This window comes from Rattus norvegicus, chromosome 3 (genome assembly GCF_021556685.1).
Source record: "Rattus norvegicus strain SHRSP/BbbUtx chromosome 3, alternate assembly SHRSP_T2T, whole genome shotgun sequence".
Classification (NCBI taxonomy): domain Eukaryota; kingdom Metazoa; phylum Chordata; class Mammalia; order Rodentia; family Muridae; genus Rattus; species Rattus norvegicus.
Window position 1 is genome coordinate 12,685,633 of NC_141536.1, and position 71,399 is coordinate 12,757,031.

The 71,399-nt window shown below is 49.9% G+C and overlaps 2 long non-coding RNA genes and 1 pseudogene across 3 annotated transcripts; 2 read left to right on the forward strand and 1 right to left on the reverse strand.

The window, feature by feature from the left end:
- Window positions 1–17,626: 17,626 nt before the first annotated feature.
- LOC100361008 (Cytochrome c oxidase subunit 5A, mitochondrial-like) lies at window positions 17,627–18,250 on the reverse strand (annotated as a pseudogene). The gene has a single exon (XR_015684227.1). The product of XR_015684227.1 is annotated as a Cytochrome c oxidase subunit 5A, mitochondrial-like (transcript).
- A 12,644-nt stretch (window positions 18,251–30,894) lies between these two features.
- LOC102550392 (uncharacterized) lies at window positions 30,895–37,339 on the forward strand. The gene is made up of 2 exons (XR_015684228.1): window positions 30,895–31,012; window positions 36,680–37,339. It is a non-coding gene; the product is annotated as an uncharacterized LOC102550392 (long non-coding RNA).
- Window positions 37,340–43,689: 6,350 nt separating this feature from the next.
- Window positions 43,690–49,973, forward strand: LOC147995410 (uncharacterized). Its single transcript, XR_015684229.1, has 4 exons — window positions 43,690–43,990; window positions 44,122–44,771; window positions 44,985–45,120; window positions 48,452–49,973. It is a non-coding gene; the product is annotated as an uncharacterized LOC147995410 (long non-coding RNA).
- The last annotated feature ends 21,426 nt before the right edge of the window (window positions 49,974–71,399 follow it).

Genomic DNA, 71,399 nt, shown 5'->3' on the forward strand with positions numbered 1-71,399 from the left:
GACTTGTGTGCATAGCTTCTAAAATATGAACATGACTTATCTAGGATCCGCCGTGGGCAGTGCCATGTGGGGACCTGGTGTTTCCCAGGTTGGCCATATTGGCATCCATGCCAGTTAGTCACCACCCCCTCCCTTCAGTGTCTCATGCACAGCAGCCTGGCTTCAGATTCAGTGTGTGGTCAAGGATAATCTTGAACTGGGCCTTCTGCCTCCACCTCCCCCCCGCCCCCGTTGGATGCCTCCACACCCAGGTTTTGAGGTACTTTGGGCTGTCTAAGCTAGCCTGTCACCAACTGAGCCACACTCCGTTGAGGCCAGCTCAAAGTGCAAGTGAGTGTGAGTGTACGAACAGAAGAGTGTCGCATTAGTCTATTGCCCAGCCTTCAGGAAGAGAGAGGCCTTTGTCCTTTGTCCTTCATCCAGAGGTCTACAATGCTGGGTTGCTGTAAGCTGGGGGGGGGTCCCCACAAACTCTTGGGCGTACTCTGTCTTCTACAGCTGGGTGGCAGTTTGACTAAAAGCACCCCGTGGATTTAGGGGTACTTTTGATCTGAAGTCAAAGGTTTCCCATTCACAGGGAGGAGGGAGGAAGGAGGTAAGAGTCCTGATCAACACATGGTGGCCAGCAGGAAGCAGGGTTCGGGGTAAAGGCATGGCATGAGTTTGGATCTCAGAGATTCACATGGCGAAGGAGAAAGCCAACCCTTGAAAGCCATCCTCTGACCTCCACACAGGTGCTGTGGCAAGGCTGGACATTCTCCCCACTCCCCACAAATGTAGTTACATACTGAAATGCATGGTGGGAATGGGTGGATGTAGAAGCAAGAGATTCCAGAAAACTCCAAGGGCAGACCCAGCCAGAGGAGCCAGCTCCCAGCATGGGACTGACAGGGCTGGGTCTTGTCACTGCCGATGAGGTGATAGGAACCTGGAAGCCATCCTTGTCAGGGGTAACCCCCTAGCTACAGGACTTCTCTAAGCCCCTTACTGGTGAGCAGAGGGGCCAAGCTGTGAATTTTCTCTCAGCCCATCCCTACTGCACCTCAGCGAGGTCTTAAGGGGGGCCTGAAGGGGGCCCACAGCGTGTGGGCCTCTGCAGTCCTAGCTTTGGCCAATGGCCCTGGGAGCTACAGATGGATTTTAAGAGAGGATATGACATAGGAATTCTTTTCCTTACAATGGGATTAGGCTTGCCACATAAAACACAAGACACACAAACTGAAATATCAGATCAACAGTGGATAATGTTTTTACCGTCTATGAAATATCTTAATATCTCAATTTCAAGTGTGACTAAGTGTCCTTTATGATAATTTTAACTTTTTTACATTTATTTATTGTGTTATGTGTAGTATGTGGTATGTACGGTGTATATGTGTGGGGTGTGTTTGTGTATGAAGGTATGTGGTATGTGGTCATATGTATGTGGTGTGTATGGTGTATGGTGAGTGTATTGTACATTTGTGTATATGGTATGGACAGTGCATGGTGTGTGTAGTGTGAATATATACAGTGTTGTGTGTATGTGTGCTATGCTTGTGTATGGTGTTTATAGTATGTGGTAAGTATATGCATGGTCTGGTTTGTGTGTATATATATGCATATGTGTATACGGCATGTGTATATACGTTATGTATGTATATGGTGTGTGGCATATGTGTGGTGTGTATGTGGCATGTGTGTATGTGTTATGTATATGTATGGTGTGTGGCATGTGTATATGTATGGCATGTGTATGTATGCATGTATGTGTGTGGTGTATTCATGTAAGTGTGGGTGTGTGCACACTTGTGCACATGCATGAGGAGGCTTGCTGGTCTCTCCCTGGAGACATGCCTCAGCACATGATAGCCATTTCAGCTAGGCCATTGCCCAGAGGGCTCTGAGGATCCACTCTTTCCCCCACTTCGGAGCTGAGGATGTGTGGGACAGCGAAAGGCTCCCTGGTTTCTGGTTGAGGAGGCTTGAAACCCCGGTGACCCTGTAGGGATGATAAGCATTTCGCCCGACTCCTAGGAAACCAGGCCGGTCACTAGCCACAGCCCTCCATAGATTTGTGGCCGTGGTCACCTAAGGGCAACGCCCCAAGCCCCTTCACAGGTAGAGGATGTGACCACAGGTCACGCAGGCTCAAGACAGATCTCCATTATAATGAGGTACTCAAAGGCCTGGAGGCTTAGCCAATGAACTTTCCTTCCCAGACACGCCTCCCTGCAAAAGGTATTTAATCTCAGGCCCACCCTGAGAAGTGGGGACAGTTTTACTCATCCACTTTCCACCATGACAATGTCTTAAAACACAGACTGTTTCTTTTCATTGGGATCTGCTGTGGGAAGCCACAGAGAAGGCCTTCACCTACAGGGCTGCAGTCTCATCTCCCGAAGAAGGCCTCCCTGAGCTCCCAGCAGCGACCGCCAAGCTCAAGCCCACCACCATCCAGTCAAGACCCCCATGGGACCAGCTGGAGTGCCCCTCTTTTCCCCCTCGATCCTGGGCTAGATCCAGCCCCATGGGCTCCCACTCTGTTCTCAACTCTTCTATGGCTTCCCAGCAGCGTCTGGAGACCAAGAGCCTGAGAACCGATGACCCGGCCTCCTTGAAGGCCTGGGCACCCCCAAGCCAGCTCCGGCTGTGTCCCACCCCCAGACTGAGCTGCCCCACTCCTGGAGTGGTGTCCCAAGGCTGCCCTACTTCCTGACACCCACCCACCAAGCTGCAGAATGGGATAAGCACGATCAACTAACTGCATCCTGCCTCCCCGAGCAGCCCGAGCCCTGTGGTGGAGTGGACGCAGGACCCCGGTAACCTACAGGGATGGTCATGCACAGCTTCTTAGTGGGTGCTTGGGATTTGAACTCACAGCAAGCACTCTTGCCACTGAGCCTCTCTCCAGCCCTAGCTCTCTGCACACCGCACATGACTGCTGGGCACCCAGTGCTCTCCGGTGTAGGTAGGTTGCTCCTCACAGAATCTCTTCCCCGGCTTGGGGGCCTTTATCCTCTCCCCATAGCCTGTCGCCCAAAATGGGCCTCACAGAAGTGAAATTGAGGACAATGGCTCTCTGTACAGCGTTAGCCAGGGCAGCGTCCTTCCCGGTCCCAGCAGCTAGGCATCTGTCAGCCAGGGCTTGGAAGATGGCCTCATGGTATAATCCTGCGAGCACTGGGTGGGGTCTAGCCTTGTGCTAGTCAAGGCTCTCTAGAGCAACAGAACTTATAGAATAAGTCTCTCTCTCTCTCTCTCTCTCTCTACATATATATATATACACACACATATACATATATATAGATATAGATATAGATATCCATAATATATATATTCCATGATATAGAGATATAGATATAGATATGGATAGATATAGATATAGACATAAATATAGAATAGATATATAGATATAGATATATAGATATAGATATACTTGTACTTTCATAGCCAGCCATTGTTGCCACCCTCTCCCCCTTTTGTGATAGGCTTCACATCCTAGAAGGTGCTCAGTCATGGGTAGAGAAATGCAGAACATGGAGGAACTATTCTTTAGATAGATAGATAGATGGATAGATAGATAGATAGATAGATAGATAGATAGATAGATAGATAGATAGATAGATAATAGATAGACATACATACATACATACAGACAGACAGACAGACAGACAGACAGATAGATCTGGGGTGTATTAGAATGATAGGCTGTGGTCCAGCTAATCCAACAATGCCTGGCTATGAAAGTTCAAGAATTCAGAAACTGCTCACTCTGGGAAGCTGGATGTCTCAGTTGGTCTTCAGTGGATGCTGGAATCCTGAAGAAGGTTCTAATGCCAGTGGAGGGGTGGGCTTCCCAGCAAGGTAGAGAGGAGAGCTTCCTTTTCCATGTCCTTATATAGGATCCCAGCAGAAAGTGTGGCCCAGATTAAAGGTGTGTCTTCCTTCCTTAAGGTCCAGATTAGAAGTGGATCTTCCTACTTCAAATTAAGCAAAAAAATCCCTCAGAGGTGTGCCCTCTTAGATTTTAGTTAATTTCAGGTATAGCCAAGTTGACAACCAAGAACAGCCACCACAAGCCTGGACTTGCTGCAGTTCTACCCTGACTTTGTTACCTGGGTCTCACAAGGACTTCCCTCCTTACAGATATCAAAACCCAGGCTCAAAGATGTAGGGACACCTGGTCAACCCCAGCATGCAAAGGCAGAACCCTGTCTTATGTGGGCTCTTGGGACTAGCTTACCTCCTTCAGGTAGCTCCTCTTCTCTGGCAGAGGTAGCCTTGGCTAGCAGAGAAGCCAGTGCAGAAACCAGGCTCTGCTTCTGTTCCTGCCCCATGATGCCTCCTTGACATCATTAAGCCTTGAGTAGGCGTCCAGTCCCAGCCTCTCACTAGCACTCCTGCGTGCCTGTGCTTCCCACAAGTTCCAATTTAATTGATCCTGGGAGGGTCATGATACTCCAGCTCTTAGGAGCTTCCAGATGATTCTGCACCATGTGGACTATGTGGGTATCCAGTGAATTAGAATACAGTAGGCTGTGGATGGGGCAAAGCCTAGAGAGGTTCCTCCATATTCCACACGACTGAGTACTACCTTCTAGGATAACCTGCAGTGTATTGAGGGGGATGGTGGTCGCTATTCCTGGGAAAGTCCCTGAGTTTGCCTCCCTCAGACTTGGTGTAGCCTCAGTGACACCTGCCATTCTCCTACCCACTTGTTCCCATCCATCCACCCATCATCCCTTCCCCCACCTACCCATCCAGCACTAATCCATCTACCCATCACCCATCATCCATCCAATCACTTATCTATCTATCCATGGATAGAGCCATACCTCTTGATCTTCTTATCCAAGTTGCTCAGATAGCCATCCATGTCCTCACACGTCTGATTTCTCACCTATGCATCCATCTGTCCATGCATGCACACTTATGCAAGCACACATCCACCCATCTGCCCACTTTCCCATGCATCCATCCATGCATTCAGGTATCCAACATTCTTCCATTTATCCTTCTGTCTGTACATCCATCTACTCCCCTACCCATCAAGGCAACTTGTGGAAGAAAATTTTATCTTAGCATACAATCCCAGCAGGATAAGAGTCCACAGCAGGAGGCCTGCAATGGGAGGGAGGCTTGATGGCAGAAGCAAGAAGCTGGGAGATCTTCTCTTTTACCACAAACATGGATCAGAGAAAAGACTGGAAGTAAGGCAGGGCTATGACCTCAGTAATGGACAAGCACCCAGCCCTCCATCCATCCATGCATCATCCATGTGTCTACTCACCAATCCATAAATCCACGCATCCATCTACTCTCATTTCCATTCACTCACCTGTACACATAGCTGCTCATCATCCATGCCTGAATCCACACACTCACCTACACACTTGTCCATCAACCCATCCATCCATCCATCCATCCATCCATCCATCCATCCATCCATCCACTCACCATCCACTCACCATCCACTCACCATCCACTCACCCATCCACTCACCACCCACCCATCCATCCACTCACCACCCACCCATCCATCCACTCACCATCCACCCATCCATCCACTCACCATCCACCCATCCATCCACTCAACACCCACCCATCCATCCACTCACCATCCACCCACCCATCCACTCACCATCCACTCACCATCCACTCACCATCCACTCACCATCCACTCACCATCCACCCATCCATCCATCCATCCACCCATCCACTCACCATCCATCCATCCATCCATCCATCCACCCATCCACTCACCATCCATCCATCCATCCATCCATCCATCCACTCACCATCCACTCACCATCCACCCATCCATCCACTCACCATCCACTCACCATCCACCCATCCATCCACTCACCATCCACCCATCCATCCACTCACCATCCACCCATCCATCCACTCACCATCCACCCATCCATCCATCCACCCATCCACTCACCATCCATCCATCCATCCATCCATCCACCCATCCACTCACCATCCATCCATCCATCCATCCATCCACCCATCCACTCACCATCCATCCATCCATCCATCCACCCATCCACTCACCATCCACCCATCCATCCACTCACCATCCACTCACCATACACCCATCCATCCACTCACCATACACCCATCCATCCATCCATCCATCCATCCATCCATCCACTCACCATCCACTCACCATCCACTCACCATCCACCCATCCATCCACTCACCATCCACCCACCCATCCACTCACCATCCACCCATCCATCCATCCATCCACCCATCCACTCACCATCCATCCATCCATCCATCCATCCACCCATCCACTCACCATCCATCCATCCACTCACCATCCACTCACCATCCACTCACCATCCACCCATCCATCCACTCACCATCCACCCACCCATCCACTCACCATCCACCCATCCATCCACTCACCATCCACCCACCCATCCACTCACCATCCATCCATCCATCCATCCACCCATCCACTCACCATCCATCCATCCATCCATCCATCCATCCATCCATCCATTCAGCATCCATTTATCTATTAACTCACCATCTATCCTTCTATCTGTTCATCTGTCTCTTTTTCTTTAACCAAGAGTTGTTGGGGTCTCTTTTGTGCTGGGTCATGAACTGCGAGTAGGGTATAAAATTATGAGCCAATCCCAATCGCTCCTCAGGAGCTCAGTGAAGTGGAAGAGACATTTGTAGAGGCACAGATGTGCTTGAAGGACAGAGGAGGAAGGTGCCCTGGGGAGGGCAGAGGAGTGCAGGGCAGGGGTCAGTGAAAAATGTTATACCTGCCTGCAGCTTTGGCCAGATTTTTACTGTCAGCCTCCTGATGTCCTTCTTGTCCCTTGGGGACGGCTCCCTTTCCTCCAGGCTGGGTCCTGTTACATACTTTCCTTGCATACTGTTTGCATGCCGGAACGTGGCTGTTGTACTTGGCTTGCCTGAGTCTGTCTCCCTGCTGGCTGTGATATTAGGTCTTGCTCATGGTCTCCACCTTCTGTGTGCATAGCCAGTGTCTCCAGTGTTTTAGTGCTTTCTCCTCACTGCTCCCAAGTTGTCCAGTGCCATGTCCAGGAGGGTCTGGTGCCGTGCCCTTGATGGGGCCTGTGGTGGCTGCCCTTGGTCACATTGCATCAAGGAGCTCCATGGACCCATTGGGCCTGTAGTTCTGTCTCTCCTTTATCCTATGAGTGCACACAGAGGCCAGAGGTCGACATCTTATACCTTGTTTAATCACTTCTCTCTCTCGCTCCTCTCTATCTCTCTCTCTCTCCCTCCCTTCCTCTCCTCTCTTTTTTCTCTCTACCTCTCCTCTCTTTTTTCTCTCTACCTCTCCACTCTTCTTTCCCCTCCTGCTCCCCCTTTCTCTCTCTCTCCCTCCCCTCCCTCTCCTCTCTTTTCTCTATCTCCCCCCTCTCCCTTCCCCTCCCCTTCCCCTTTCTCTCTCTCCCTCCCTTCTTCCCCTTCCTCTCCTCTCTGTCTCTGTCTGTCTGTGTCTCTGTCTGTCTGTCTCTGTCTGTCTCTGTCTGTCTCTGTCTCTCTGTCTCTCTCTGTCTGTGTCTCTGTCTCTGTGTCTCTGTCTCTGTCTCTCTGTCTCTCTCTGTCTGTGTCTCTGTGTCTCTGTGTCTCTGTCTCTGTCTCTGTCTCTGTCTCTCTCTCTCTCTCTCTCTCTCCCGTGCACATGGAAATCAGAGGACAACCTTGGGTGTTGGTCCTTACTTTTACCTTGTTTGGGACAGCCTCTTTGTTGGTGACCTGTGAGCTTCCAAGGTTTCTCCTGCCTTCACCACAGGAGCACTGATTGCTAATTTACAAGTTACAGATTATGGATGGGTACTGCGTGGGTGCTGGGGATTTGAACTCAAGCCCTCCTGCTCCTGTGGCAAGCACCTTCCCAACTGAGCCATCTCCCCAGATCTTCCATGATGACATCCTTCCCTCTCCCGTCCCTTCTGTGAGCTTGTTTCTAGCACTTGATCTCATATGGCACCATCTGGCCTTGAACTCGCTATGCACCCAAGGCTGACCTCGAACTTGGCCCTTCAGCCTCTACTTCCAGAGGGCTGGGATTGCAGGCATACACCACCACACCTAGTTGTTGGCTTCCGTGCTGGGGTGTATCAGTTACTTGCCCATTGCCACCACTAAACCTGCAACAGGGAGGCCTCTATTTTGGTTCAGCCCATCATGGAAGGAGGGGCACAGTGGCCAGAGCTCGAGGCAGCTGCTCCTGGAAGTGGAGAGATGAGGGTTAGCCCACTATCTTTTTGTACTCAGTCAGGGACCTCCACCCTTGGAATGGTACCTCCCACATTTAGCATGGGGCTTCTTCTCTTAGCCCAGCCTGGAAACTTTCTCCCTGAGCTCTCCAAATGTTTGTCTCCCACACTCCAGAGCCTGCCTGGTTGACTCAGTATAGCAGCATTCCCAACTGAGCTTCAGCCTCTCCAGCCCTCCCCTTCCTTTTTGGAGGGGTAAGAGGAAACGCAGTTCATGGTCTGGATAGTTCTGACAACACTGCATGGACCAGAGAAGCTCAGGAATCCCAATGGGCCTGGCTGCTGCAGGGCCAGGGAGGCAGGAAGCCCTTGCTTTCCTGGTTTACTTCTTGGAACGTCTCTTAGAGGAGACTCTAAGAGATTAAATCCCATATCAGGTCTGGGGCCACACCATGTTCCTGTTACTCTTGCGCTCACAAAGGGGTCATCAGAGCCTTCTCATTTCCCTGCCCTGAGAGGTAGGTGACATGTGTCATCTCGGACTGAGGCAGAGAGGAGCCTGTACCAGCTTCCCTTCTCTTGTCTAAGGAGGCCATGTCCCTCCGTCCTGCCAGTAGCAGCTGGACTTTTGTGACTGTGGCTGATTCCAGAGGGTGTTTGCTTGAAGGACCTGAGCTGTGGGCAGGCTCCATGTGGCTCTGCCAGGTTAGAAGGACTCCACAGAGTAACGGGGCTAGCCTGCCTCGGCCCAGCATGCAGACACAGCCAGAGACCAGGCTTAGCCATGACATCAAGTCGCTAAAGCATCCTGTCCCCTGTGGCACTGCAGCCCAGCACAGCTTAGGCCATCTCATAAGGAAGCAAAAGAGCTGCCTGCTGCCCTGGCTTGGGTCCCAAGAGGCTGTGCCATGGAGCAATGACATCACAGCTTTGCTACCTGACTCCTGTGCCGAGCTGCCAAAGTCGGGGGGCTCCCTGTCCATGCCGCAGAGTCCAGCCTAACAGCTAACTCCACTCTCTCAATGTCGGGTCCCAGCCTTGCATGAAAAGTTGGGTGAATGACAATGACCCTGTCCTGTATGGAGCTCCATTGCTTCCTTATGAAATGGCCTAAGCTGTGCTGGGCTGCAGTGCCACAGGGGACATGATGTTTTAGTGACTTGATGTCATGTCTGCACGCTGGGTTGAGGCAGGGCAGCCCCGATTGTCTGTGGGGTCCTTCTAAACCTGGCAGAGCCAAATGGAGCCTGCCCACAGCTGAGGTCCTTCAAGTGAGCACCCTCTGGAGTCAGCCACAGCCACAAAAGCCCAGCTGCTGCTGGCAGGACGGAGGGACATCTGTGCCTCTCTCAGGTGTTTCTGCCAGCTCAGAAGCCAGGTGACATCCTTGGGCCAAGGAAGATCTGGCTAACTGCAACTTGGTGTATGGGGACTCATGGCTCTGGGCCTCTTGGCCCATATCCATTTTCCCCCACCCCATTTCATTGTGTCTCAGGTGCCAGTTCCAGTTGGAACGTCGTCCCACCCACCTGCCTGGTGAACGTAGTCCATTTCTTCACATCTGACCACATCCTTACCTACCTTTGAAGTAACTCACTCAGTTTCTTCTTTTCCCTATTGGATTCTCTCTCTCTCTCTCTCTCTCTCTCTCTTTCTCTCTCTCTCTCTCTCCCTCCCTCCCTCCCTCCCTCCCTCCCTCTGTGTGTGTGTGTGTGTGTGTGTGTGTGTGTTATTGTTTTCTGAAGCAGTGTTTCACTGTGTAGCCCAGGCTAGCCCAGAACTCACTATATAACCCAGGCAGGAAATTCATGGCAATCTTTCCAAGCACGGGAAATACAGGTGTGAGCAATCATGCCTAACTTAGGATTTCCTCCTCTTCTCCTCCTCCTCCTCTTCCTCCTCTTCTCCTCTTCCTCCTCTTCTTCTTCCTCCTCCTCCTCCTCCTCTTCTCCTCTTCTTCCTCTTCCTCCTCTTCGTCCTCCTCTCTCCCACCCTCTTCCTTTCTTCTCCACATTGCTGGGGACTGAGCCTAGAACCTCACACATGCGAGATGTACTAGTTGTGTGTTCTGTCACTGTGACACAGTACCTGGGAAAAGGAGCTGGCTGGAGGAAGGACTTATTCTGCCTCACAGTTTTAGGGTGTACAGTCCATTGTGGTGAGAAAAGTTTGATGTCAGGGGCTGAAGGCATCCACAGCAAGGAAGCAGAGAGAGATGCATGCTGGCGTTGGGTTCACTTTCTCCTTTTCTCCTCCCAGTCTGGGTCCCCAATCCATGGGATGGCAGGTCTGCCCACCTCAGTTAACACACTCTAAAGGCTTCCTTACAGGCATGCCCAGAGGTCGGTCACCTAGGTGATGTGGGGTGCCATCAGGTTGAATATTAGTAACCCTCACACTAGGAGAGCGCTCTACTCCTGAGCTGTACACTCTGCCACTTGGCGTGATCCTGGTCATTTGCTTGTGTGTCCCACGGTCGACTTACCCTATGAGAATGTGACCTTCATGGACAAGGATGATGCCAGGCCTGGCTTGACACAAGAGGGCTGCTTTCTGGTTAGCGCATGGGATCGGCAGTGTGGCCTCTGATTCGCAGAGCTGCGGCCATCTGTCCTGCTGCTGTTCTGTCTTGGATCCTTCACACCCTGCTGTGCTAAGGCTCTCTGGAGGCTGCCCCCAGCTACATGGTCATCACACAAACGTAGGATGTTCCTGTGTTGTTGCTTCTGACTTGACCGGAGTTACCCTGAAAACAGAGCCAGAAATGAGGTCTGGGTTGGTTGGGGAGACTGTGTGGGTGTGCATGTGAGGGGGGCGGTGAGGGAGAGAGACCTCTGCAGGGAGTTGCCAGTGGGTGATTGGGACTCCATCCAAGCTGGGAGCTCCTGAGGGGCTGCTGGAGACCATTCTAGCCCCCACACTTCCATCGTCCGAAGCTCTATAGGTAGCTGGTGGCCGGGCATGAGTCCACTGAGAAAGCAGGCCACTGAAAAAGGCGCCTACTGAATCTCTCCTTGGTTTTTGGAGGTGGGAATGATGGAGGGACCAGCTTGATATGCCCCTGTCCCACTGTGCTTTGTACTGTGACAAAGACCATGACCAAAAAGCAAACTGTGGAGGAAAAGGGTTTACATGTCCCAGTCTCTACCGGCCATTAAGGGAAGTCAGGACAGGAACTGGAGAAGGCAGGAACCTGAGGCAGGAACTGAAGCAGAGGCCGTGAGGAAGGAAGCTCAGCAGCTTGCTCTCCATGGCTTCCTCAGCCTGCCTTCCATACAACCCGGGACCACCTGCCCAGGGGCGGCATCGCCCACAGTGGGCTGGACCCTCCCGAATCACTCATTAACCAAGAAAACACAACACAGGCTTCCCTACAGGGCCACCTGACGTTTTCTCAGCGGAGATCTCTTCTTCCCAGATGACCCTAGCGTGTGTCAGGTTGACGAACATTACCCAGCACAGTTCCCTTCCTGGAGGCAGCCATGGGAAGCATCCAACTGCCCCACCCATTTTCCTTTGCTTTTTGTTTCTTTTTTACAAAAAAGTAAGGGAAAGCCCAGAGAGGTCAGTCAGCAGCTAGGATGCAGTTGAGTGCTTGCCCAGCGTGTGCACAGTCCTCCTGGGCTCGATGCTGGGTGCTGGCTGTGAGGTGTTGGGGGTGGGGGGAGAGAGAACACATGACTGTTTGCTTTGGTGTTCGGGTACTCTGAAGGTTGAGACTGAACGCTTTCTTCTTTTCAAAATCCTGCGCCCGCCACAGTGGCTCTGAAAGTGCACTGTTGGACGCTCACAACGCCAAGGCTACGTTCCAGATCACAGGGTCAAGCAGGACCAGGCCACATCCTGGCATAGGGTGACCCACCATAGGAGCCTTTTCGTCCCCACAACCCCTGCCCCCCAGGTTTCACTTTCAAATGTGCGTAGTCATGGTCCTCAACCTCCCAGAGCTGTCAGGGGTGGTCCCAGGAGCAAGGGGACAGTCGCAGCTTCCCCAAGCTGGCGAGGGGTTTGCCGAAGGTTCTGTGTCAGTGGGGACATGTGTCTGCAGGCGAATGTCCCATTGAGGAGCTCAAGGCTGGCGGTGGCTAGGGCAGACTTTCCCCAGAGCCACGTCATTCATCCATGTCTGACAGGCACATGTGTGTTGTCCCATTACAGATAAACAGAAGGGTCAGCCACTTGGTCAGCAGCAGTCCTGCCTGGGTGATAGCCAGGTCTACTGCCTGATTGTCGATGTCCTTCCCCTCGGTGCGAGTGCCCATTCCCCTGCTTGGTCCCTGGGACACAGTGGGGGGTGAATAGACCAGCCCTCCGGTGTGGTCAGGGACCACCTAGCACCCCTCTGCATACCAGGAGCCATTTAAGTTTCACCCAGATGAATGCTCCGTCATCCTGACTTCCGCCTGCCCTGACTGGCCCTCCAGCCTTTCATCACCCCATCATGGACCTCCCCATCTCGGTGGCCCAGCCAAGGAGGTGCCAGGTTTCACATCTGCCAGTTCCCACAAAGACAGCTTGACCCGGGTTCAGGCTAAGGCCCCCGCCAGCCCACACTGCCCCCCCTTCCCAAAGCAAGGCCAGCGCCGCCCTTGCCTGCCTAGGGAGTGGATTTGAAACAGGGATGCAGTTGCCTGGTTTTCATTAATTGGGTCTACGAGGGTTTCTATTTTCTCCCAGAATACCGATTGATCTAGGCGAGGTAAACAGCACCGCCAAAATTGGGGGGGGTGCTGCGGGAGGGGGTAACTGATGCGACTTGACATTTACTCAGAGAGGGGGGAGGGAGGAGGTGAGTCACACACCGGAGGAGCCTCAGCCCACAGGTTCTGCAGCAGGAGCACCGTGAGGGAGGCAGGGAGGCGGCAGGAGGGAGCCAGCAAGCCTCTGATCAGGTTTAGCAGACCCCAGGGAGTCCTGGGGGGGCTCTCCACACGGGGGGGGGAAGTCACTGGGTTTTTAATGGCTATGTGCATAACTTTGGAGCCCTGAATGAAGATGGGACAGAGTTGTTGGCATTCAATGTGGGGCTGAAATTCTCCCTCTGTACTCTCTCCCCCTTTTCTCTCCTCTCTCTCTCTCTCTCTCTCTCTCTCTCTCTCTCTCTCTCTCTCCCTCCCTCCTTTCCTCCTTCCCTCCCTCTCTCTCTTTAATTTTTTTTTTTAATCTCAGGGCACCTAGCACACAAGAGGAAGTGGATCTGGAAAGGAGGAAGGCAGGAGGGATGGGGCGCTTGGTACCCCCATCTCTCCCTTCCTCCTCTGCTCAACAACTTCAGCTCCTGAATGACTCTGTTTCCTTGCTTTAGTGCTGCTTGCATTAATGTCTGCAGGAGCCATGGCGATAACCAGGAACGGCAGATAAGGGGGAAGGAAGGCCATAGTCAGTAGGTCTTGCTCACAGAAAACTCAACTTGGGTCACCTGCCACAGCCTGGGAGGTCCTCTCCATCCACCGTCTGCAGGTGACTCCGCCCCAAGGGAACTGGCTCCCTTTGTGGCCTCGGTCCCTTCCTGCCTGCGGTGCACTACTCTACCTGCCTGCTGTGTCTCATCCACTTCCTGTTACTTAAGGGTTGGCTCTCCTGCCTCCAGTGGGGAGTCTCTCTGCCTCTGGGTACCAGTGGCCAGGATTTTTTTTTCAGTTTCCACAATCCAACACCAAATGCATCCTCCCCCAAACCCAGTCTCATATTCTCTGAGCTGCCGCTCTCTCTCTGCAGCCTGCCCAAGAGCAGTCCACAGTGAGCGTGCCTGGCTGCACCCCTCAGCGACTCACATCCCGACCTTGCTGTCCTCCTGTGACCCCGGCCAGCAGCAGGCTGCTATCACCGTGTCCAGGCTGGGTTCTTGGGCTCTGGAGCTTCTGTCGTCTGCTCTAGTCAGGCGCTTTCCTAGTAATAACCATGCAGTCAGAAGGGTGTTTCTCTTGGTGGCTCTGGGCCTCCGGGCTTCTGTGCTGTCTGCTCTCCCTCTAACTAGCTTGCCTTGGTGCTGGCTTAGCTACTGTCTGTTTGCAGGGCTATTGCCTGCCTACCCATGGTGCCGCCTCTGTGCCACAGACTGAGGTCTGGATTATTTTCATTTCTCTCAGCCTGTGTTTCGTTGGTATCCATCAGCTCTGGAGAATCACTCACCTGCTACTGTCTGTGTGATGTGGGGGATAGAGTCCGGGATCTCATACTTGTTAGGCAAGGGCTCTATCCGTGAACCATACCCCACAACCCACAGAATTCCCTCTCCCTCTCCCTCTCCCTCTCCCTCTCCCTCTCCCTCTCCCTCTCCCTCTCCCTCTCCCTCTCCCTCTCTCCCTCTCTCCCTCTCTCCCTCTCTCCCTCTCCCTCTCTCCCTCTCCCTCTCTCCCCGAAACAGGGTTTCTCTGTGTAGCCCTGGCTACCCTGAAACTAGCACTGTGGACCAGGCTGCCCTTGACCTCACAGAGATCTGCCTGCCTCTGCCTCCCAAGTGCTGGCATTAAAGGCTCCTACCACAACACCCAGCAAGAGCATCTAAATGTTGGCTATGATCCATCAGAGGAGGTCAGGTTTGGGATTCCCACCCACCAGCACTCAGAGAGTTTCAGATACTAGGTCAATCTAGATTGCGGATTCTTTCAGATCGGGAGTGCACAGCCTGTACCTTTCCTTTTAACAGAGTCTTAGCAGTACCTCTGGCTAACCTGGGATTTTCTGTGTGGACCAGGCTGGCCTTGAACTCATAGAGATCTGCCTGCCTCTGCCTCCCGAGTGCTGGGATGAGAAGCCTGCACCACTACTCCCCGGCAAGAGTCCCCCCCCTCTCTCTTTTCTTTTCTTTTTTTCAGAGCTGGGGACCCAGGGCTTTACGCTTGCTAGGCAAGCGCTCTACCATTGAGCTAAATCCCCCAACCCCAAGAATCATCTCTTAAATGTTGTTTCTGTCTACTTCTCCTCTTTCTGAGGTTCAGTTAAACCCCATCTTTTCTAATCTGTTTTTTATATGCAATCTGTCCATGGTATGCTTCTCTGACATGCATTTTGGGTATTTTGTTTTAAATTTTTATTTTAGAGGTTTATTTTATGTGTTTGAGTGTTTTATCTGAATGTACGAATAAGTGTCTACCATGCATTCGCCTGGCGCTCTCAGAGATCAGAAGAGGGTGTCAGATCACTTAGAGCTGGAGTGACAGATGGTTGTGAACTGCCATGTGGGTGCTGGGAACCTAAACTGAGTCTCCTGACAGAGCAGCCAGTGCCCTTAACTGCTGAGCCACCTCGTCAGCTCATAAACACTTAAGGCATCTTCACACGCCTCGTGTACGTGTGGAAGTCAGAGGACAACTGGGAGTCACTTCTCTTTCACCACGTGGGTTTCATGGATGGAGCTCAGACGTCCAAGCTTGGTGGCAAGCACCTTTATTGTATGAGCCCTATCACTGGACCTGGATATTTCCTTTTCACCCATCTTCTTTTAACCTAATTCTTTCTTTGGCTGAATCGAATCCATTCTCTGACCATCCCGAGTTTGTCCTTTCATTCCTTGTTTTAATCACTTATTACTCAGAGAGACAGGGGAGGGAGCGAGGGAAGGAGGGAGGAAGGGAGGGAGGGAGGAGGAGAAGCAGGAGGAGGAGGAGAAGGAGGAGGAGGATGTGAGTCACAGGGAGAATCACCCACAGTGCCACAGAAAGGAGCTTCCCCATGTGGTCCTCAAAGCTTTGGTTTTCTAATTTCAAAGCCTGCAGGAGCCCTGGGGGCTCTTAACTCCCAGGAGGAGGAGGAGGTCCCTGAGTTCTTAAGTGCCATGTCGTGTGGCTCTGGACATGGGGTTCTTGAAGGCAGATGGAACACAGGCCGGTGAACAATCTACAAAGAACTGATATTGCAAGCTCGTGGCTCTGTGGTTTAATGACTAGACACCAAAATCCAGATGTGTTCGGCTCCCTCACCAATGGGTCAGAAATAAACTCTCAGGGTATTGGTTTATTTACGTGTTGATTGTTGTATTGCTGGGAAGCAAATGCAACTACTGTGTGTGCTAGGCTGGCGTGTGCTAGGCTGCCGTTCTACCACCGAGCTTCATCCTTGGCCTCTGCGTCTCGCCACTGTAGCTGTCAATCACTGTTACAGCCGCCCGTCTCTTCTGTTCTTATTTATCTTTTAAGTTTACGTCCTTATTTACTTTTATGTATGAATGGTTTGGCTTACGTGTCTGCCTGTCTGTTCACTGCGTGTGTGTGCCTGGTCCCTGTGGAGATCAGAAGAGAGGTCAGATCCCCTAGAACTGGAGTTCCCAGGGATTGGGAGGCACCGTGTGGTTCCAGGAATTGATTCTGGGTCCTCTGCAAGAGCAGCCAGTGCTCTCAACTACTGAGCATCTCTCCAGGACACCTCTGTTCTGTTCTTTTATGAACGTGTTATGTTGCCTTTTATAGCAATTTTTTTAAAAACCGAATATATACACACTCTGAGGCGGGAACCTGTTATGTAGCTCAGGCTGGCCTTGAACTCACCATCCTTCTGCCAAAGCCTCTCAAAAGCCACCACACCTGGCTGTTTCTTGTTGCTTTGTGTTCACATTTATTTATTTATTTATTCATTTGAAAGACTTTAGCCAGGTGCAGTAGCTCACACCTGCTGTCCCCACACTGGGAAGGCTGTGCTAGGAAGATTGTTGTGTGCTCAAGGCCAGCTGAGGTTGACATCATTATGGAGTGACATCCTGCCTCAAAAACAAAACAAAAAATAGGGGAGGCTTGTCAGGGAGCCTGATGACAGAAGTTCAATCCCTGGGACCCACACAGTGAAAGAGGGAGCCAACTCCCACAAGCCAGTGGACCTCTGACCTCTATGTGCATGGCATGGTACACACGTACACTAATACACTCACCACCACATACACATATACACACACATACACTCACAATACATTCACAGACACACACATACATACTCACACACATATACACACATACACACTCACACACACACATACACACATACACACTCACACATTCACTTACACATGCACACATATACATACTCACACACATACATACATACACTCTCACACCCATACACTCACGCTCACACACATGCTCATATGCATAATACACTCATGCACACATATACACACATACACATTCACACATACACTTACACACACATACTCACACACTCATACACATACATACTCTCATACCCATACACTGACATACACATTTTCACACTCATACACATATGTAGGATGATGTCATTACGCAGGTGAAAGCAGGTACAAGATAGAACGAGACCTGTGATTGGACAAGAAGGAAGAATGGGCGGGAGAAAAGTTTTAGAGAGGGGAAGAGACTGGAGTGAGAGGGAGAGGCAGCCAGAAGAACATGGAGGCGGATGTTAAGCTTCCTCTCTGCACGTTTACAGGTTGTTATGAATATTCTTTTTTTTGGGGGGTCAAACTCATTTCCCTTTATTAAAGTCCAAGTTACATGGTTTGATACTCAAAGGAAAATTTGTTCAAATAAAACATTTCCAGGCAACTGTTTCAATCAAGTAGCAATAGCAGTTAAGTCCTTGGGAAGCCCATCGAAGGGAGTTTACACTTTGTCAAGGCCCAGTTCCTCTGGAGTGGAGATTCCCAATTCATTTAAAGTTGGTCTAAGTTCCTGGATGACATAGGGGTAGATTTCCTTATGAGGTCCTGCTTTGTCCTTAACAACCTCCAAGATGAGAACAGCACTAGCAAAATCATTTAACCGTCTACATGCCCGCAAAGCAGCATCAATGATTTTGGGCTCAGGAACCAGATCATAGCCAACAAGTGTATCCATCCCTTTACGCAACTCCCAGGCATCAATGTCTGGCTTGTTGGAGTATGTCACCCAGCGAGCATCAAACTCCTCATCTGTCTCATGTGACTCATGAGAATAGCAGCGAACGGAACAGACGGCGGCAGCGGGGCTGGGAGCCGAGACAGGGTGCAGAAGGCCTCGGGCGGCCGCGGCTGCAGTACAGCGACGGAGGGCAGTGGCGAGCATGATGGCGACCACAGCGCACTGGCTGGGGCTGAAGAGCTGTTATGAATATTCTTAAGGGATGGATGTGTACAGGGCTTTGTATGTCTAGGTGGGCAATTATATTTTATCAGAGGTTATTGTGTGGTGTGTTCTTTCATGTGGCAATTTAATTGAATTCAAGAGAGTATGTGGTGGATGGAGACATGTGTATGTGTGGCAATGGCAGTAACCTGCCTTGGGAACTAGATGGGTAAAGAGATTGTTGCCAGGCTCAGAGAGTAGCCATTGGCAGTGTGATATGGGATGGAGCAAAGTGGATGAGAAGCTTTGCTGACTGAGATGAAGATGTCTACCAGATATCGTGGGGCACTGCAGTGTCGAACCTAGTGCAGAATAAAAGCATATTTTAAAAATAATTTTACAGCAACACACATACACTCACACACTTACACACTCACACACACATTCTCACACACACTCACATACATACGCACAATACCACACACACATACATGCATACATACTCACACAATACACATCCTCACACTCACACACATGCACACATATATACACTCACACACATAATCACATACTCACACACTCACACAATACACACATCCTCACACTCATACACACTCACACACACATTCTCTCTCTCTCTCTCACACACACACACATTCTCTGTCTCTCTCTCTCACACACACACACACACACTTTCATACACACACAAATCGATGTTTTGAAAGGGCGTGACAAGATGGCTCAGTGGGCCCACTAGTTACTTTTCCATGGCTGTGATACAACACCATGACCAAAAGGAGCTTCTAGATGAAAGGGATTATTCTAGCTCACAGTTCCAGAGGGCGGTCTGTGAGGGTGAGGAAGGCTGTAGGGGCAGAAGCTGGAGGTCATATCTTTATCCAGAGAGCGAACTGGAAGTATGGTGAGACTCTAGACTCTCATCTCTCCTCCTCCAGGAAGGCCACACCACCAACTACACACCACGAGTTCAAACACCTGAGCCCGTGGGAGACATGGTTGTTGGTAGTGGTGGTGGTTTGTGTTTTGAGACACGGTCTCACTCTGTAGACCAGGGTGGCCTTGAACTCACAGAGATCCACCTGCCTCTGCCTCCTGAGTGCTGGGATTAAAGGAGTGCAGTCCCCGCTCAGTTTTCTCATTCCTGTAAGCCCGTTTTGTTTTTGTTTTGTTTTGTTTTTGTATCTCTATATATGTTTTCGATCTTTCTAGCTTTTTCTTCCCTTCTGTGTATATATAGGCATGCTTTTGTGGATGAATGTATGTGTGGAGGTTAGAGGGTAACTTCGGGCGTTACTCCTCAGGCATCCCCTTAGTTTCTGAGAGAGGTCTCTCCCCGGAACCGGGGGCCTGTGGATCATGCTAGCCAGCGAGCCCAGGGACCTGTCTGATTACTCTACTTCCCAGTCCTGGCTCTTCTTATAAAACAAAACAAGAGCCGTGGGTTGTGGGGTTTGACTCAGGCCCCCATGCTTGCAGAGGAAGAACTTTAACTGACGGAGCTGTTCCCCATGTCCCCCCTCCCACTCCCCACCTCGTTCTGAGCTAGATCTCCCAACATACCTCAGGCTGGCCTTGAATTTGCAATCCTCCTGCCTCACCCTCATGAGTGCAGAGATTACAGGCATTTGACTTTTTTTTTTTTTTTTTTTTTTTTTTGGTCAGTGACAGGGTTTCTCTGTGTAGCCCTGGCTGTCCTGGAACTCTGTAGACCAGGCTGGCCTCGATTTCACAGAGATCCTCCTGCCTCTGCCTCCCAATGCTGGGATTAGAAGTGTGCACCAGCACTACCACGCTCAATATTTCAACTTTTAAAGCTCTCTTTAGATCGAAGGTTGGTCAGCATTGCCACAAGAACCCCACAGTGGCTGAATAGGAAGTCTGGCTGCTCCCCATCTTTGTGAGTCTATGGTGACCCATCTTCTCAGTGTCATAGGTCCTGACAGGTCTGGCCTGGATGCTTCTCTACAAGCTTGACTCTGCTCCTTCACACCCAGCCATCCTGCCCTTGAGTGTAAGCAGGTGCTGAGACAAGCAGCCTGGCTAAGGTCTGTTTGCCTCCAGTTGGCGACCACCTCCTCCAGGAAGCCTCTCTGGAAGAAGTCTTCATCACAAATGTCAGGGGAGGCACCGGAGAGTGTAGAGCCCCAGAACAACAAGGGTATCTTCTGGAGGAAGCGGAGGCTAGCGAAGGAGAGGAGAAGCCTGCAGAGAGTAGAGGGAAACTGGTAAGGGCTACACCGAGGTGAGGCTGGGGCCAAGAGGGCACAATAGACACAGAGACTAGGGAAGACTCAAGGGGAGTGTGTTAGTTGATTAGACAGAGCCTCGCTAGAGCTTGCCTCTGGGGCAGATAGCAGGGAGAAGTTGAGTTTCTGCTGGTCCCACTGGGGACGAAAGGACACCCATGTAGACGTAGGAGAGGCCAGCCTAATGGGGTGCTGGAGGGCCGGGCACCAAGAACTCCAGCTCAGGCCAAGGTGTCTCTGGGTCAGCCAAGTGGAAATGTTCAGCTTTCATGAATCTGGCTGTGATTTAGGGGCCAGGGTTGACACAGCATTAGCCACTCGCATGCCCCAGCGCCCAGCTTCAGTGGGTTTCAGGGGCTCTTCTCTGGGGATCTTTTTCTCTCGAAGGGATTTAGGGGGGCACTGGAAACAGCCTCACCTGTCTTTCTGTCTGCTCATGCGCATTGTCTGCTCATGCGCAGTAATCTCTTATACCGACTGACCACTCGATGTTGCAATCCTTCTGTGTTGAGGAGTCAGGACCTGTCTTAGTTTCTCCGCTGGTTTTGGGAATCTAGTCAGCTTCCCAGAGGAAGGAAGAGGATGTCAGAGAGGAGGCTCTACTTGGGCTGGTCAGAGATGAGGTACAGGCACCCCCCCACACTTGTTTGTCACAATATGCTGAAGGTAGGAAAAGACCCCGGACCCTTACATGTCCGTAGTGATATTTACTCCCTTTCTGTGTACCCGCTTCGGGGATGGGAGCCTTCAAGGTAGGAGTTTGTAATTCCCAGAGCAGTACCAGGATACTAAGCTTCTAGAACCTCCTATTTCTTTGTGTTTCTAACCAAGACCCGCTGCTTCTTCCATGGGACAAAGTCAGTGACAAGTCTTAAATCGGCTCTGCCATTTAAAACCACCACAACGAAGGGCACTCAGCGTCATTCCACAGACTCAGTGCCCAGTTAGGCCTGAAGCGGAGTTATTAGGGCTTTACTCGTCAATTAAGATTTCCATGAGAGTTTGGGTCTAGCACGTGTGGGCACCATCTCTTTATCAAGAGCAGGACTTGCTGACCCAACACACGTGCACGTACACACACACACACACACACACACACACACACACACACACACACACACACACACACACACTGGATGCTGGAAGGGTCCTGAAGCCCCAAGGCAGTCCATTAGTGAAATTCAGCCCTGGGAGGGCAAAGGCGTTCTTTTTTTTTTTTTTTTGGTTCTTTTTTTCGGAGCTGGGGACCGAACCCAGGGCCTTGCGCTTCCTAGGTAAGCGCTCTACCACTGAGCTAAATCCCCAGCCCTGGCAAAGGCGTTCTTGTGTGGAGTCTGCAGACTTTACTTTGGCCCACTGTAAAGTGCTTTAAATTATAGCAAATGACTCGTGTGTGTCCACGTGCCTAACTCAGTTGCAGAATACATGATGGACCAGAGAGGAACAGTGACCAACATTGTTCAGCCACTTCTGTCTGTACTTCAAGAGTGGGGAGGGTTAGTCTGCTGGCCTGCAGGCTATCCTGCATGTTGGGGTCAGACGTACCCTGAAACTCCAGAAACATTCCAGTCTATGGAAGTAAGAAGTTTGGAGTGCAGACATTTGAGTCTGGACAGTGCACATGTGAGACCATCCATATTTCCCTTCTTCCTCCACTCACATTTACACCGTAGACTGTTGACTCTCTCCATATCTCTGTGCCCAAGGCTGCCATCCTGGCTGCGTGTTTACCACCTCCAACTGGTGGACTCCAAACACTGGTACCCCATGTAAGCCTCCCGTAACCTGGCCTCACTGCCTCTCCGGCCCCTGCCTCCTGCACTCAGGCACACAGGTCTCCTGTCTGGATGCACTCTGAATGGCCAGCTCTTTCCTATCATTTAGCTCTAATTCAAACCAGACTTTTCTTCCTAGCTATATCTACTCAAGAGCCCTCTTCACCTGGGGGAACTTTTCCAACTCTGGGCATTTAAGTATATAATATTGGTATTTAAACAAAACATTAACTGATACATTTATAAGGAAATTAACTTAAAACAGTGCTTTGGCTTGGTGGTGGTGGTGAACACCTTTAACTCCAGCACTCGGGAGGCAGAGGCAGGTGGATCTCTCTGAGTTTGAGGATAGCCTGGTCTACAGAGTGAGTTCCAGGACAGCCAGGGCTACACAGAGAGACCCTGTCTTGAAAAAAAAAAAAAACCAACAACCAACCAAACAGCAGGAATAACCAAACCCCAGCCAGTGCTTCTGCATCCATACAAGCTTCCTGGTTATTAAAGATGATGCAAATTTGCATACTGATGGGAAGGCAGTTCCAGCTTGTTCAACACCAAGAGTTAAATGTTCCCTGACTAACGCTGCAGGACAGAAAGCACCTTCAACGTTTTCCAGAGTCAATCAAGATTTTTTTTTAAAAAAAAGTTTGTTTTTATTCTTTTTTAAATTATATGTGTGTATGTGTGGGGATGGGTGTCTGCACCTGTGAGTGCAGGTTCTTGTGGTGGCCAGAAGAGGGCACCAAATTCCCCCGGGACTGGGGTTAAAGACTGTTGTGAGGTGTCCTTCTGTATGAGTTAACCAGACTACCCTCCCTTCCTGCCCCACTCCTTCTCCCTGACCCCTCTCTCTTTAAGACAGGATTTCTTGATCTTGCCCCAGCTGTCCTGGTATTCGTTCTATAGGCCAGGCTGGCCTTGAACTCCCAGAACCCTGCCTCGGCCTCCTGAGTGCACCGCCACACTCAGTCGGTTGCAGTGTTGAGAGAACACGGTCAAGTCGACTTACAGAAGGAAGGGTTTATTTATTTGGGCTCATGGTTCCAAAGGATGAAAGCCCATCATGATGCAGCTGTGACAGCAGGAACATCTGGGAGCTTACATCTCGAACGACAGGAAGGAAACAGAAGAAGTGAACTGTGAATGTTCCAAGTATTAGAAACCTCAAAGCCGGGCCACACCGACATATGTCCTCCAACAAGGCCACACCTCCTAGACATCCCAAATAGTACCACCCACTAGAAACCAAGTATTCAAACATCTGAACCCATGGGGAACATTCCCATCTAAACACCACCATGTGCATGCTGGGAACTGAGCCTGCCCTACCCCCACCCCCACCCCAAGACCAGTACATGCTCTTAGGTGCTGAACCATCTCTCCCCATTGATTAGCATTTCAATTTTATATTTATCAGTGCTAAGAACACTGCAGAGCAGGGTGGAACGCAGTACAAAATGGCAGAGGTGTGCTTAGAGCCGTTTCAGAAACTGCTGGAAAGTCCTACTCTCCAGTCAAAATTCATTTAGCCATTTTTTAAAAAAAATGCAAGTTGTCAGCAGCTCGGTGTTTTGTTTTGTTTTTAAAGCACGCGTTCTAACACAGCACAACACACAGGTATACTGATGCATGCTGAGAAATGATGGGAGAAAAAAATATTATACATTTTTGTTTTCTGTAATTAACCCGTTTCTATAAGAACAGTCAACACTGTGATAGTAAAAACTGTGATAGCTTCAGAATGGCTTGAAACTGGGCTGAGTTGCTTCCAGTGGTGACACTGGAACACTGTAGTGAGACCAGGCACGAGGAAGGCACCGTGTGCCAGCTGCGTGTCCAGAACCAGGCCGCAGTGCAGTCACGCAATGCCCCACGAGGCCAACGCCTCGCCTCGAATTCATGACCTGTTGAGTTTGAGCTCACTTTGGTTATTCTGCATGCAGAACCGTTCACTGTGGACAAGATTTTTGTGAGTCCACATTTAATTACAGAACCCCATGTGGGGTCGGCTGTACTCTCCCAAGCTGTGTTTAGATGTCACACCTTAGACAGGACAGACCTGTTTGAGGTTGAGCCCTCTGTCCTGTATTTTCATCCCATCCGGAGCATTTGAAAACCTCCTTTCTCTCTTCCTGTCTTTGTGTTTTCTGCCTCTCTATGCCGAACATCTTCCAAAAAGCAGGGATGGGGGAGGCCGTGGCTGCACTGGGTGCCTCTCAGCCGCTGCTGGAACAGTGTTTGGAGGCTGAACTGTTTGTTCCTAAAACTGTGTGAACGGTCTCTCCATGCGGTGGTGCCTAAGATCAACAGTACCAGCCCCTGCCACAAAGTAGAGGCACGAAAAGGGCAGCTTCTCCCTCTAGGCCCCACCCACCTGAAGGACCCGGGAACCAGATTTCGGTTGTGCTTCGCACCATTCGGCAATACACTGACTGATGGTTTAACAAGTATCTGGAAGCCCTGAAACAGGCTGTCTCCAGCCCCTGTCTAAGGTTCCCGGACACCACACCACACCTCCACACCCACACCCCAACCCCCACCCCCGGCCCTCAGTGGAAGGGGAGCATGAAACAACCAGCCACCGTCTTGGTAGAGGGCTCTGCAGGGGAGAAACAGGCAGCAGGAACCAGGGCAGGCCTCTCAGGGTTCTGGAACCCTGGTGGAGGAGGTCTTGGCTCCTCAGTTGGGCAGAATTCAGACAGTTTTCTCTGCGATCCACTGCTTACGGGAGTTCACAGCAACGAGGTATTAACTTCTACCATGTGACCCCCAAGGATGAGGAAATGACTTAACTGCACACCTAGAAGCTTTCAGGGTCTCAGACCAGCCACAGGTTAGTAGGTAGTAGATAGCTCCAGGGCCGCTCAGGGACCCATCAGTGGCCGAGGCTGTCCAGAGCAGGCCGTTTGGCATCTGGATCTGACATAGACTCCGAGGATCCAACAAGTCACTCCTGGCCTTGTCGTCCTGTAGAGTAGGATCCCGGGGTCCTCGGGGTAGAAGGAAGGGACCAACTCTCTGGCTGCCCTCTGATTTCCGCACACACACCTGGCACGCATGTCCCTTCCCCCGGGGTTTTGATTTTGTTTTTAACTAAATGTAGTTCAAAATGCAAGGGGCTGGTGAGATGGCTCAGCAGGTAAGAGATTCCTGCTCTCCTAAAGGACCTGGATTCAGTTCTCAGCGCCATGCTGAGTGGCTCTCAGCCACCTGTAACTGCAGTCCTGGGACAACCGAGGCCTGGAATCCCAGACACTGCATTCACTTGCACAAGTCCACACACATACACATATTTTTTAAAAATAATTTTAAAAATTGAAAGGGGGGGTTAGGGATAGAGCTCCGTGTTAGGCATTTGCCTGTAGTGCTTGGAGCCCTAGGACGCTGTCCTGGTGAGGTTTCGGTCAACCTGATACACACTAGGATAATCTAGGAAGGCGGAACTGAGAAGATGTGTCGACCCCTCCCCCGTTGGTCTGCGCGTAAGGCAGCCTACATGGCATTTCTTTGATCAATGATGGTCGTGGGAGGGCCCAGCTCTCTGGGGTTGGTGCCACCCTGGGCAGACGGTTCCATGTGCTCTAAGACAGCAGGCTGAGCGAGCCATGGAGAGCAGGACAGTTAGCAGCATCCCTCCATGGCCTCTGCATCAGCTCCTGCTCCAGGTTCTGCCCTGACCTCCCTTCATAATGGACCATGATGAGGATGGTTATGGTGAGATAAAGAAATAAAGAAATAAACCCTTTCCTCCCCAAGCTGCTTTGGCCCTGGTGTTTATCACAGCAACAGAAACCAACTAAGACACTGTGTGTGTGTGTGTGTGTGTGTGTGTGTGTGTGTGTGATCGAATGTGTGTGCCTGTGTGTATGTGTGTGAATGCATGTGTGTGTGCGTATGTGTACATGCATGTATGCATGCGTATATGTGTGTGTGTTCATCCATGTATGTCTTGTGTGCCTCTGTGTGTGTGTGTGTGTGTGTGTGCATGTGTGGGCATGCATGTGTGTGTGTGTTCATGCATGTGTGCCTGTGTGTGCCTGTGTGTGAGAATATGTTGATTCTATTTCATTAGCACCGACAAGAACAAATCATTGAGGAATTAATTTAACATAGAAGTGTAAGTTGGACATAGGATGAACTTGCAAGCTCTCTGTAAAATGGACTTGATAATGGTTTTTGTTTTGTTTTGTTTTGCTTTGTTGACGTTTAGGCTGGAGTGACCTGTGTGACTCCTTTCCTGAATCTTCACAGGGATAAGGCTCTGGCCTTGACAGAGGTGGCTCCCGTTCCAGCAAACCAAGGTAAATAAATGCAGAACAAACATCGGGTCTCAGTTGTCGCTGGGTACGAGAGAGAGAGAGAGAGAGAGAGAGAGAGAGAGAGAGAGAGAGAGAGAAGCTGGCCTGCCTGGCGTGACAGTGTACACTTTAATCCCAGCATTTATGAGACAGAGGCAGGCAGGCCTTTTGAGTTCAAGGATAGCCTGGTCTACACAGAGAATTTCAGACCAACCAAGGTTACACAATAAGATGGGGTTGGGAACAGAGGTGGACACTATGCCACAGTAAAGATGTCACATAGCCATTGTCCTGTTGTCCTTACCTGGCCTTGGAAGGTGACCCCTGTCCTATCTCTGGCTCAGAGCAGAGAGGTGAGGTGACCAGCCGAATGCCACCCTGTGGTAGGGGAGTGACAGACACTGACCCAGTCACTGCACTCAACCTCCCCATTTGCTCTCTGTCCATGTCCTTCCTGAGCATGGAGTGGGGGCCCTCATGTTCCTTCTTCCTTCAAGCTTGCTATGGCTTTGGGGTGGCAGGGACAACTAGCCTCCAGCTGCCCACTTGACCCTCACAGTCAGACTCAAGTGGTGAAGTTGTCATCTTTCTTTATGAACCACGTAACACACACCTCTACTTTTGCATATACTCCGTTATGTAAACAGAGTAGAACAAGATGGCCGATCAAGACTTCAGACACAGATGTGAGACAGGTTCTGGGCTTCAGAAGGAGGTGAAAGCTTTTCCACATCAGTGGGACTTCAATGCTTTTGTGAGGTTGTTTCTCAAGTCTGACAAAATAATCCATATTAAAAAACCTTTCAAAGGGTCAACCCCCACCTCTGTGTGTGTGTGTGTGTGTGTGTGTGTGTGTGTGTGTGTGTGTATGTGTGTTCCAGGTGTGTGGAGACACGAGGACAACTTCAAATATCATTCATTCCTCAAGCATTGTATGTCTTTTTTATTATTTTGAGACAAGGTCTCTCAGTGGCCTGAACTTCATTCACCACATAGGCTGGCTGGCCATGGAGTCCCAGGGAGCTGTTTTGTGTGGACCCAGAGGATCCTACCCAAATCTTTACCATAATGAGTTCTCTCTCCAGCCCTCACCACCTAAGTCTTTACCATTTTTATCCTTTAATTGCTGACAGATGTATGAATCTCTAGATTTGACTTTTTTTCTTCCCTCCAATTCTTTGGGTCATCAAAAAAATCCTTCCATGCCTTTCCTTGTCAGGGTGGTAAGAAGCTGTCTACTAGTGGTGAATTCTTGGGAACAAAATAAAGAAAACCATCAACCTATACTAGCAAGGGGCCCAACAGTGAGCTATGACCCGACAGCCTTTAGAATGACCACAGCCATCCCTCCCATCCAAGTTCCAATGTGACACTTCCTTGAATCTCCTTCCTGTGCAGACCCCTAATCAGGCCGCCCCTTTTGCTTTCCAGAGCTAGGAAAATATGGTGTAGGTGCCCGTTAGACCTGGACTAAATTTCTGCCAAATGATGGGGTTACTTTGAACATGCGAAATGGGTCGTAGGATTACACATAAGACTAGTAAACTCTTGGAAGGGGGCTGGCGAGTGGGGAGGTTGGTTAAGCCCGAAGACCTGAGCTCATTCTGGGACCCACAGAGTGGAAGAAGAGAACCAACTCCTGCAGGCTGTCCTCTGACTGCCACATGTGTATGTGCATGAGTGTGTCCCCTCTAAAGAAAACATAAGGGGTTGGGGATTTAGCTCAGTGGTAGAGCACTTGCCTAGTAAGCACAAGGCCCTGGGTTTGGTCCCCAGCTCCGAAAAAAAGAAAAAAGAAAAAAAAAGACAACGTAATAAAAATTTAAATTGCCCATCTCCTTAGTCACTAGGGAAGGGCCAATGGAGACCCTATGGGACAATGGATAACACCTTGCGGGGTGACTGGGTGACCCACAGAGGAGATCTACAGGCATGAGTGAGACCTGGAGAAAGGAGCCCTGGTCTCCTGGTGGGACTGTAAAAAGATGGTGGTGCCCATTCTCTACAATGGGCACAGGAAGTGATACGGGAGTCTGGGCGCCCTCACCCCAGATGGTTCTCTAGCCATCATGTTTGATGTGAGCAAATACTGACAGGCCCCAGCTTAAGGTGGGGAGAAAGCTTATTTTGGCTCATGGTTTCAGTCTACCATGGTGGGGCAGATGTGGCAGAGGCATGGGGCAGCTAGTCACACTGTGTGCTCAGTCAGGAGGCAGATGGCAAGTTCTGCCTGGTTATAAACCTTACTCCTCTGTCAGAGGATCAGAGGAAATCCCAGGTTCCCTTACTCAAGCTCTGGGGATCTGATGCCCTCTCCTGGCTTTCATGAGCACCTGCACACATGTGTGAACACACACACACACATACATACATAGCACACGTATACACACACACACAGCACACGCACACACATACACGCCCTTACAAATAAATAAATATTATGGAACCTGAAAAACTACACCTGAGGTTGGCTTTGGGTCTCCACACACATGTACCTGTGTGTACACCTACATACCGACACATGCACACACACCAAAGGCTGAACTATATGGTGTGTGAACTGTGTCAACGAGGTGGCTACTGTGAAAGTAGGGCTTGACTCAGGAAGCCTGAGGATGGAGGAACCAGATGGGTGACTGCATGCAATAGGTGACACAACCTGGCCATGGTTGTTCCCCACCATCGAAGAAGCCCAAAATGTGACCACAGAAGTTTGAAAAGTAACAGGACACAACAGGAGCATGCCACAGAATGGTTTTTGATCCTACCTTGAGTGAATTCTTCAGAATGGCATGTAGGGGACCCCCTCAAAATTAAATATGTCTGAGCATACAGTTGTACAGTGAGGGACTCTGAGCTGTATTCTCCCATGCTCATAGCAGTTGACAGCTCTGTCTCTGTCTCTGTCTCTGTCTCTGTCTCTCTCTCTCTCTCTCTCTCTGTATAGGGAGGGGGAGGGCGCATGCTTGAGAGTGTGTGCGCACAAGCACACTGGGTTGAGCCTGCTCTCAGGTCACCCCAGCATCCTGTCCTGGGGTGGAGTCTTTTTTCTTCCTTTCAAGACCACAGTGGACACTGCACTGGCCCTGCATTGGCTGAAGTGTCACAGTCCATGTTCAGCTCTCCACCTCTGGCCCAGGTCACCTTCTGCCCGGCTCCAGATACCTAGGAGGCAGACTCAGCAGCCTGGGGAGGCATACGATGGAACTCTTGGAAGCTGGGGCTAGGCCTCAGCCATGGGCTGGGGCTGAGGCCACCACAGTCAGCTACTTGTGGCTAGCCCTGGCAGTGGCTAGAGCAAGGTCCTGCTCAGGTCAGCTCCTGAGGACCCCACCCTGGGCTCAGCCTGGGCACAGTGCTTCTGTGGAGCCGTGAGGAATGTTTCATCAGGAAGGCAGGTCTATTTTGAGGCCCAGGGAGGAATGGAAGAAAATGAATCCCAGTTTTTAGCTTTTACCCTTAGCCTGTGCCTTTCCCCAGATCTTTGTTGTCGTTGTGTTGTGTTGTTTGTTTGTTGTTTTAGACACGGTTTCTCTGTGTGTCTTTGGTTGACTTGGACCAGGTTGGCCTGGAACTCACAGAAATTCACCTCTGTCTTCCAAGTGTTAAGATTAAAACTGTGTGCCAACCACCCCGTTCTGAAGTCCCCATGTTAGCTGTGAGCCCTGAGGATCATGTGCAATTGTCTATACAATGAGGACATACGGTCTGAGGGGCCAGGAGAGAAAGCTCCCAGCACTAGATACACTTAGGGTACCTGCTGTCTGTCTTCTCTTCCTTTTCAGCTGAAGGCTGGCCCTGTCTACCTACACACACACACACACACACACACACACACACACACACACACACACCCATCATTCAGACTGCAGGGCCTGGAAGGCTGTCTGTGGTCTATGCAGGTCTCACTACTGTCTGGGAAAGGAAACAGCACAGCAAGCCCCTTGCTTTGGGCAAAGGCCTCCCCACTCCAGCTCACAGTCCCCTCCCTGGTCCCCAGGAGGACTCTCTGCTGGCTCTGGACCCCAGTCTTCACACCAGGGCTCTGCAGCAGCCATATCACTGGAGCTGGTAGTGGGAAGGATCCAAGCCTCTCCCAGGACTTCTGCATTTGCCGGCCTTTGCCTGAGCTGGGGAGGTGGGCTCCTGACTAAGTGGGCCTCTGCTTACGGTCTGCAGGGAGGCAGGCCTGGTTCAACTGGAAATGTAGATACCAGGGGCCTACGAGAGGGAGAGAAGGGAGACTAGCTACCTGATTCTCCTGGAAGCTAAGGGACCAGGTCTCCCCCCTTCCTGTCCCCTGGATGTCCTTGAAGCTATTTTTATGTGTTGCTGGAAACCAGAATTACAGCCAGAGCTGAGGTGCTGGGAGGTTTCCCGGGCGCTCTGGGTCTTGCCTCAGGGAGCAAGGGCCTTTACGGGAAGATTGGTGGAGGTGGGCCAGGAATCCACAGTGCAGGTGAGGAGCATGGGTCCCTGGTCAGTGGAGGTCATTATTAGCAGGCCCCTGATTGGCACACAGGTGAGAAACAGTGACTGGGAGTGCCTGTGACATTCAGTCAGTCAGTCACCTTTGGCCTCTTTTTTTTTTTTTTTTTTTTTTTAGACAGTATCTCAGTATGGAGCTCTGGGAACTCTCTATGCAGAGAAGACTGTTTGCAAATTTATAGAGATCGGCTTGTCTCCTGCTTCCAGAGTGCTTGGATTAAAGGCATACATTGCCATACCAGGCATGGTCTCCTTTTAAAAATTACATTAATTTATCTATTTTGTGTGTGCAGCGACTTGTCAGTACACATTCGTGAAGGTCAGATTACAACTAGCAAGAACAGGTTCTCTCCTTTCGAACTGTGGTTCCTAAGAATCAAATTCGGACAAGCTTGGTGGCGAGTACCTTTACCCACTGAGCCATCCTAGCCTCCTTGGGCATTTAAGAAAGAGCCTTCCCAGGGATCAGGAAGCAGGGGCTGGAGTAGGAAGAGTGTTGCCCAGAAGCAGAGCTTGCTGGTCTCTGCCAGATCTGGGTGCAGAATGAGGGTCACCCACAAAACAGAGCCCCATATTCCAGCCACTCACACATTCACGCTCTGCCTCAGAATCCTCCCATGGTTTCCTATTGCTTAGCGCAGTCATACATGCCCAGTTCCTCAGGATCACATCTGAGGAGTTTGACCTTACTTGAGTGCTCTCCTCTTGGCCTGTCCATTCTCAGCCTGGCCAGCACCTTCTAAAGAGCTGAGAGTCGATCCAGAGGGAGGACCAGAGAGCAGGAGGGGTGGGGACGTATGTGGTCCAGGGCAGAAGCTCCGAACTGAAGTGACTACCCAGGTTGCATAACTCAGACTCCCCTTAATACTGTTTGCAGGACACAAAGACAAAATGCTGGAGATTTCTATGGAGAGTTCTTGGTTGCTGCCCTGAACTTTAAAGAGATCATGCACAACAGCTTGTCGATGGCAGGAATTATTGGTTACAGTTCATGGTCACGGGTGCTCTTGGTCTGAGAGCTCCAGTTCTTCAGTTTGCATTTCTCCCTCCAGCTATGCTTCCAGGGCCATGTTCTCCAGTTCCCTGCCTCCATGGCCGGCCCCAAGATGTTCTCTTTCTTGGGCTCCCAGCTCCTCATTCTTGTTTCTTGCTCATGCTTGAAGTGTGTGTGTGTGTGTGTGTGTGTGTTATGTGTGTGGGCTGCGGTGTGTGTGTGGTATGTGTGTGTGGTATGTGTGTGTGGTATGTGTGTATGGTATGTGTGGTGTGTATGGTCTATGACATGTGTGCGTGTGGTATGTGTGTGGGGTGTATGTGGTATGTGTATGTGGTGTGTTGTGTGTGTGGTATGTGTAAGTGTCTATGTGCGTGTGGTATGTGTGTGGGGTGTGTGCATGTAGTGTGGTATGTGTGTTTGCGGTGTGTGTGTGGTATATGTGATGTGTGTGGTCTGTGTTGTGTGTGTGTGGTGTGTATGTAGTATGTGTGTGGTGTGTGTGGTGTGTGTGGTATGTGTATGTGTTGTGTTGTGTGTGTGGTATGTGTGTCTATGTGCATGTGGTGTGTGTGTGGTGTGTGGTATTTGTGTGTGTGTGTAGTGTGTGATGTGTGTGTGGTATGTATGTAAGTGTGGTATGTGTGTGGTATATGTGCGGAATGTTTGTGTGGTAAGTGTTTGTATATATATGTGGTATATGTGTGTGGTGTGTGGGAGTGCAATGTGTTTGGGCGTTATGTGTTTATGTGGTGTGTATTTGTAGTAATGTTTGTGTTTGTGTGTGTGTGTCTGTCTGTCTGTCTGTCTGTCTGTTTGTCTGTGGGTGTCCACATGGATTTCAGGACGCACTAGGGTGTTCCTTAGAAGCTTCCTGCCTTGGTTTTGAGGCAGGGTCTCTCATGGCCTGAGCATGCTGATTCGGCTAGGCAGGATGGCTCCGGCCTCTGTCTTCTCAGGGCTGGCATTGCAAAGCTGCATCACTGTGCCTGGCTTTCCAATGCACAGGTTCTGGAGATTGAATTCACATCCTCCAGCTTGCAAGGCAAGCATTTTACTGACTGAGCCATCTCTCCACTCCTGAACCTCATTTCTGACACCAGGGCAGTCTGTGTCTCTCCAAGGGAAAAGGTGGAAGATGGTCAGGTCAGTTACCTGCCCCAGCCAGGGGATGACAGGGAAATGGGGGAGCATTTCAGTCTTGCTCTCCCAAGGCTGATCTGGGGTCCATTTTCTGGGATCCAGGTTGCTGGCTGTTGCCTGCTGATTCATGCCCTTGCTGGCCTTGGGGTTTCTCTCCCCATCATGCACAGTGCCTGAGTGTCTGACTCCAGGCTCCAAGGTGCCTAGACACAGTGTTCTCCCCACAGAAGTCTCAAGCTCTGTTTGCAGGAGCATCTGCAATGTCACTTCCCAAGAGAGTCCCCTTCCCCCACCCTGGCCTCCTCCTTACTTGCTGGGTGTTAGGGCTGCTGTTCTTTCCTTCTAGGGTATTCAGGGGTGCTTGAGGTATGGATTTGTTTGCCTGTTTATTTCTTTAATGTCTGTCTCCCTGGCCAGAGAGTGGCTTCTTGCAGACAGCAATCTCTTTGCCCCCCTCTGCAGCCCAGTTTAGCAGCGTTCCCAGCATACAGCTGACCTGCAGAAAGCTTTGCTGGAGGCATGAGTGAATGGAAGAAGTGATTCAGGCTAAGAGAAGCGCCCACCTAGAGGATGTTTGTCCCTGGCCCTGTGCTGGACTCGGGGAATCTAGCTTACCAGACACCAAGTCCCTCCTATGTTATGTCTGTCTTCTGCTTTTGCTGCCACTCAACATTCTTGGCTTCCTTAGAAGAACCCATATCACCTTGTTTCAGATTCTCAGTTCCATTTATGATCCAGTGGCAAAGATGCTGTCATGGATCCCCGGCTGATGGGCAGCGATACCCACACCCACCCAGGCTCTCAAATCTGGACACTGGGACTTCCACCCGCTGCCCTGAGAGATGTTCAGCTGTACATCTGCCTGCCTGTTGCAATGGGGACAGACTGTATTGACTGACAGCTTCCAGTCTCCTCTTCCCACTTTGTTGACAGGCACATTGAGCCCAGCTTTGGATTCCTTCTTGGGCCATGGAGTTAGAAGTCAGGGTCCCAGGGTCTTGTCGCTCCTGAGAAGATGGGTTTCCAGCTTCAGAATGAATACCTACTTCCTGGAGGGTGGCGGGGGACCTTGGTTATAAGAACGTGGGTCACCTCTAGTGCCTCACACCAACCCGGTTTACAGACCACCACGCTGAAGGACGGGGGTGGGTGGTGAGTGGGGAGGGGTGTCTGTCTGGTTCCATGACCGTGGCTCAGGGTGGCTGGTGGCATGGAGCCTGGTTATGTAGAATTCTTGAATCTTAAGAGTTTATAAGCAAAGCAATTCCTAGTACCAAGAAGGATGTCATCAAAACCACGTGGTTCAGGACTCGGCCTGGTGGGCGTCCTCCGCACTGCGGACTGCCACAGGTCTAGTCTTCTTTTGAGTGACACACAAGCCACACCCAAATCTTCCGCTCATTAGTCCTCCTGGCCACGCCCCAGTCCAACCCCCGGCGCTATAGGCCCCGCCCCCGCGGCCTCCCATTGGCCTCCGTTTCCATGGTTACACGGGACCTGCGGCGCTGCTGGCTTCCCGACACGTGTCCCACGGAGCCGCCCGGAATTTGACAGGGGACCATGTGCGCGGCAGCGCGGGAGCCAGACAAAGACGGGGAGGCGGTGGGGGACGAAGCCCGGTGGAGAGGCGAAGCCAGGTGGAGAGGCTGAGAGCCGCGCGCTTCCCGCCTGCTGGACAACTTGCTCCCTCTTTATAGCTCGAAGAGGGGATTAAACAAACAAACAAAAAATTAATGGGAGAGTGAGGTGCGAAACAATCAGAACCAGCCCCACCTACTGTCTCTCCTCCAGGAAAAACCCACAGGCAAACATCTTTTATGACTCTGAAAGCCCAGATTCCCTACTTACACCTCCTGGCCCTGGGCATCTCAGCGCACCTTGACTTCAACCTGTGGGGTTCACATTCTGCTGGTTTTGCCTGACTAGTTAAGGAAAGCTTTTTCAGCGTGGTTTTTTCAGTGCTTGAAAAAAATGAAATCCAAGCAATCGTGAGGAATCTCTCACCAAGACCTCTCCGGGCCATGCATCCTCTGCTGCTCTTACTGCCCTCAGGTATCCTCTCCGGTGAGGCGCTCCTGGGCTCTGACCCCAGCGCTGTGGGGCACGGACTTGTGTCCTCCCACATCCTCATTTCTCCTCTTGCAGCCCTTCGTGGTTAGTAGCTACCGTAACAAATCACTCCAGATTTAGTGTCATAAAACAACGGCAGAGTTCTATAGGTCAGAGGTCAAATCTGGGCGAATTCAAGGTGTGCAGCAACATTGGGTTCTGCAGTTTTCGTGTGTGTGTGTGTGTGTGTGTGTGTGTGTGTGTGTGTGTGTTCGCCCGTGCGCGTGAGAGAGAGAGAGAGAGAGAGAGAGAGAGAGAGAGAGAGAGAGACTAGGTTCCTTCTGCAGGCTCTCTTGTGCATGTATATGTGTGTGTGTTAGCAGTGTTCTTTCTGCAGTCTCTGTCTCTGTATCTTTCTCTGTCTCTCATGTGTGTGTGTGTGTGTGTGTGTGTATGTGTGTGTGTGTGTGTGTGTTGGGTTTTCTTTCTGCAGTCTGTTTCTCTCTCCTGTGTGTGTGTGTGTGTGTGTTTTAGCACTGGGCTTGTTCTGCTCTCTCTCTCTCTCTCTCTCTCTCTCTCTCTCTCTCTCTCTCTCTCTCTCTGGTGTGTGTGTGTGTGTGTGTGTGTGTGTGTGTGTAAAGATCAGCTTCCTTGCCTTTTTCCAAGCAGAGAGTCCACCCACGGACTACCTTCCCGACCTTTGGTCCTGATCTTAGTTGCCTTGCTTGAGCACTTGCTCTTCCGGTACCTGCTTTCCCATTTCAGAGCCCCTCAATTTCTCAGATGATCTCCAATAACCCCCCACCTCAATGACTGGTGAGCTGTCTCGGTTCCTTCTGCCTCTGGAGTTCTCTGTGGTGAAACAAGCCATCTGTGCACCCCGGGGGTTAGGCTGGGCACATTGTTCTGCTAACCAGCTCACCTCTCAACCCTCCCTCCCATACCCCAAGGTTCTTTCTGTTCCCACGATGCCTGCGATGGTGCCAGCCCACTTCGGGTCTCCTCTGACCATAGGCCAGCCCTCTAAGTATACATGCAGCCTCCTCTACCTGCAAAGAGAGCTGAACGGCGCTTGGACACACACAAACCTTCATCTGCCCCACCCATTCAGCTCCCCCAGACCCTTCCCTCTCCTATCCTGTTCCCTTTGCCTTCTGAATTTGAAATCATATCCTGTTTCCTGTATATTCCCGGGTGTTTGCTGCCTCCTGGCCTTCACCTGGGGGTTCCGCGCTGGATCGTTGTCTGCCTTCATTCATGTCCCTAGGAAGCCAGGAAGCCTTGACTGACCTTCACCTGGCCCCTTTCCTCGGTCATCCTTCCCAGCACCTATTATTATTGTTGTTGTTGTTGTTGTTGTTGTTGTTGTTGTTGTTGTTATTTATTAGTCTGACAGAGCATGGAGGTCTTGCCTGTCTCTCAACCTTCACAGTCCTGTGTCTTGTCTGTTAGGCCATGGAGCGCACCATGAGCTGGTCCCGGTTCACACAGGAATCCTGTGAACTGGTACTGAAGCCCAAGGACTTGATCTAGGGATGGAAGAACCACTGGGCATGAAGGATAGGTGGAAAAGCCTGTCCCTTGGCAAGGCACACATGATGCCAGAATGACAGCAGCGACGGCGCCAGCAGCCGCGGACGCCGGAAGCCGCGGACGTCGGAAGCCACTGACACCGGAAGCTGCTTCGCGTTTCTCAGAATGGCTCGTGAATCCAACTCTCACCTTCTCCCCACTTTATGGGTGAGGACCTCGGACTCAAAAGCTATACCTGGCTTTTGAATAGACTGGAGGCCGGGGAAGTTTCTCATGATCCCTGCTTGGAGTGGGGTGGGGGCTAGCCCCGGCTGTTGTTGAGGTGAGGCATGGCGGCTCTTCCTGGAGGAGGCCGAGGCTGGTCAGGACTTGGGTGGGGCTAGGCAGGCCGCTGGGAAGCCACTTCCTGCATGCTCTTCCCCAGTACGGCTTCCTTCCAGACCCTTCCTGTTTCCTTTTCCTCACTGCTCAGCCAAGCGATTGTCTCCCTCAGCCCTCTCTGGGCCTGCCCAGGCAGGATGTGGAGGCAGGAGGTTCGGTTTACAAAAGTCAAGTGTGGATTAAACACCGTGAACTACAGACTCAGTGTGGCTCAACAGTAACTTTTGTGTTATGTGTGTTTTACCAAAATAAACGGAATTGAAGGGGGGATGAGATGGCTCAGTGGACAAAAGAGCTTGCTGCCAAGCCCAAGGGCCTGAATTCAGTCTCTGGAACACACATGGTGGAAGGAGAGAAACCATTCCTGCATATTGTCCTCTGGCCTCTACACAGGGTCTGAGGTATGACGTGTACTCTCCCCTCCAAATATATTTTAGTGATTGTAGTTTTGTGTGTGTGTGTGTGTGTGTGTGTGTGTGTGTGTGTGTGTGTGTGCGTTTTGTTTTTGTTTTTTTGTTTTTTGTTTTTCTGAGACAGGGTTTCTCTGTGTAGCCATGGCTGCTCTGGAACTCGCTATGTAGACCAAGCTGGCCTTGAACTCAGAGATCTGCCTGCCTCTGTCTCCCAAGTGCTGGAATTAAAGGTGTTTACCATCACACCCAGCTATGATTATAAAATTTTAACATCGAAATTGTAAAAAGAAAGGAAAGTGGCCCATATTCCCGAATGTGAGTCTCCTTCACTGTGAAGTGGTCACCACCCCCTTGCCCCTCCCCATACCTGGTCACCGCCCCCTTGCCCCTCCTCATGCCCCTCCCCATGCAGGAGGGCTGGCATTCCCATAATGGGGTGCTTCTAGCTCCAAGGACCCATGGTAGGGAGATATTAGGAGTTTGGGTTCCAGACGGGCCCTTCTTCCTCAACTGCTGGCAGCCTTGAGAGTCCTGGGATGTTTTCTCTCCCCCACTTTCCTCTTCCAACAACTATGGTTCGTAGAGATGTCCTCCCCAGTGGGTGGGAGGCCTCCGTTGGCATACCGGTGCCACTACACCATGTTTTGACTATCATGACACACAGACTCCTGTCTTTTAAGATTTCTTTCTTTCTTGTGAGTGTGTGACTGCACATGTGTCTGTGCACCATGTGGATGCCTGGTGCCTTCAGAGGTCAGAAGAGAGCGTCAGATCCCCTGGAACGGGAGGTCCAGGTGGTTGTGAGCTGCCATATGGGTAATGAGAACCAAAGCCAGGTCCTCTGCAAAAGCAGCAAGTGCTCTAACCACGGAGCAACCCCTCCAGCCCCCCACACCCTGCGGTTTACCTCTCCACAATGCTCAGTGGACAAAGGGCTGGGAGTGAGGCCAGGGGGCTGAGTGTGAGGCTGGAGGACCGTATAAAGCCTTCAGCCACTGACTTCCTCTGTGTCCTAAGGAATGTCATATCTCTGTGCTACATCCAGGTCCTTCCCTGTGAGCTTGGTCAGTAGGACAACATGAGGACTCTGTCTGGCCAAGGTTCTGTCTGTCTTTAGTGCTACCTTCATCCTCTCAGCTGAGATGCATCCGGTGCCCATGGAAGAGGAGAGGAAGAAGCTGAGGATGAGGAAGACACTGGCGCTCTTGGCTCCCAGGGACTGAACCTTTGGAGCGTTCTCAGGCCCTGGCAGCCCCCACTCTGGATTCTACTCTCTTCTGATGGTGGCTAGGCTTGTGCCCCACCATTATGGGGACCACCAAAGTCATGATTTCAGAACCAGGGGTTATTTCCCTGTGTCTCCCACAGTCTCTACAGGACGGAGCCCACAGAAGCCTAGAAAATGGTTTAGCTGCTACTGAGAACAAAGAGCAAAGGAAGGTAGAGAGGGGATGCCATGCTCTGGGTTCAGGGGCTGTGGGAGACACATAAAAGCTTCACAAGCAGAAACTGGGCCATAGCGTCGTCATTGAGATCCACTGGGAGAGGCAGGCATGGAGCTGCAGTCTGGAACTCTGCTTATACATGGCCAGCGCTGGGCACAGGGGGTTGGATCTCACTTGCCGGTGAGAAGGGTATAGAGGTCGTTAGTGCCTTCACTTCACAGATGAGGACAGGGAGAGTGCGAGACACACCCAGCAAGTTTGTAAGATTAGCCAGTGATAGCCCTGGGTACCCTGAGACCTGTGGGCCCAGTCAGAGTCAGACCATGTGTGATGGTTAGTCAACTTGGCTGTCTAGACCCACGAGGGAGAGGGGCCTCTGACCTGGCCTGTGTTTACAGATGTGGGCCCACTTCCTAGGTCAGGGCATCCCAGACGGTAGGAAACAGAGAGAGCAAGTTGAGTGCTAGCCCGAGTTCATCTCTCTGTGGGTTTTGATAATGGATTCCATGTAACCAGTCGCTAAGCTCCTGCCACCTCGCCCTCCCCACCATGACAGACTGTACCCCAGATTGTTTCTTTGGGTTGCTTTGGTCTGTTATTTTTGTTTATTCGATACAGGATCTCACTGCATCGCCCAGGCTCGTCTGGAACTCACCATGTAGACCAGGCTGGCCTAGAACTCATAGAGATCCACCTGCCTCTGGCTCTCTGGAATGCTGGGATAAAAGGAGTGCACTATCATGCTTGGCAGGTCAAAATACTTTGTCATAGCAACAGGAAAACAAAGGAAGACACCAGGAAATGAACAAAACTCCCCTTTTAGTGGCTGTCCAGCAGGCATCTCAGGGGCAGCCAGCAGTTTCACTGCTGTCATTTTCCAAGACCTGGTAAACACGCTCTTCCTGTTCTCCCCCAACTTCTCGGAAGCCCCCAATCTGCTCTTTCTCTGAATCTGATGGCCCTAGAAGCATGGCATCTGTCCTTTAGATGTGTCTAGCTTCTTTCATTTTGTGTAATGTCCTTAAGGTTCATTCATGATGTTCCATGGGACGAAATGTCCTTCCATAAAAGGCTGAGGAATATGGCCGGACATTCTTTTAGGGACACAATTCAGGACCTGGGGTTGAGTCTTGGTACCTCCGCTGTTACGGTCATAGGTGCTGGAAGGAACTGACGGGTTGAGAAAGACATGGTGAGCTTGGACATGGTTGGACAAGGTTGGAGGAGGTAGGGTGAAATGGGCGAATGTTTATGGCTATGAAGAAGAGAGTGTTGGCCTTTGCCAAGGGCTGCCTTGGGCCGTAGAGGATGGAGACTGATTTCTGGGCCCCCAGCTGACAGGTCATGTTGACCTCAGCGTGAGTGGTGTGGGAGGAGGGACCATCTGGACCTGGGAGAGAGAGAGAAGCAGTCGAGGCAGCAGGTGCACAATATCTCTGTGAAGAAAAGGGAGGGAGCAGAGAGAGAGCTTGGGAGATGGTGGCACTGGGGGCAGCCCTGACACACTCTTCTCCCGATAAGGCTCTGGCTGGGGGAGAAACTGACAGGAGGAGCGGTGGCTGAAGGGAGGAGGGCGGGAGAACCTCTGAGGAAGTGTTTAGATGCTATTGGAGAGGCAGGGAGGGTCCTGGGTCAGGAGGAGTGGGCATGGTCTCCTTATTGCCTTGTTTTTGTGAAATAGGAAGCAGGGACCTCAGGAGAGTGAGTGGGGCCTGGTCTGAGGAGCTGAAGGGCCACACGGGAGACTGCAGGACAGAGTAGACTGGTACAGGATGTGGAGATGGCCGAGGCTGCTGCGTGACTGTGCTGCATCCTGAGCCAGGCACCAGGAGTCGAGCATGTGTTCTCATTCAATGTTCTCACCGAATTCTCCTGAAGGTTCTGTGAGGTCTGTTCTTTGTTTTTATTTTATTTTTTAGTATCTGTGTGCGTGTGTGTGGGTACATACATACCATGGTATTCGTGTGGGGGCCAGAAGATGACCCAGGTCATCAGGTATTCGCGGCGCGTATCTTTACCAACTGAGCCATCCTGCCATCCTCTGTGTTTGTCTCCCACTGTATCTGCTTGTTTACTTACTTTTGACACAGAGTCTCATGTGGCCTAGATTTGCTGAGTAGCTGAAGAAGACTTGGAATTCCCCATCCTCCAGCCTCCACCTCCTGATGCTGGGATTCTAGACTTGGTTTTGTGCCATGCTGGGGACAGAACTCGGGGCTTCATGCACTTGGGGCAAACCCCCTCCAGCTGCACTGTGTCCTCAGCCCTGGCTTTCGTCTTGATGATGAAATGACAATGACAACACTCCCAATGTCTATGTCCCCCATTGCCCAGACAGTGAACCTACTCCCACTAGAGCAGTGGTCCTCAACCTTCCTAATGCATCGACCCGTTAACACAGTTCCTCGTGCTGTGGTGACCCCCAACCATAGGATCATTTCGTTGCTACTTCATAAGTGTAATTTTGCTACTGATATAAATCGTAATGTAAATGTCTGATATTCGGGGTATCTGATATGTGACCCCTGTGGGGGTTGCTACGCACAGGTTGAGAACGGCATCTCTAGAGGACGTCGCTGATCAGTGGACCCTGTGGGAGTTGATGAAAATGGAGGGTGGGGTCTTATTTTCCGTATCACTCTCGGTGATGCTGGGGATGGTACCCAGGGCCTTGCACACGCTAGGCAAGTGCTCTGCCCTGAGCTACATCCGAGCCCTATGGAGAGCCCTTCTTAAAGAGGCCTGGGGCCTTCTCGTTCACCTACCCCCACAAGGCTGCAGAGAGAAGGCACCGTCTGCGAGGCAGAAAAATGCTCGCTAGGCAGAGAATTCGCCAGTTTCTGGATAGAGTCGGGGCTGCTTTGAAAAATAAGCCCAGCACTTTTCGTTCTCCATTTTTCCTGGTGCTGGGAATTGAACTTAGGCCCTCCCACCTGCTAAGCAAGCACTTTACTACTGAGCTGTATTCCCACTCTGGCTTTAGCTTATTGTAAACCCGGAGATCCACCGCATCTGTTGAAGTCACCTAGGCAGACAGAGACGGAAGGCGCTTCTACTGTCCCTCGTGTGACCTGTGGTTCTAACACCAAAGCTAGGCCATTAAAAAGCCTGTCAGGGTCTGGGAGCTGGCCCAGTTGGTAAAGTGACTGCTATTCAAGGATGAGGATCTCAGTTTGCAGTCTCAGCATCCACATAAAAATCTTGGTGCCGTGGGGGCAGGTCTGCAGTTCTACCACTGGTGGCTGGAGACAGCAGAATCCTAGGGGCTCCCTGGCCAGCCGGTCCAGCCAATCTGGGAGAACTAGGAGTCTCAAAAATGATAGGCAGTAAACAAAGATGCCTAACTTCAACCTCTGGCTTCCATGACACACACATGCACACACACACACCCCTGAATGCTTATTTGTTAATTTTAAAAATTCTATTTCTTTTTCTCCTTGTAAAGGACTGGTGGTTCTTTGAGGACATTTGGAAGATTCAGAGAAATATTTGTTACTATGAAAAGTTCTCAAAGCTTATGATTCCCCTACCCAGAGGGAAATCACTTTGCCAGCCTGCCTGCTATGACAGGTGGAGCTGCCCATCAGCAGATCTCTCATCTCCGTGAAGCTTGCAAACAGTTGGACTACATTTCCCAGCCTTCCCTGCAGACACAGCAGCACATGACTCAGCTTGCACCAATGGGATGTGGGAGAGTGAAGTCACCCTCTACCTGAGCACAGCCCATAAGATTTATGAGGCTTTGAGGGGTCCCAGACCTGCTGACACCTTGACCTCTGTCCTTTAGAACTGTGAGGAGGTGTGTTCTTACTGTGTTAAAGACTAGTTGTCCTTGTGTCCTGTACCATGTGTCAGCCCCGCTCCCCCCACTTGCTGGAAGGACCCCAGGACCAAGCCTTGGGCAGATGTGGAAAGCTTCACAGTAGCAGCAGGTGGTGGACAGGAGCCTCTTTCTTCCAAGGCTTTTCTCCAAGCCCCCGTCCTCCCCTTCCAGACACTGTCCCCATAACGATTAGCCCACGTCTTGCTGTGATCCTGTGGTGCCCTGCTCTGCTCGGCTTTTGTCAGCCTCACCCAGCCATCTCCAGCCTCATCTCCAACTACACTCCTGTGCCTGCTCCCAGAGCCACCCACTGCCTATGCCCCTGGCTCAGCACCTTCCAGGGTCCTTGATCCTCTCAAGCTGCCCTTCCTACGTGGAATGTCCTCTCTGCCCGGACCACATATGAAAGCTGGGTGTGGGGATGGGCATGGTGACGTAATCCCAGCCTCCGGCAAGATGAAGGAAGGCAGAGACAGTGGCGGCAGCAGCTCAGAGGCCTGCTAGCCTGGAGCACACGGCACAGCAGAAACAAGAGAGACCCTGCCTTAAAAACGCAGAAAACTCACCAACGATGAGGAGAAAACCAAGCCCTCTGACTGCCAGACACGTGCAGTGGCATGTACACGCATGCACACTTGTAAACACACACACACACACACGTACACACACACACACACACACACACACACACACACACACACACACACTTAACAAACCAGGAGGTGGCACTGGTGATGAAGCACTTGGGACAGAAGCATGAGGTCGAGTCTGATCCTCATGCCCTGGTATAAATCCAGGCGTGGTGGCACATGTGTCTGTGATGCCAGTGCTGGGGAGGCGGAGACTCAGAGACATGCTCATGACCGTGATTCCAGAGAGGATCACGGAAGGGGATGACACGCTAGTGCAAGCTGGGACCCCAGATGGAATAAGAGGAAATATGGAGAGACAGCTGGCATAGGCTCCCTGCCCTCCCCCTCCCTCTCTTCCCCCTCTATCCCCCTCCCTCCCCTCCCCCTCTCTTCCCCCTCTATCCCCCTCATCCCTCCACCTCCCTCCCCTTCCTTCTCCCTCTCCTCTCCCTCCTTCCCTCCCCTCCCCCTCCCCCTCCCTCCCTTTTCTGTTTCCTGCCACCATGATGAACCAAACTTCTGAAGCCACAACCCAGGTAAATCCTCCCTTCCTTAATTGGCTTTGTCAGACATTTTGTTGGGCACTCCATTCGTATGCCTCCTTCTGGGCATATCCTCAAAGGAACTGGCTCTCAAAGACCTCCTGGTCCTGGCCTGCTCATGGCAGCATGGCTCCTAGGAACCTTCACTTAGAAACATCCGAGTGCCCAGCAGCTGATGGACAGAGAGACAATGGATGACCTCTCCGTGCAGTTGGAATTGGCCAGCTACAGTCCCTCCGAAGCCTTCAGCACAGCCTCTCCAGTACCACCAGCCGCCCCCTCCTCTGAGAAAGTCACTGCCAGACCTCTCCTCCCCTCTCCTCTCCTCCCCTCCCCTCTCCTCTCCTCTCCTCTCCTCTCCTCTCCTTCTCCTTTTCCCTCTCCCTCTCCCTCTCTCTCTCCCTCTTCCTCTCTCTCTCTCTCTCTCCACTCTGTCTCCACCCCTTCCCAGGGCCACAACACCCAAACAGCTCTTGGGGGTGTCAGCACTGCCTAGCTCCTCAAGGAGCCCAAGGCTGACCGGGGCTTTTTGGTCTTAGTGACCCCTGCTCTCCTCCTCCTGTTTACCTGCATGGCCACCGTGAGTCTCACCCTCTCTTCCCCTGCTTGTCTTATCCCTGGAAGACTTCCCCAATCCCTGGGGCTGAGTATCCTGACCTTGGTCACACAGCCTGCAGACTCTCCGGTCCTTCCCAAGAGGGGACTCTGGCTGTCTAACTTGATGTTCCAGATTATGCTCCTGACACTGGCGGACACCCAACCTGTTCTCTCCAGGGTAAGTGGAATCGCCATCTAGGCAAAACTCCTAGAGAGCCCCAGCTCATGCCCACGTGAATGTGAGTACAGCTCGAACATGGAAGCTCGCATAGAAATCCACCCCTGCCCTGGGCCAACGACATCCTCACAGCCCACACACCTCCCCATCTTATCCCCTTTCCCCTCCAGCCCTTCCCTACACAGAAACAAATCAACGCTTTAAAAACTGTAGGCCAAGGCAAACAGCAGGGCTCAGTGGATCAAGGTGCTTGGAGCTAAACCTGGTGACCTGGCTCGAACCCCAGGATGCACATGACAGAGAAGACGGCTGACTCCTAGAAGTTGTCTTCCAACCTCCACTTGCTCAGGTGACACATACATATACACACGCTCTGTATCTGACACACACACACAAGGCAGACATTAAATGTAGTTTCAAAAATGCTAGTCAGAGGGCAGATCTTGCCACTTGGGAACCCTCTAGCTTGTCACTGGTAGAGAGGAAGGCACAAGGTCCCTGTGCGACCCACCTGGCTTGCTGGATCCCACCTCCCTGGCTTGCTGGATCCCACCCCCCTGTTACCTGGCCGAGCCTGTTGCAGGGCTGTGCCGTGCCTGGTCTTGCCATCTCCCCTGGCGTGGTGACTGGCACTTAGACCAGCCTATATTTGATGAATTTGTGGTATCTGGGCAGCTGCATCACTGGCATTCACCGAGCCTGCTCTAGAGCCCAGCCCAGTCTGCCTGACCCAGCCCTTTGCCTACACCTGGCTGCCCCACCTTCCAGGTGCACAGCCGCAGGGGCTGGTGGTTCCTGTCACAACTCTCCTGGTGTGTATTGTGAGTGTGTGTGTGTGTGTGTGTGTGTGTGTGTGTGTGTGTGTGTGTGTGTGTGTGTTGATGTAGTTTGGGCTCCTGGGACTAACAGGCTCTATCCTGCGGAATCATCTCATGCTGACCTAGTCTCTGACTCAGATTCCTCTCCTGAGATTGGGGTGCAGAGACCCTGCCACAGCCTGACCACAGCCCCCTTCTAGCCAACCCAGTTCCAGGACCCCAGGCCAGTAGAGCAGGTGACTAGAGTGGTGCCGAGTTCACCCCCAGCTCCTGTGGGGAATCGGGTCCCAAATGGGCACAGGTTTTTCTCTCTCCCAGCCCTACTTGAGTCAGCACCTCTGTCGAGGTCATGTGGTGGGGGCAGGGCTAAGTGTGGACCCTGGCCCTTTTCTAGCAACTTTCTCTGGGAAAATACTCTCACAACCAGTTCCTTCCTGGGCGAACCCGCTGCCAAGAGCCCATAGGCCAGGCCCCACTTCAGGCACCTGCAGTCTGGGGTGGGGGTGGGGGCTCTCTGAAGTGAACCTTTCTCTCCTACAGGAAGGAGGATGCTCCTTAGACTCTGAAAGTGAATCTTTGGAAGTTTACAAGATCCCTGAGGTTACATAAGTGGAAAGACTGAGAAGAGATCCCCACAAGACCTCGGTGGCTGAGGGGTGCAGCTCTTAGGAGCCTTGCAGTGATGTGGCTGCCCCTGGCCCCCATGTTCCTGTCATGTCCTTAGCAAACACAGTGGCTTACTAACTGTCAGGCTTGGGGGACGCTGACAGATTGAGTAGGCATTAGGTCATGTGTATCTGCCCTGGAAACCACCCCTCAGCATCTCCACAGCCCTCCTGAGCAGGGACAACATATTTCGCATCACTCACACATTCATGGAGTGTATTGAGGAGACCCATCGAGGTAGCCATTCTGCCAGGAATGATGGCAACAGCTGTGGACTCCTTAGCCCTCCCCCCCCCAGCTTCCAGGCCAGCTTAGGGGATCAGGAATCAGGTGGGATGGCAGGATGGCTCTCAGGGAAGAACATGCGTTCTATCGGGTGTGAGTCGCTTTAGTCCCACAACAGCCATCATTGTCTTATTTTGTTTTGAGACAGGGTCTCTCTATGTAGCTCTGGATGGCCTAGAACTCACTCTGTAGACCAGGCTGCAACTCAACAGAGATCTGCCTGCCTCTGTCTTCTCAGTGTTGGGCTTAAAAGGCATCCTAAACTGTCTTCTCTTATGAAAGGGACGGTAGGCACAGAGAGGTACAAAACTTACCAGAGGTTACACAGCTGGATGGGGAGTCACGCACAAAACAAAATCAAATGTAAATAACCCCCCCCCCCAGATAGTTTCTCTGTATAGCCCTGACTGTCCTGGAACTCACTCTGTAGACCAGGCTGCCCTCAAACTCAGATCCCTGCCTCCTGCCTCCTGAGTGCTGGGATTAAAGACCTGTGCCACCACTGCTGGCTCGAGTTTTCTTTCTCAGGAGGTGAAGGAAGGATTATCCTTAGCTACATAGTGAGTTTAAGGCTAGCCTGGACTACTTGAGACTCTTAATCTCAAAAGAAAAGAGGTGTGTGTGTGTGTGTGTGTGTGTGTGTGTGTGTGTGTTCAAGAGAGAAAGACAGACAGACAGACAGACAGACAGACCCCAGGCACACTCATGTGTCTGTAGTGTTCACTAGTGGCAGCACGTATCCCAGGTTGGTTAGTTGCCCGATAGCCTGGGCACTGGGTATGGTCAGAAGATACAGAAAACCTGTCTTCGGTGGCCCCTGGATCAGGCCCACAGTGCAGACAATGAAGCTACAACTCAGAGAGAATGAAAGGGCTGAGCCTGTCCCCCAGTCTGGGTGCCCTGCGCCCAGCTCCCCTGCTCCCTTCCCCTGAGCCCCAGTCTGGATGCCCTGCGCCCAGCTCCCCTGCTCCCTTCCCCTGAGCCCCAGTCTGGGTGCCCTGCGCCCAGCTCCCCTGCTCCCTTCCCCTGAGCCCCAGTCTGGATGCCCTGCGCCCAGCTCCCCTGCTCCCTTCCGCTGGCTCCTGTTGGCGCCAGGGCTTCACACTGTTGTAGAAATCTCTCCGAGTACCATCTGTGTCTCCTGGTGATTGCTTTGTGCTTCGGGCACTGAGAACCCTTTGGAAGTAGGGGTCCTGTTTCTTTTGCCTGTTCGTGGCCTTCGGGTTCAGACCAAGGAATCAAAGTGAGCTTGTATTGTGGAGCCCCATGGGGTAGGGGTCTGCCCTGGCCCACCCTCTTCTCTCACTCTCTGACCAGAGCAGGAAGACCCTGAGGCTCCTTGTGCAAATGTGTGTGGTGAGGGGTCTGCATCAAGCCTGAGGCTGCCTGGGCACCTAGCCCGGCCCTGCTCTGGGCTGCAAAGGGTTAGCCTCAGCTCCTACTGCAGCCTTCTGGTGAGATCCTGTGGAGACTGCCAGGCTGACATGGAGGCCTTTAGCCCAGAAGAATCATCTGTAGGTTACCTTCTCCCCACCCAGGGTTCATCACACCTTGGGTCTGGGGGACTGACCAGTGTGTCTGGGCTGCTTGCCTGACCCCTAAGGATGACACTTGAGCAGGTCACGACCAAGCTGGGGCCTGTGTAAACGGAGAACTCACTGACCTGTGGGACCCAGAAAACCTTGCGGCTAAGTGACAGATCTGTGACCACCACCCTGTTTGTCTGTGCCTCTGGCATAGCCAGTTGGCCCATGATGCCAGGACCACTGTGTGGGGACTCAGAAAGGGACTGCAGGTCTTTGTGATGGGGGAACTGTGCCTCATCCCAGCCCTCCTGGGAGACCACGGGGACACCCAGTCAGCCACTCTCTTCTGTGAGCTCACCTGTTTTATTTCACGCAACCCTTTTAGAGTGAAATGATCGCATTTCGAATAAAGAAACTGCAGAGCATGGGGCCGACTGGGTGTGACGCAGCTGCTCCATGGTGAAGGTATTTCCCTGTAGGAGTCGTCCACCATGTGGGTTTCTGAAATCAAATGCAAGACTTCAGGCTTGGCCGCAAGCCCCAGCAAACCCCATTCGCCACCCTGCCAGTCACCTCACCAACCAGGAGGATGGGCTCTGGGGATGGGGTGTGGTCCTCATCCCCCTCCTCTTCAGTGCCTTGGGCTAGGCTCTGGGCTTCGACAAGAGGAAGAAATAAATGCTTGTTGGACCCCTTGGGCAGAGGCGCCAGTCCCGAATGTCAAATCAGCTTGGGAACCTCACAGCCATCGGTGAGGTCACTGCAGGCTGCTGGTGGGCAGAGTTGGTTGTGGTATGGCAGGTGGGGAGCTTTGGGAAAAGTGGAGCACTTACAGAGATCAGTCATGCAGGGGGCAGAACGCCTGGTGCTGCCTGGGTCTAGAATCGTCCACAGACCAGCCCCCTGCTGCCCAGGGTCTGAACATCCTCTCATCTGTCACGGTGCCTCATGCCTGGGAGGTAGTAACTGGGCCTGTCAGTGTTAAGTGAGCCCTCATTCCTACTTTTTAGGGAGCCCCATGTCCTAGTTGCCCAGCCTAGGGGTGCCCCAATCTGATCAAAGTTCCGTAGTATGGCCAGGGATCTTAGGAGACCTCCAGACACACACCACTCCTCTGCTTCCCTGAGGCGTGGGCTTGAACTTACTCCCTTAGACCCTTAGAATCAAAAACTGTCATGGTCACCAACACGTCAAGAGACTTGAATAGCATTGTTTATTTTCACTGCAATTTATTACTTTCAACCTCTATTTATGGCCTGAGATTTATTTTCCCTCTTAACAGTGGTCACATACAACGTTCTACCACATTAAACGCATCCCCGGCCCATGGTGCCTTCCTCAGAGGAGCCTCTCCAACCACCCTCTGGAGTTTTCTTACGGGCTGTGCCTGTTTCCTACCTGGCCCACCCCTGGGAACACGGGAGCCAGGAACCCCAGGGCACACACCCACATTTCTGCTAGGGATGTCTGCAAGGAGGCATTCTTCAGAAGCCTTTCTGAGTGGACAGACAGACAGACCCTGCTCACTGCTCACTGTACCCTGCCCTAATGTGTTAGATGAGGAGATCAGGCTGGAGAGGCTAGGCTACTTCCCTGGGACATACAGGAGTAGTAGCACTGTGGTCCCCAACACCTGCCTGCCCCACAGGATCTCTCACCCTCTTCAGACTCCACTAGGGTTGAGTGTCAAGCTGATCCCCCCTGCTGTGCCCGGGTAGGAGGCCAGACTCTGGAAGGGGCAGGCCCTGAGGTATCAGACCTCCCACCGGGCCTTGAAAGATTGGCTTTCTCCTTGCTTTCCCAACTTCTCAGTGCAGAGCCAACAGTTTCTGGATGGAATCTTAATACCCTCATCCACTCATTCGTTAACTCAACCAGTCCTTCAATAAAATACCCTCATAAACCACAGAGATAATAATGCAAGTCTTTTTGTCCATTTTGACTGTAGCAGACTACCAGAGGCAGACTGCTTTATAAAGAAAAGAGATGGGTTTTCGTTTGCGTTGTCCAGCTTCTGGAGAAGCAACTTGACCTTGCTCATCAGGGGCAGAGTCCCAAGGTACTTCAACGTCCCTTAGTGAGAGGTAAAGAGTGTGTGTGTGTGGGTGTGTGGGTGTGTGTGGGGGTGTTCGTGCACGAAAACGCATCTGTCTGCTCTCTTTCCTTGTAAAGGCACCAGGGATCTCCTTCCCTCTGCCTGGTATAACCTTAATTGTTTCCCAGCCTCTAACCACCCCTGGGTTCACCTTCTTACAACTCCTGCAGACCAGGCAGACCAGGTCCCCCCAAAGCAAAGGAGAACGCTTGTCTCTGCCAGGTTTGTCTGCAGATGTGAAGCACATGACTGTATTTGTCCTGCATGCGCCCAGAGCCTGTTAAACACAGAGCACAGTGGTCTAGCTCAGTGGCTGGCACCATGGCCACCCCTTTTAGCCTGGCTTTGCTCAGCAATCTGTATCTCCTCATTTAACACAAACCCTTGTCACAGTGGTTCCAGGGGAGCAGGGCCCAGAACTTGGAGGATGCTGCCAGGAAAAAGAGGCCATCTTCTTCCCAAATAGGGGTGCTCTGTGTCACCTCCTTTCTGCCAGCCGACCCGCAGTGCTCAGGGCCAGGCTCAAATCTGCCGTTTCTGTGAAGCTCCGTTCTTTCTCCCAGCCAATGTCCTCCCTTCAATGTCAGGGATGCTCTGCCCTGCCTGGCCCTGCCTCTTGCCCAATCCTTGTCTCTCCCACAGTATAACATCTTTTCTCTTCCTTCCCAGGCTTCAGGTCTGAGCTCAAATAGCATCTTGTATGTGTGTGTGTGTGTGTGTGTGTGTGTGTGTGTGTGTGTATGCGAGTGTGTATGTGAGTGTGTGTGTGTTGGGGAGGGGCACTGAAGAGATGGCAAAGGTATGAAAACTGAGGTGTGGCCGTTTGCATAACCTTAACTCTGAGAGTTGGGGACAGGCAGGTCACTGGAGCTCACTGGCTGGTCAGCCTAGCAGAGTCCATGAGTTCCAGGTTCAGAGAGACATTTTGTCTCAAAAAAAAAAAAAAAGAGTTGGATCACTACAGAGTCAGATTTCTGAGTTCGAGGCCAGTCTGGTCTACAGAGCAAGTTCCAGGACAACCAGGGCTACACATGGAAACCCTCCAAAACAACAAAACAAAACAAACACAAAGGGTGGAACACAATGTGCTGGAGGAAGATGTCTGACTTTGATCCCTGGCCTCTGCATACACTTTCGTATACTCACACAAACATGGACATACACACACACACACACACACACACACACACACACACACACACACACGCGCACACACACACACACACGAGAGATAGATAGATATATATAGAGAGAGACAGAGACAGAGACAGACAGACAGACAGACAGGACACACTTCCAAGGCAAACCAGAAACAACCTTAAGTAATCATCCTATGGGCATGTGCCTCAGTTTACCTGAATCCAGGTCTAGTCATTCTAGAAAGGGGCTTCTAAAGAAGGTGCTAGGCACATATATACCTAGCTTCATACAGTTGCAGACTACCAATAAAACCCATAATTCAAAGCCCAATGTGGTGGCACAACCCTGCAATCCTGACCCTTGGGAAGATGAGGCAGGAGGATTGTAGCCAAAGCAAATCGAACCAAACAAAAGGCAAACACACCTTGTTGAATATGAGTTTCAGAGAACCGACAAGTAACTATGTGGGGTGGTAGTTACGCCAAGAATTGTGTTGAGAATCTTTAATTCCAATGAAACTCAGGATTTTGTAATTCATCTGAAAGTCTTGGCACCTCTGGCTCTTGTGGCCTCCTTATAAGATGAACTCAATCATAAAATACAAGACCCTGAGGACCAGCACCTTATCTGGGCAAGGCACTGAGGTAGGTATGCATTAGGCCTACAGCAGAAAGCCTAACAGTGGTCAGTCATTAGGAACTAAATGCCTGCTAGGAGGAGGGAGGGAGGGCCCTGCCTGAGTCAGGTCTGGTGTGCTGTGGCAGTTCCTATCTCTAAAAACCCAGTGGGTTTCTGAGCTGGATGCGGTGTCATTCTGAGCCACAGGGTCCTGTGAAGTGGCTGACTTACTGGTTAAGTTTTAACTTTCTACCTGATAACACCTAGAATCATGTGAGAGAACCTCAGCTGAGGAATTGCCTAGGTCAGTCTGTCCTGTGAGCATGTCTATGGAAAACTGCCTTTATTGTTCGTGTAGGAGGAGCCCACTTTGGGCGGCACCATCCCTAGGCAGATGGACCTATAAAATATAAAGAACCTAGCTGAGTACAAGCCAGGCTGAGAGCCAGTCATCAAGCAGCATCCTCCACGGATTCTGCTGTAGCTTTGTCTGTGGAGTGGGTTGGTTCCCTGGTCAGAGGTGCCGCTGTGCGGAACAGTGAGTGGGCGTGCCTTCATGCTCCTGCCTCAGTTCCTGGTTTGACTTTCTAGATAATGGATGGAGATCTGGAATCGTAAACTGAGCAAAGCTTTTCCTCCCCTAAGTTGATTTTGGTCAAAGTGCTTCATCGTAGCAACAGAAAGAAAACTAGGACACCGGCCTCACTCTGATTTCAAACATGTCATCTCTCCCAGCAACAGTGTGCGCAAAGGCATTCTTCCACAGTCAACTGGGCTGCCATCGGGGACACACCCAGTCATGTGCATGCCTGAGAGGCTACACACAGCCTTCTTCCCAGCTGTGGCAGCACCTCCCTCAGATGGGAACAGGAGCCTTCGGGATGCTCTCTCAAGCATTCTTTGAATGAGTGCTCAAGCTTCCGAGCAGGCTGCAGTTGCCGCCTCAGTTCTGTGTTTCTCGCTCATCTGCCCAGGCTCGACAACTTCTGTCAGCCTGGCTTTCTTAGCCTTCGGTGCGCCCCGTCAGGGAATCCCAAACTGAGGAGTTTGGAATTCTGAGTTTTCGAGATTGCTGAGTTTGAGCAGACAGGCCAGAGGTCAACACCGAGCTGGCTACAGGCTGGGCAGAGGGCAGGAAGAGGGTTCAAGTCTTGACCCCACCATTTCTTACACTTGTGACTTGGACCTTTCATTTTTCTTGACTGTGTTGGGGATGGGGCCCAGTGCCTGCATTTATAAGTTTCTCTCTCCAGCCTCCTTGAATTGTCTGTCTCTCAAGAGGGGCTCTGTGACCTAAGGTACCCCAATGACCCTAAGTAGTGCCAGTTGCCGTAGCTCTGAACCTTCAAGGTCCAAAGAAAGAAGAGGGCACTGTCTCTCAGGCCTGAGCCCTCTGACCTTTCTCTCCTGTCTCCCAGCTGCTGCTGCGGGTGAGTGGGTATGTGTAAGCAGGCATGTGTGCTGTCTGTGTGATATGTATAAGCAGGCATGTGTGTTGTCTGTGTGCACATGTGATATGCATGCACGGATGTGTGGTGTACATGTATTGTGTGCATATGTTTGTGCACACGAGTGTCTTGTGTGTGCACATATGTGTGCATGTATGTGTCTTACATGAGGGGTATGTGTGTATGTGTGTTCATTGTGTATGCATGTGCACGTGTTGTATGCGTTGTATATGTATATATGTGCACCTGTGCATATATGTGTTGGTATGTTTTGTGTGTGTGCAGGACGCTCACATACATGCATGTGTGCTGTGCACACGCTGGTGTGTGATGAACAGATGAGGCTGTACTCTGTACTCTGTAGGAGAGTATTTCAAGGTTATCGCCTGCCTGGGGGAGAGGGGCTGTCCTTCTAGAAATGTGGCTGCGTAGGCTGACATCCCTTTCCTTCACATGTGCTTGGAATAAAATGTAAAGTCCCTCAAGGCTCCTGGGGTGGGGGCATAGCTATCTATTGTCTGTGGTGCCCTCTCAGCCCCCGGCCTATCTCCAACAGCTGTTTTTCCCAGCCAATGCTGTATGTAACCCCTAACTGATCTGTTCCCAACCCCTTGCCCTGGCTCTGTCCCCAGCTTCTGTCCCCAAGCTCCCAGGTCTCCCTGACATTCTTCAAACACTGCTGTCTTCAAGGGTCCCCCTTCCCTGAGTCCCTCAGCCCTCAAGGACTGTCCTCAGGCTGAGCCCTTATCTCTTGTTGACTCATTCCTGGCGTGGAGGCAGCACCCCCCCACACACACACACAACTTCTTTGAGCTTGGGAAAAGCCACATTTTTGCAGAGTCTATTAAGTCCCACAGCCCTTGCAGCGCGAAGGCCCTGGGAGGCTCAGGGTACACCTAGGAGCAGCCCCAAGCCCCAGGTGTGTGGGAGGACAAGCCACCCCACCACCACCTGGCTGTCTCTGGCCTCCTGGGTTCCAGGCTTTTTCTCCCGTGCTTTTGGAAGTTAAGAGATTAATATGCAAACACCCTTTTCCTATGTCAGTGTCAGCCTGAACCCAGTGGATTAACTTGCTTGATTTAAATACGTATTCGTCTCCCCCTCCCAGCATATACACGAATAAATCCTAACCGCTAAATAAAATCCCCTCGCTCCCCACGTGCTGCGCAGCTTCTAATCCCGAGTCCTGCGGGCATCCAACAGTGAAGAGGCTCCCGGGGCTGTGCCGCTTCCTGTGGAATATCAAGTACCCGAGAGCCCAGGCTCCTGTGCGAGGTTTGCTAGGGCCAGCTGAAGGGGTCCAGGCCCGGCTGGAGATGCAGTGGGAAGGACGAAAACCCACTGGCAAAGGACAAAGGGAGTGTCTATTTGACACAACAAAGTCCTAGTGAGATCCTGGCCCACTGGGAGCCACCGGGGCCATTAGAATGCAGGTGACTTAGACAGCTCTTTCCAAAGTCGCCAGGGCTTTGGTGTGCTCGGACACTGGGCGGAGCTAAAGGGTCCTGGTATGGGGCAAAGCCAAGAGCAGAAGGGGTCTTCTTTGCCACCTACCGCATTTGCCTTTAGTCTTGCTACACCACACATTCGCCAGCTTCTTCGATCTCCTTGTGCAGAGAGGCCCCAGTCTCCGGAACATCTGGACGGTGAGGGACAGCTTACATCTGTTATTGAGTCCCAGGAACTTTGCTCATTGTGACTTCTCTAGACTGCGCAGCCTGGGAACACGCCCCTCCATGATGCTTCTGGAACATTTCTGCCCTCTTCTGTGCCCTTCTGTAAGCCTTGGTTCAGAGGCACCTTGCTACATGTCCCCTCAAGCGACCTGCCGGCCCTGCACCCCACCCTCACTCCTCCACCTGCTTTGTTACGAATGGCAGATCCCTCCTTGGCACTTTGCAATTTAACTATGGCTTTACTTGGCTTTTTGTGTTTTTTTTTTTTGTTTTTTGTTTTTTGTTTTTTTTTGGTTCTTTTTTTCCGGAGCTGGGGACCAAACCCAGGGCCTTGCGCTTCCTAGGTAAGCGCTCTACCACTGAGCTAAATCCCCAGCCCCTTTGTGTTTTTGTTTGTTTGTTTGTTTGTTTGTTTGTTTTTGGTTCTTTTTTTCGGAGCTGGGGACCGAACCCAGGGCCTTGCGCTTCCTAGGTAAGCGCTCTACCACTGAGCTAAATCCCCAGCCCCTTTGTGTTTCTTTTTTTGTTGTTGTTGTTTTTTTTTTTTTTTTTTTTGGTTCTTTTTTTCGGAGCTGGGGACCGAACCCAGGGCCTTGTGTTTTTTTAAACAGAGCTTTATGTTGCCCAGGCTGCCCTCAAAGTCCTGATCCTCCTGCCTCCACCTCCCCCAAGTGCTAGGGCGGCAGGTGTGTGCCATGCTGCTTGGTTGTAATTTCCTTTTTATGTTGGTCTCTGTTTGCTATCTTCTTGCTCACCCACCTGGATCCTCAGAAGACAAGATCAGATCACATCCGGGGAAGAGAGTTAATTTGGCGTGCTGGCTGTTTTGGGGTGCTTGCTGATGCTCTAAGGCACCTCATAGGTGTTTGGGTAACACCTTTTCATGTGGATGAATTGAGCCAGTACCAGACTTCCATCAGGTACTGGTACAGAGGCCAGCACAGCTCTTGGATTCTGTAAGCCAATCTGGGACCAATGCACTTTGTCAGATCTTAATTGAGCACCACTTGTTTACTTGACACAATTCCTGTATTCCTGACTAGGTAGGAAGAGGTAAAGGAGACACCTCCTCCTCCTCTTCCTCCTTCCTCTTCCTCCTTCCTCCTTCTCCTTCTTCTTCCTTCCTCCTCCTTCCTCCTCTTCCTTCCTCCTCCTCCTTCCTCTTTCTCCTTCCTCCTCCTTCTTCCTCCTCCCTCCTCTTTCCTCCTCCTCCCCCCTCCTCCTCTTCCTCCTCCTCTTCCTCCACTTCCTCCACTTCCTCCTCCTCTTCCTCCTCCTCCTCCTCCTTTCCCTCTTCTTCTTTGCTGTGAATTGAACCCAGGGCCATGGATATGCTAAGCAAACCCTTTATCCCACCCCCTTTTATTTCTGTCTTTAGCTAGGCTCTCCCTATGTAGCCCAGTATAGACTGGAATTCATGGGTTCCCTTGCCTCTGCCTAAGTGATGGGATTACAAGTGGAAACCACCCCAAAAGGTATCTCTGTATTGAAACTGAGAATCAGAAGTGATTTTAAATTTAAAACTCATAAATGGAGAGAAAGGAAATACACATCAGCTCAAGGATTTTATACCCAGCAACAATGTCCTGTCAGAACAAGTGCAACAATAATGATCATTTTCAGAGGTTTTATTTATTTATTTATTTATTACACATAAGTACACTGTTGTTGTCTTCAGACACACCAGAAGAGGGTATCATATCTCATTACAAATAGTTGTGAGCCACCATGTGGTTGCTGGGATTTGAACTCAGAACCTCTGGAAGATTAATCAGTGCTCTTAACCTCTGAGCCATCTCTCCAGCCCCCAGAGGTTTGTTTTTTTTAATTAAATAGAGAATCTTTTTCATGAAAAATTGTATACCACAAGGAAGGCTCCAATATTTCATCAGTAAGGAGATGTTCGTGTTAAACTGCCCACCCATGGGAGGACATTAGAGATTCTTCCAATTTATGTTATTACAAATAAAGTTCCTATGTACAGTAAAAATCTTGTTTTTTAAACTGGGAATATAGATGTTTTTCTCTTGCCCTCTCCTTCTCCCTCTCCCTCTCCCTCTTCCCCTCCCTCCTCCTTCCTCTCCCCCCTCTCACACAGACAGGCAGACAGACAGACAGACAGGAGGGAGGTGTCAGAAGATAATTTCAGTGGTGAGTTTTTGTCTTCTATCTTGTTTGAGACAGAGACTCTTATTGATTACCAGGGTAGCTGTCTTGTTTCCAGAGAGAGGAACACTGGAATTGCAGGTACATGCTACTGTATCCAGTTTTTAGTTTTCCATAGCCCATGGTCTAAATTCATGTCCTCATGCTTGTGTGGCAAATGCTTTCTACACTGAGCCTGGAGCTGTGGGATGGCCATCTAGGGGCTAGATTGTTTGGTGACATGGTAGTTGTGTGTTCTTTTAGAACCTCCCAATCTCCTAGCACACATGGACAGTTTTCCACTCCCAAAGCACATGTGACCAGTTTCCCTGAATTCTCACCAGCACTGGGTGTTGTTCCTTTTTCTCTTGCTCTTGCTGCTGTTGTGGCTTTATTTGAGCAGCTCTAAAGGAAAGTAACCAAGTCTTATCATGGCCTCTGCTTGCCATGAATCCCAGGGGATGATTGGACATATTTGCTGGGCCTGCTGGTGAAATATTTCTTCATGCGTGTGTCCAGTTTTTAATATTTTAATTTTATTCATATATATGGGTGTTTGGCCTGTGTATGTCTGGGCACAGCATGCGTGCAGTGCCCAAGGTGGCCAGAAGAGAGCATCAGATCCCCTGAGACTGGAGTAACAGATGGGTGTGTGCTACCATACTGGTGCTGGGAATCAAACCCAGGTCCTTATAAGAGCAGCCAGCGCTCTTAACCACTGAGCCATCTCTCCAGGACTGCTTTGTACATTTTCTAATAGGACTGTTTTGAGTCATGCTAATTCTAGTTCTTGGTTCAATGACATCTTCAGTGATTGAGAAGAGCAGTCTCCAAGGCTGTTCCCAGGACTTCTGCCTCCTGGGAGTCAACTGTCTGCAGACTGAGGACGTTTTAGGAAACTACATGGAAATATGGACTTTTTTCTGGCCATTATTCCTTTGAACAACACAGCATACCGGGTGTTTACAGTGTCTGCATTTTGTGTAATATGGTGAGGTGTCCAGAGGGGAGTTAGTGCACAGAGGATGTACAAGGACTCTCCACAAACACGTGCCATGTTATATGAGGGACTTGGGGCTCTATGGGTTTTTGTCATTGGAGGAGTCTTGCAGCCAATTCCCTGAGACACTAAGGGACAGTGGCATTCTCTTCTCATGTGTGATGTCTTCACACCTCTTCTTACTTGAATTTTTAGCAGAGTGAAAATTTTTGTACCGGTTTCTTTTTCTATATGTGTGTTGGGGGTGTTGGCACATGTATGTAGGTCCCTATGGAGGTCTGAAGATGGCGCCAGATCTTTGGAGGTGGAGTTACGGGTAGTTGTGAGCTGCTATGTGGGTGCTAGGAACTGAACTTGGGTCCTCTGCTAGAGCAGCCAGTGCTCTTGACTACTGAACCACCCCAAATTTTCAGACATTGATGGTATTCAGATTTTTTTCTATATTGCATTGGATTTCACTCTAAGAACTTTTTGCCTTGTATAGACTCTGATCTCTCTCTCTCTCTCTCTCTCTCTCTCTCTCTCTCTCTCTCTCTCTCTCTCTCTCTCTCCTGAAAGGTTTGTACCTAAGTCTCCCATCTATTGCCAGATATGCTGGTGCATATCTATAATTCCAGCACTTGGGAGGCAAAGAGAAGGGTTGAAACAAGCTGGAAGACAGCCTGGGCTACCGAGGGAGAGCCTGTGATTGCTTTTCTTTTCTTTTTTTTTTTTCTTTTTTTTTTGGTTCTTTTTTTCGGAGCTGGGGACCGAACCCAGGGCCTTGCGCTTCCTAGGTAAGCGCTCTACCACTGAGCTAAATCCCCAGCCCCGTGATTGCTTTTCTTAATGCTGCAACCAAATACTTGACAAGATGCAACTCTCAAAGGAGGAAAGGTTTGCTTTGGCTCACAGTTGGAGGGCACAGTGCATCAGGATCCTAAGGAAGGTAATGTGTGTGTGTGTGGTGGGAGGTCTTCATGGTAATAAGAACCCAAGGCTGGAGTTCTCTATCTCCCACACATCTCAAGCAGAGACAGAATGAACAATAGACATCAAGGCCCACCCCCAGGGTGGTACTTCCTCCATCAAGGCTCAAGGCCCGCCCCCAGGGCGGTACTTCCTCCATCAAGGCTCAAGGCCCGCCCCCAGGGCGGTACTTCCTTCATCAAGGTTTCACCTCTTCTAGGTTATACAAACTTCCTGTACAGCTAGATCAGCGACCTGTGGACCGGGTGTTCAAACACATGAGCCTGTGGGGACATTTCATCTTTAAACCATAAGATTCTGTCTCAACTCGGCCCCAAAAAGGTCTGCTGTCCGGGCTAAGTTAATTCAAGGTTGGATTTCCCCATTGTGCCAGCATCATCCGTTGGAAGGGCTGCCCCTCCTGCCACTCAGAATTGGCAATGCCAGTCTGACATACTTACCTGTCTCAGGTTCTTCACTGCGTTACTGATACCTGTCACTCAGCCTCAGGGACTGCCACGGTGATATCTCCCACTTCGTTTTCAGACTTAATTTTAAATATTCTATTTCTTTTGACTTTTCCATTGCTAATTTTGAAATATTGTTTATGTTATTCAAATATCTTGCTTGGATTTTGATAGACGTTATGTTAAAGGTTTGGGAAGCTGGCCGGATGGTGTTGGTACATGACTTTCATTCTAGCACTCAGGAGGCAGAGGCAAGCGGATGTCTGTGAGTTCAAGGCCAGCCTGGTTTACAGAGTGAGTTGTGGGACAGCCAGGGCTGCACAGAGAAACCCTCTCTCCGAAAGACAGAGGCGGGGGAAAGAGAACCAACAACACCATGCATGTAGGCAAGAGGAGTGTCACAAATTTAAGTTCTGCTCCAGCCTGGGCTACAAATGAGTTTTTTTTTTTTTTTTTTGGTTCTTTTTTTTTCGGAGCTGGGGACCGAACCCAGGGCCTTGCGCTTCCTAGGTAAGTGCTCTACCACTGAGCTAAATCCCCAGCCCTACAAATGAGTTTTAAGTCAGCCTAGGCTATGGAGTAGGGCTCGACCTTACAAAGAACTTTAGGAAGCATTGGAAGTTTACTTTATTGAATTTTCAAGTTCATGAACATAATTATTTTAAAATGATTTAAAACTTTTTCATATATTATTTATTTATGACATGATAATATATAGTTACATAATATATAATATGTTGCAATTTTTGTTAGTTTTTTGAGAGAGTTTCTCTGTGTAATCCCAGCTGTCCTCGAACTCACTCTGTAGACCAGACTGGCCTCCAACTCAGAGATCCACCTGCCTCTGTCTCCTGAGTGTTGGGATTAAAGATATGTACCACCACTGCCTTTATAAATTCTTTTATAAATTTTAACATATAAAACCTATGAACATTTTGTTATCCATACATAGTTACTTTGTTTTTGATTATCATTATTTTTGTTCTGAGTTGATTGTAAATGGTATTGTGTTTTGTTTTTTACTCCTATTTTCTTATTTACTGGAGGGAGGGGCATATATGTGCCATGCTGCATGTGTGGAAGTCAGAGGACAACTTTTTTTATGTGTATGAATGATTGCCCATATGACACCACAGGTGTGCACTGCCTACCAAAGTCGGAAGAGCGTGTTGGATCCTCTGGAACTGGAGTTACATATAGTTACGGTACTGCTATGCCTTGTAAGTGGTGGGAATCAAACCTAGGCCCTCTGAAAGAGCAAGTGCTCCTAACCACTGAGCTACCTCTGAAGCCCCAGAAGGCAACTTTTGGGAGTTGATTCTTTCTTTCTACCATGTGGTTCAGAAGATCGGACTCAAGTTTTTAGGCTTGGCAACAGAGCAAGCACCCTTCCTGTTGAATCATGTCACTGCTCAATACTGTATTCTTTTTTTTTTTTTTTTTTTTTTTGGTTCTTTTTTTCGGAGCTGGGGACCGAACCCAGGGCCTTGCGCTTCCTAGGCAAGCGCTCTACCACTGAGCTAAATCCCCAACCCCCTGTATTCTTTTTTTAAAAAAAAGATTTTTTTATTTTATTAATATGAGTACACTGTTGCTCTCTTCAGACCCAGCAGAAAAGGACATTGGATACCATTACAGATGGTTGTCAGCCACCATGTGGTTGCTGGAAATTGAACTCAGGACCTCTGGAAGAACCATCAGTGCTCTTAACCTCTGAGCTATCTCTCCAGCCTCTCAATACTGTATTCTTTTTTTTTTTTTGGTTCTTTTTTTCGGAGCTGGGGACCGAACCCAGGGCCTTGTGCTTCCTAGGCAAGCGCTCTACCACTGAGCTAAATCCCCAACCCCTCAATACTGTATTCTTTATTCTTAGTTTATGTGTGTTCATTGTCAGTAAATGGAAATAAAATTGAATTTTTGTGTTAACCTTGTATCTTGTAAGCTTGCTAGCTTCATCCATAAATCCTTGGAGGTCTTAAAAGCGTTTTAATTTATTGTTAAAGCATGGGTGTAGGTGTGGGCATATGCACTACTGTGTGTATATGGGTTTTAAAACATTGTAGAGTTGGTTCTCTGGTTCTTTATGAGGAGTCCGGGAATCAAGCTCAGGATATAAGGCTGGAGTTCTCTTACCCACTGAGTCAGGTTGCTGGTCCTGTTTTGTTTTCTACCATGGTCTCTTTATGTAATTGTATCTGGCCTGGAATTTACTATGTAGCCCAGGCTGGCCTCTATCCAGATCCTCCTTTGTGGTGCTGTAGTTGCAGATGGCCACCACCACTGGAGAGACTTCCTGTATCTGATTTTCTATGTAACTGTATCCTTTGCACAATAAAAAAAAATTGTTTGTTTCTCCTTTTGTCCTCTGCCTTATTGCTATGGCAAGAACTCCAAGTGCTAGCTGTAATCTCAGCGTGCAGGAACCCGAACTGAGCACAGGACTCTTGAATTTGAGAAAAATAGCTAGAGAGTTGCCTAGACTAATTGATAATACCATGTCTCAAAGTCAAACAGATGAAAAGGCTAAGAATATAGCTCAGTGGCCAAGCACTCACCTAACAGGTTTGAGGTTCTAGAATCCATCTCTGACAGGACCGACCGAGCAACAATGAACAAGGAAAGTGTTCACTGCAGCTCCTTCCTTACCCTCCTCTCAATCCTAGGACAAAGCTTTCAGCATCTCAACACTGAGAATAAATTATAGAATTTTGAGTGGATATTCTTTATCTAGTAGAGGAACACTCCTACTTTCCTGGATTTCTTAAAGATTTTAAAGTTAATTAACTTAATTCATTATTATTAGGTGGGTGTGCCTGAGTGGGCGAAGGAGCCAAGGAGGTCAGAAGAGGGTGTTAGATCCTTTGGAACTGGAGTTAGAAACGGTTGTGAGCTGCCATGTGGGTGCTGGGAATCGAACTCAGGTCCTTTACAAGACAAGCCAGTCTTTTTTATTTTACATTATTTTATTTTTTAATTTATATGAGTACACTGTAACTGTCTTCAGACACACCAGAAGAAGGTACCAGATCCTATTCCAGATGGTCATGAGCCACCATGTGGTTGCTGGGAATTGAACTCAGGACCTCTGGAAGAGCAGACAGTGCTTCTTAACCTCTGAGCCATCAAGCCCCCAAGAACAGCCAGTCTTATCCCTCCCTTCTGCCCTGCTTTCAGGGTCAATGGAGACGTCTGTATTCTACTGATGTTAATAACTGTGTCTTCTCCCTCACGCCTTCCACTCATCTTTCTACATGATTCCATTACTTTTTTTTATCCAAACAGCTAGCTTTTCCTTTGATTTTTCCCCATTTTACAGATTTAAACGTTTATTGATTGTTGCTTTTATATTGATTATGTACTTCTGTGTGTTTCACTTTATCTCAAACCTTTTTTCTTGTTTTGTAAGAAGGACGGTTTGGTTGCTGGCTTAAAGTTTGCATTTCTGGAGTGAGATGTGGTAAGTTATTTCTTTCTGTAGAGGGGGTTCCATCTATTCTCATGACAAGAAGGTGTTTCCCTGAATCAGACACAAGTGAAAAGATGTTTTGCTATGGCAAATACCAGAAAGAATGTTTCACTCAAGGGGACACAGATGAAAGGCTAAGGCAGACTCCTGAAGGAAGGTTTGGCTGAAGCAGACACGGGAGAGAGGACGTTCTACTAAAGCAAGCATGGGAAAGGACACATGATGAAGGATTATTCGCTAATGTGCATGTTTTGGTCTGCCTTACATTGTATAGTTGAACTCCATTTGTCAGGACTCCATTGAGAGAAACCTTCTGGTGCTGTGCTGTGGCTTCTGCCGGCTTCCACAGACTCAGGCTGATTGGTAGAGTGTTGTCAGCTGAGACAGAAGCATCTGTTGAGGCAAGACAGATGGAGGAAGTAAGCATAGGACCCAGGGGACTATGACACACCTGAGATTGGCTTGCTTGCATTGCTAAATACTTCTTGGTCTTTGCTTTGCTGATGAGAGAGGCATAGCTGAGACCTTCTAACATTCTCATTGGCCCTGGTCCCTCCGGCTCATGCTGATTCGGCTGAGGCCTGGCTGTCCCTGTTCCGCCACTGCTGCTATCCCAACACTACTGAACTGGACTGCTGCTGTATCCATGAAGTCATCAAGCTGCCGCTTCTGTCCCGTGAACTGAACTGCTGATTTCCTGACAATGCAGACAGGAGTTACTCCAAAGAACCTTTCTAAACAGGTCCGCTTCTCCCATATCCTTTCTTTTCCACTACCTCTAGTGGGTGGTGGGCTAAAAGGGAGGTTAAAGCATTTAAGAACCATCATTAAAAATCGGCTTTGAAAAAGATCAGAGTTACTGAGGTCGCTGAGTCTTGGAGCAAGCAGTCGTTCGCCAGGCCAAGAAGCTCAAAGGCTGAAAGGGTCAGTGAGTAGTTATCTGTGCTGGTGAGGCCAGACCTTCATGTCTAGGCAGAGGGCCAGCCTGCCTGGGGACATTCTGACTTTTAGTGACCAGGCTGTTGGCAGGCAGGGTATGGCTTGGTTGGCTTCCTTGGGTTGAGGCAGCAGTGAGACCAATGTCCTTCTTGGCGGCATTTGAAACAGGTTCCTGGCAGAGTGGACTTAGGTTAGATCCCTGTGGGATGGGGCATCGTGGATCTCTCTTTCTCCCTCTTCAGGGATACCATTGGCCTCAGGGAAGCTGCCAAGGCTTAGGCATAGCCTTCTGCTGTAGCCAAGCCTGTCAGGGGAAAACTCAGCCACCTCGTCTCAGGTGTTCAAACTTTAAAAGCCATTTTCATCAACTCCTGTATGGGGGTTTGAGGACTATCCATCTGTCTACAGTATATTTGAATAGACAAACTTAGCTTGAATCTAGTTACCCATTCTAGGCTTAACCTTGAAAACATATACTTTGATTATTAAATATACCTTATTTTTATTTTTTAGCATGAATGCTTGGAGGCGCAGTTTGGATAGCTCATTAAATAGATCCAGAGGCTAGAAAACCCGAAGGTAAATTCTGAGCCTAGGTAGCTGGTGAAAGGAGAAACAAACAGTATAAATTGGAGTTGCAGTAACTGCCACTTAACCAAGATGGTGGTGAAGCCATAGCTCCTCTTTTCCCCAAAGTCAAGATGGCGGCCAGTCACGTGCCGTCTTCCCACTGTGTGTACATTCCTACTTCCAGCATGGTGGGCAATTTAAAATGAGTGGGCTGTTCGCTCACCAGTACTATCGAAGTCACCACTGCTGCTGGAAGGAAAATTATACAGATTTAAGGTTTAAAAATATAAAATTAAAAGAGTAAGTTTCAAAATCCACAGACTCAGGGCTAAACTATAAGAAACAAGCCCAGACAAGTCCAGGCCGCCCTGCTGCTAGGACTAACAGACCATAAAGATAAAAGGAATGCAGAAACCAGCCCAAGCTATCAGGACTGACTCATAAACCATTTGGCAGGAGGGCACTTCCCCCAGTTTACCCAGAGTCACACTTTAACCAGATGTCCTTCAAACCCTGATAAGTCCCTGGCTTCTAAAATCCTGAACGCCCCAGTCAGCAGGTACTATTCTGCTGTGTTGTGGTCTCACTACTATGTTTAAATGAGCCAATCACTTACAGCCTCGCCAAAAATTAGCCACCACTGTTTGAAACAGCCAATTGTATGAAACCGTGCCAAACCCCCTAGCCTTCCCTATATAAACCTCTGACTTTTGAGTTTCGGGGTCGACACCTCTGTCTCCTGCGCAGGATACGTGTCGGCCCGGAGATCTCCGTAATAGATCTCTGTAATAAACCTCACCTTTGCTTATTACATCCAAAATGGTCTCTCTGTGTCTGGGGTCCACGATTTCCCAAGACTTGAATAAGGGTCTCTCTTCGGGGATCTTTCACTGCTGCGATGGACACTCATGGACAGGAGAAAGGTGGAGGCCGGGAGGAACTAGACAGTGCCGGGAGGAACTAGGCAGTACCCAGGACGCTGTGCTCAATTCGGTGAAGGGGTTGTGGGGGAGGGCTGAAAGCCCCTTTCCCAGTTTGGGACATTGGGAGTTCTGGCCAATTTGGGTAAATTTTGCAGCAAACATCCAAGAGGCATCTGGGATCAATTTTGGACCCAAGAGTACCTACCTGCCCAGCATTTGCCAGAGATCCCGAGACTATGGAAATAGCGGGGGCAGTAACCTCAGATCAAATGTCTTTCTATCAAAGATTCCCCCAAACAAAGACCTGTTCTTTACCAACTCTAGTGCAGCCATCTAACTCTGGTGCGACTATAACTCAGCAGAGAAAAGTCAAAGAGCCCTGGACCCAAAAGAAGCACTTGTTGCTCCAGGGCTTCTGGGAGGTGGTTATTGACAGAGGCTGAAGTTGATGTTTCCCTTGAAGAGAAAGAAGCGATCCCAACGTGGCCAGGGAAGAACCCGGCCATCAGGGGGACTCAACCCCTCCCCGATTTCGGTGCCATCTGATAAGTTATTTCTCAGCTGGTGAGATGAACCAATTCAAACCAGACTAGATCATATTAAGTGCAGGTTTATTAGAAAGCTGCTCTAGGCAGGCAAACTCATTGGCCCCAAGGAAGGAGGCCAGGGAAAAGACAGAAAGAGAAAAGACACCATGAGAAAAGACAGAAAGAGTGTGGAGAGAGGAGAGAGCATGGGGAGAGACCAAAATGTCTGGATTATATAGGGAGGAACCTCTGGGAGAAGAGAAATCCAGTCCCTGGTCTGGGAAGTTCAGGGTTGGGGGCAGGGTGTCCCAGGTAGGGACTGAAGGATGCTGGGAGAACCTGGAGGCCAGGTCTGCTTTGATATGTAAAATACTAACCTCGGTCCCTTGTCCTAGGGTCAGAAACCAAACAGACCCTGCCTCATAAAAAACAAAACCCAACAATAATAATGAAATCAAACAAAAAAAAAAAACAAAAAAAATCTTTTCGTTTTGTTTGGTTTGGTTTCTCTGACCTACAGGTTATTTAGGGGAGGTGTGGTTTAGTTTCTGAGTCTTGGGAGAACATCTTGGTATTGTTTCTTTAGAGTCTGTTACATCAGAGAACACACTCTATGTGGTTCCGTTTCTTTTAAACTGACAGGCTTACTTAAGGCTAGGAAGTAGCCTTCAAAACATGTATTTATTTATTAGCTGACTTGGAGACCATGACGTCATACACAGGGAAGTCAGAAGACAACATTCGAGGGTCAAACTTAGGTGTCAGGCTTGGCCACAGACCCCTTTACCTGCTGCGACATCTCACCAGTCCATTGTAAGGCTATTTTAACGCGTGTTCTGTGCCCTTGAAAATAGTGTTACTCTGTGGCTGTTACAGAGTTCAATAAATGACAGTCAGATTGCAGCTGGTGGTCAGTTTTTTTGTTTTTTTTTTTTTTGGTTCTTTTTTTTTTTTTTTCGGAGCTGGGGACCGAACCCAGGGCCTTGTGCTTCCTAGGTAAGCGCTCTACTACTGAGCTAAATCCCCAGCCCCAGCTGGTGGTCAGTTTTAAGTCATTGTCCTCTGAGTTGAGAGAGGGTTTTGCAATTGTGCATTTACTCACCCCTACTACCACCACTCCCAAAATGGATTTTGCTGACACTGTCTCGGGCACTAGAGTTGCTGCTGTCTTGGTGGGTAAACCCTGCTGTCTGTGTTCTCCCTCATTGTCTCTATAATATCTGTAATCTTGCTTCTAAACCCATCTACTTCCTGTGATGCTAATAGAGCCACACTCTTTTGATTGCCTTTTGCAAAATTGTAGTTTAGATGGCAAATGTCTTCTTTAGACATGTGTTTGAACCTTTGATCGCAGGAGGAGGAGGAGGAAGAGGAGGAGGAGGAGGAGGAGGAGGAGGAGGAGGAGGAGGAAGAGGAGGAGGAGGAGGAGGAGGAGGAGGAAATGGGTCATTGGGAGCAGGCCTTTAGGCTTCATAGTCTAATCTAACTTCCTCTTCCCTCTCTGTTTCCTGTCTGTAGATGCAGTTTGAGCATCCAGCTTCTTGGTCCTGTAACCTCTTCAGCTACCACATCTTTCCCACTAGGACAGAATGACTCACTCATAATGTGAGCCACAATAAATCCTTTCCCATCACTTTGTGTTTACTGGGGTGTTTTTGTTTTTGTTTTTGTTTTTTTGGTTTTTTTTTTGGTTTTTTGTTTTTGTTTTTTTTTTTTTTGTTTTTGTTTTTTTGTTTTGTTTTGTTTTGTCTATCTAATGACATGAAAGTATCTTGCAGTCTGTACAAACCACACCTTGGACTTTGACGTTTTCCTGGGTTGGTAATACACACTGTAGTACTCTTCCACCGTCAGAGGCACAGCCACCAGGCAGGCTGGTTGGTCTCTGCACTGTACTGTGTGACCCAGCTGTAATGTTGTGTTAGTTGGGGTTTTACTGCTGTGAACAGACACCATGACCAAGGCAACTCTTATAAGGACAACATTTAATTGGGGCTGGCTTACAGGTTCAGAGGTTCAGTCCATTATCATCAAGGCAGGAACATGGCAGCATCCAGGCAGGCATGGTGCAGGAGGAGCTGAGAGTTCTACATCTTCATCTGAAGGCTGCTAGCAGAATACTGACTTCCAGGCAGCTAGGATGAGGGTCATAAGCCCAGGCCCACAGTGACACACCTACTCCAACAAGGTCACACCTACTTCAACAGAACCACATCTTCTAATAGTGCCATTCCCTGGGCCAAGCATATATAAACCATAAAAACGGTCAGCCTGTTAGTCCAGTAGCTATGTTTTCAATCCTGATATTTGCAATTTATGGTTGTTGTAAACCAAGGTATATCTGTGTTTTCTTTCCTCTCTCCTGATTCCTTTCTTTATTATTCTCTTATACAATTCATCCCAATTTAAGTTTTCCATCCCTCCATTCGTCCCTGTTCCCCATTCACCACCCCTCTCTCAAGATCCATGCCTCCCAGGATATCAAGAGAACACAACATAACAAGTTACAATAAGACTAGGCACAAACCCTTATATCAAATCTAAATGAAGTGACCCAGTAGGAGGAAAAGGGTCTGATGAGCAGGCAAAAGAGTCAGAGGCCCCCTCCCACTGCTGGGAATCCCACAAGAACACCAAGCTAACGACCATAACATATACACAGAGGACCTAGCTCAGACTCATGCATGCTTTGTGATTGTCTCTTCAGTCTCTATGAGCCCTGTTTAGTTCATCCCTTGGGCCATGTTGTTCTGGTGTTCTTGGCCCCTCTGGCTCCTACACTCCTTCCCCTCTTCCAAGGAGTTCCCTTACCTAATGCTTGGCTGTGTGTCCTTCATCTGCCCCTGTCAGTTGCTGGAGGAAGGTCTCTCTGACATGTGGGCTAGACACTGGCTGATGTCTGAGTAGAGCAGAGAAAAGATAGGGTCTCTCTGTGTATCCCTGGCTGTCCTAGAATTCATTGTTATACTATGTATCTGAGACTGGCATCAAAGTCATAGAGACTTGCTTACCTCTACCTCCCTAGCACTAGGATTAAAGACATGTGCTACTTCGCCCAGCTTTAAGTGTGGTTCTTGTAGTTACAACTGAGTAATTAAAAAGGTCTACCATGAAGCCAGCTGTGGTGAGGAACATCTCAGCACTCAGGAGGGCTCACAGAGACTGAAGAGACAATCACAGGAGGTCAATCTGGTCTACAAAGAAAGTTCTAGGATAGTCAGGGTTGTATAGAGAAACCTTTTTAATCCTGAAAAACCAAAGAAACAAGAACCACAACAAAAAAAATATGTCTACTCCGGAGGCCTAGGAAATGACTCAGTGGATAAGGACACTTGCTGCCACATCAGATGGCCTGAAATCAGCCTCAGAGTCACATGGTGGAAGGAGAGAACAGACTTCTGTAAATTGTCCTCTGACTCGTGTACAAGGCCACTTGTGAGACACACACACACACACACACACACACACACACACACACACACAATGCATGCATAAACACTTGAATACAAACACAGAAAATTAAAAAATGTAATAAAAAATCTAAACTCTACTCTGTAAGAGTTGGAAAAATGGCTCAATCATTGAAAGAACTTGCTGCTCTTACAGAGGACCCAGGTTCAGTTCACAGCACCCATATCAGGCAGCAGATAACTGCACCATTCTAATTTTGGGAATTTCATTCCCTCTTTTGTCTTCCAATGGTGCATTGATGCATATGCTCAGACGTATATACATAAATAATTCTCTTTTTTAAAAAAATCCAGGTATGGTAGTCCAGTCAAAAGTAGCAGAGTCAGGAGGATCTCTCTGAATCTCAGGTCAGCCTGGTCTACAAAGCTAGTTTCAGACCAGCCAAGACTACATGGAGAGATTCTGTCTCAAACAAATAGTCAAACAAAATCTACTCTACAAATCTCTGTGTTTTACATTACGGAAGTTAGGCCATTTATACTTAGTGTAATTGCTAGTATGTTAGAGTTTAAGACTGGCATTGTTTTTGGTTTTATGCTTATTCCGTCTGTTTCTCTTTCTTTTTACCTTGGCCACAAAAGGGTATCAGATCCTCTGGAGTTGGAGTTACAGGTGGTTTAGAATCACCTGAAATGATGCTTTGAACTGAACTTGGATTCTTTGGAAGACAATATATGGTTTTAACTAGTAAGGCTTTTCTCCATCCCAAGTCTGTTGTTTCTATTCGTTTTTATTTGTTTGTGTTTAGTAATATCCTGATGGCTGCAGGGACCTGTACTCACATCCACATACCTACATTCAGATGGACATATCTACATATAATTAAAAATAAAAACAAACCTTTAAAAATAAAATAATTTTATTAGTTTTTTGAGAATTTCATAGAATGCATTTTGACCACATTTATCCCCCACTCTCCCAACTCCTCCCAGACCCATCTACCCCATCCACCCTCACCTTCTTACACACCTAACCTTACAAATCATCTCCTCCTCTTTGTCCTCCTTGTGTCTGTTTTTTAAACCTATGGGGTCTAACTTGGGAGTGGATCCTGCCCATTAACCCATTAGGGTCACATCATTAAATTCAACTGATTTTCCCTCTTCTAGCAGCTACCAAGTGGCAACAGTTCCTGGGCCAGAGGTGCTATGTCATGCCCACCCTCTGCCCTCCATGCTGGAGTCTTGGCCTGAGTTTGTGCTGTCTCTGTGGGTTTGTATGTGGACCTGCTCGCTCTGCCTGTAACGCTGTCTCTCTGGAGTCCGCCACCACCTGTGCTTCTAACAATCTGTGTATACTCTCTTCACTGAAGACCTCTGAGGTCTGTGGAGGGTGTGTGATATGGGGAGCCCATTTCTGGCTAAGTGCCCTACAGTCCCATACTCTTTCTATGCTGACCAGTTGTGATAGGCCTCTGTGTTGCTGTCTCCTGCAAGAAGAAGCCTCCTTGATGAGCACTGAGAGGCACTGTGGTCTGAAGTTCCCAGTCAGAATCCACCTCGTTCTTTAAAACAAAGTAGCTCACACTAGCCTTGAACTCAGACCAATCCTCCTGCCCCAGCCTCCTGAATGCTAGGATTGCCAACAGTGTGAGGCACCATACCTGGCAGACCTACTTTTTAAAACCTTTAATTATTTTTTTCTTCTCTCCAACGTTAAATGGCTTCTCTATAAGTGTTATTTTATTTGTTTTGTGTAATGTGGAGGGTTAGAGAGGTAGCAGTGTGTGCAAGCCACTGTGTCTGTATGTCCATCAGAGGACAACTTTTGGCAATTGGCTCTCAGCCTGTAGGTTCTAAGGATAGAATTCAGGGCGTCAGGCTTAGCAGATCAGACCTTTACTCACCTTGCTGGCCCAAAGCTCATCTTTTAGTCTTCTTTTTCAGTTTCAAGAGCTTTG